Source organism: Thunnus albacares, chromosome 16, assembly GCF_914725855.1.
Source record: "Thunnus albacares chromosome 16, fThuAlb1.1, whole genome shotgun sequence".
Lineage (NCBI taxonomy): Eukaryota > Metazoa > Chordata > Actinopteri > Scombriformes > Scombridae > Thunnus > Thunnus albacares.
In genome coordinates, this window is record NC_058121.1 from 27,113,873 (window position 1) to 27,169,486 (window position 55,614).

The window sequence follows — 55,614 nt, forward strand, 5'->3', positions numbered from 1 at the left end:
ATATAAATTACACATAATGACATGAAAATACATAATAACATAAGTCGACAGGAGCTGAGAGATCATTTTGCTTCTATTTAACAACTAAAATATTCACTTTGCAGCAGCTTTTATTTGCTGATTAGATTGTGAGATATCTTGTGTGTGAAGTTGACATGTTGGTCTGATGGTGGCGCTAGAGAAAAAGTGAGGAGACCACTGACAAATCTTGTAGATTCTTCCTTTTGGGACCATGAACCTTCAGTGACCTTCATATTAATATGCTCTTGAGCTTTTGAGGAATCTTTATTTTAGAGCAAATACTTACTCATGTCACAATCCTTAATCACAAAAACACAAAGGCTTTTAAGATAAAATAAATATTCTGTTCTCTTCTTCTTGACAAAACATTTTCCTTCATCCAGTAACAACGCCAGAATAACCAAACACTCAGGTTACCCGGGCATTACTGTTGGTCAAAGGCACCAGAAGTAGGGGGTCCAAGGGGCCACTGGCCCCCTACTTTACCCTCCTTCCACATTCTTCATCGCGAATCACTGTATCCCCCGCAAAAGCCCCTATATTCAAATACTTATGCTAAAAAGACCTTTCAATCATTCCCGTCCACTCTAAAACTTTCTGTAAAATCAAGCAGGCAAACATAAAATGGGAAGAATATTTACATTTTAATCCAATCAAAGAGGACATTGTCACACAAATCGAATGCAGACAGTGTACATTGCAACCAATAAAATTGTTTCAATGCTGTGTGTTACATGGTTTAAGTCTGTTTGAGCTAGCTGAACTAACCTTAGCTAGGGTCTTATCAGATGTAACTTGACAACATGGAGAAACCCACACAAGCCTGTCAATGACATAATCAGATACTTTGTGTAAACTTTTCTTGTCAACAGACAGAACTCAGGCTGTGGCTGCTGTGTCAGAAACACTCTACTATATTTGGTCATCTGTCAGTGTCATCATGCATTATTCTGTGGAAGTTCAAGTGATTTAGAACTGTGTTCTATATTTGACTGATATTCAAACTCTTAACAGGAACAAGAGTTTCATAGAAAATGAATGATGCAATTTTAGACTTGGAGGGAAGTGTCAGTCCCACTGTATAAACCTAACGCTGCATATCATTTAGTTTGCAGCAGAAAGCTTCCTGTCTGTGCTCTGTTTATTTACTGCACTCAGATCATATTCAAAAAGAAAATTAAAGTGCTTAGTTGATTTATTGAGCACTTTTGGTGGTCACAAGTCAGAGGCTGTGTAAAGGCACAGAAGTCAAAGAAGACTACAGATACATTAAACACTATACAAAACACATTTAATCTCCTCACACAGAACAGATTGTTAAATATAGATATGGGGCATGGCTGCTAATGACACAAGGACAATGTTAACAATCCTATTGCCTGCTTGCTGTTACTCAGCTGCAGTCGTGTTGCTGTCCTGTAAACTTGTATTTTCAGGTAATTGAACAAACAAGCTTGTATCTAATCCCACAAGCACTAGTTGGCTGCTTTGTGTTTGAAATTACACTGCCACCCTGTGGTGAAAGCAAGCTATAGTTACTCTGCAAAAGTTTAGCGAGTCTCCGGTCTATCTACTGCTACACACACACTAACACACACACACACACACTTTTTCTGAAATGAAATTAATCCGGTGCCCCTGATGTGTGTGTGTCACTAAACTTTTGATGAGTAACTATAGCTAAGACCCTAGCTAAGGTCAGTTCAGCTAGTTAACGGCTCAAACGGGCTTGAACAATATAACACAGCATTGAATATCAGTCAATCATAGAACGCGGTTATTAATCACTTGAACTTCCACAGAATAAATGCATGATGAAGCTGACAGATGAACAAATATAGTAAAGCATTACTGACACATCAGCCACAGTCTGCATTCTGTCTGTTGACAGGAAAAGTTTACACAAAATATCAGATTGTGCCAGTGACATAGGCTTGTGTGTGATTCACAGCTTAAAAAGAATTTGGGAGGAGGGTAAAATTGCCCATTGGACCCCCTACTTCTGGCGTTCTTGACACAGACACACACACACTTTTTGCCCCCCAGATGGATTTATACCGACTCACCCTTCTAATTTTACTTTATTCTCTCTCCCAGATGGAAATAAGTGTAACTTTATACCAGGTGTAGTGTGTAATCTCACTGTGTCCTGATTGCTTTCAGGAGTCACAGCAGGGTTTAAGCTCAGTCCCTGGACAAATAACAGTCTAGTTACAGTTTTCTACTGACAGCAGTGAATACTTAAAAGGAACATAACATGCTTTTTGTGTTTTACACCATTTGTGAGGAACTTGCACCATTTGTACAATTTGTACTGAACTAGATCTGAACTGTCAAGAATGACTAAACAAACACAAACAAACAACAAGGACCTAGACAACCGTCAGATAACCTGAGGCCAAAGGAGAAGCTATGGTTATCTGCACCTAGCAGACATCCCTAAATGTTAACCTCAAACGTAAATAAGGAGAAGTTCAAAAGTTCCACAGGGTGTGGTGTAAGTGACAGTTAAAGAAAAGGTCACTATTTTGAGTAAAGTCACATAACATCAGCATGTAACTGATAGATGTCCTAGAGATAGATGAGCGGTAGAAGAGCTGAGTGACCGCAGCAGTTTCTGAAGGAGGACTCTAATATACGTCTACATTTGTGATTCACTACCAGCATTTTTAAACCAGCATGGAGCTGCTGTTGCCTGTTCTTACACATACTGAGAGATCATCTTTGCTTTTTCTTCGGTAAGTCTATAATTGTCATCAGCTAACCTGTGTTAGCTAGCTAGCTAACCATAGCCTACTGTAAAACTCACAGCCTGGTAGGGCAACAGTTATTTGTTTATAAATTATATTTTGAGTTGACAAGACCGTACTCAATAAGTATTTAACCCACAAAATTGTAAATATTAAAATTATCAACCAGCCATAGTTCTTGAAAAGCTTTGTAATTAACATGTAAACTAGGCAGTTAAAGGACAAACAGCCATGAAGCGTCTGTTCAGCGTGAAGAACAATCATTGTGAAGTGACAATAATAATCATACAAAACGAAGGAGGAAAGTTAGTTATCTTTTGTATTTCTGTGGTCACATATACTTACACTGAGCTCAAACTGATCTATATACAATTAATATACACATGTGATTGTATTGTATTTATAGAGGCAGCCTGACATCTCCAGCCTGGACAGCAGACCCTCTATTCACTTCAATTCAATTCAGTTCCGTTTTATTTATTTAGCACCAAATCATAACAAAAGTGATCTCAGGGCACTTTTACATATGGCGAGTCAAGACTGTACTCTTTGAGCTCTACTGTTCATGTCCACTCTGTCACAGTCTTTGAAAGAAATGTAGAGATGGACAAAAGTTTGAACATTCACAGAAATCATAAACAATCACATCACCATGCCAGTGCTTCCCCAGCATTTCTTCATTTTCACCAGCAGATGGTGTCATTGTACCTCAGATAAACACAAGGTTACAGGTTCATTCCCTGGTTTCTTCTATGAGGCATGTTCATGTTCTGCTCTCTTTGTCTCATTCACAGTCAAGTGGAATTGAATCTAATTTTCCTTTTATGTGAATTGTGCAAAGTGGCTCCTTTGACTCATTCTACCAACTGCATGCTGGGATTGGCTTCAGCCAGCTCTCTTTAGAAAGGATAAGATCAGTTGACTGTTTCTTGTTGCTTTTTCAAAACTTAAATATGTCAGATTTCAAATGTTCCACCATGAATAAACTGCTGCTCATAGTCCTCCAGTTCATCATCAAACCTAACAGGTCTTTCTAGTGTTGAGCAGGAAAAATACATGAATATTTTTCCTTAAAATTATTCTTTTTGGCCACTTTTTGCTTCCTGTTTCCAACTGTGAGTTGGGATGTTTTTTTAAAAAGCCTAATGTGGTGTTTACTGTTGCCATAACGACGAAGGCTGCCTGACTTTAAGGAAGTAGTTGCCATGTTTCATATGAACATTTTCACCCAAACCATGATCTTTCCACAGCTATAACCAAGTAATTTTTGTACATGAACTTAACCAGACCTTAACCACATTTGATTAGATTTGTCTCGCAAACTTGTTGAATATTAAATACATTACTAGAACATTGGCACTGGCGTCTTCCACCGCGTACACGTATATCCAGTCTTGCCCCATCTTCTTCTTCTTCTTCTTCTTCTTCTATTGAGTTTTATGGTGTTGGGCATCCATAAGTGTTGCATGACCACCATCTGCTGGACTGTCCCTTGCCCCATCTACTCCTGCACTGCTATGGCATGTGTGAAAAGGTGCAAGAAGGAAATGTTCCTGAATGTAGCTGAATGTGTGAATAGTGAAAATCACTAGCAGTGCCTTAAAGATTATCCCAGTAATTTACTGGGAACTATGTGTGAAAGAGGCTTTACTGTGAAAAATTTTTGATACTCAAGTAAGCAACCAAAGAACTGAAGAAGATCCCCCGGCAAACCAGTATAAGAGCACCAGACAACAAGCAAGTCATCACCGCCAACAACACAGAGAAACAAGACTTGCTGCACAACATGTTACTGTAATGCCTCAGTGATGACAGACAGACAGATACACACACACACACACACACACACACACAAATCTAGCACATGGCTGGGACCTTTGCCATTTGCAGTCAGACCAAGGAGAACAAAGGACTGAAAACACATGGACTCTAAAATGTAGTTTTAGATTTTGTCTAAGTAAAATGAATACAGTATTTTAGTATGTGTGTGTATATGATAACATGTGTCTGCTGTAGTTATACTTGTATTCTGCTGCCTTTAAGCCAGGAAGTTTAACACTTACACAAATCCATCATCTTTGATGACACTAACATGTCATATTTAGTACCATTCTGCTTGTTTCAATATATACTAGAGCCACTATCCAAAAGGCAAAATTAGAAATAATACAATTGATATGAGACTAACAATTTTGATACCCGCCTGTCCATGGACAGCAGGGGATTGTCTCTGCCCTGCCCCCAAGAAATCTGATATCACTGTGATTGGCCAGGATGCATCTTCTGGGCAGGCAAACCAAAACATCTCATCTATCAGGTCAGTTATACCAACTACACAATAGATAACTGCATCATTCACTTCAATCATTCACTAGCCATAGCCTTGAGTACCAGTTTCATAATGTCCTCTTGTGTGTTTGTTTGTAATCTGTTGTAACTGTAATGTTTAGTAATAAATGTGCGTAACTAAAAGTGAACTTGTTGGTGTTTTCTTGTGCTTGTATCTCAGTCACTTAACCCTCAAAGACCTATACCTTCACACAATCATAATTAAGATTATCAAACCATTTAGAAACAGCTTTTTATTGCCAGAAACATCAAATTAATACAACAGCAATGTACAGTTTGAAGTGAGGCAGTTTCAAGGACAGGTTCACATTATTCAAGTCTGTCTTTAAACAACAGTCAGGTGCCCATATGTAATATACATTGAAACAGGTTTTGATCGCTGTAATCAAAGATCCCTTTCTAACATGCTTCCAGTGTCAGAGATGAGGAACAAAATCCTCATTCTGTACAAAAATATATTCCAAAGTTTATCTGAAGTTAATATGAGGCTTCAGCACTCAGAGTTAATCAAATCAAGTGGGAATCTCCTAAAGTTAGTCTTTTTATTTCCGTCTTTGTGTTATTATCCGTCCACTGCAGCTCAGCAAGGAAACACAGAGAAATACTGGCCAGTAATATAATATCAGTTATAATAAAGAGAAGACAGTTACTGACTCTATTTCAGCTCCCAGCTCAGTTAAGTCTATTCTACACAATTTAAAACAAACATGTTAAAAACAATCCAAAATGAAAGTTACTTAAAAATGTGTTTTTCTGCACAAATAATGAAAGAACTGAGAAGAAGCTACAGTGTAAAAAGTAAAATTTAAACATTTGTTTAAATTCTTAAAATGGGTGAAAAGTTTGACAAAACAGTGCTGCAGTTAAAAAAAGAATCAGCCACCTAAACCCACCAAAACACAAACAAAGGCTTTAACTTCTCATATAAAATCTGATGAAATGTTATTTAACTGCGGTGGACTCTGGTGAGTTGATGTTGGTGTGAAAGTTGTTGATCAGTGGAGTCTGACAGTAGCAGAAGGTTCTCCATCGTTTTCATAGGTCACCGTACCTTCATCTTCATCTTCATCATTATGCACCTGTGAAAAAAACACAACACACCTGAGATTCTGAGATTAAATAGAACAAATAAACAACCTTTGTTTCAGACTAATACAGTCAACACTGTTTATTCTTATTGTCTTTATAGAATCACAGTAAATAGTGAACTACCACAAACATAAACATTTGAATATTCAGTTTTTAAACTCACAGCATTGTCATCCATCTGTGATTTGTTCACTGGAAACACAAAAAAAGAGTTTAGCTTCATCAGTAAAAATCTGTGTTCATCAAAACTTCTTGTTCATAAACGATCTGTGAATGTTCTCACCTTTAGTTCTAGTCCATATGTTGACTGACACAAAGATTATTATGACTGACACAACGATTATTATGAGTGCAGTTAAACCCACAGACACGATGATGAACCTCAACCAAACTGCAAAGAGAATTAAAACATTAAAAACATTTTTCACTGTTTAGACTCCTGTAGTTAAAAGATGAGAGAAATACAGTATATACAGCATGTGTGCTTTTTATAACCTGAAAAATGTTGCATTTATCACTGCTTCATTACAATATTAGTACAATATAGTTCAATATTTAAACTGAACTGTGAACTAAGTGTATGTTGCTACAGATAGGAAGCACCAAAAATACAAATCTACAAATTACAATTACAAATATTTCTCTTCTATCTGTTTTTAACTTTAAATGTCAAAGGCTGAGAGACAGAAAGAGAGAGAACAGTGATCAACAACAAGGTTTGAGACTCAGACATGTGTGTGAATACACCGACTGAGATGAACTGAATAAGAGAATATCTCCACCCACAGCCAAGACTCAGTCTGACATTCATACTTTACACTCAGAGAGATACAAGTTGTTAAATCACTACCTTGTTGTTTTGTTGGAGTATCATTGGTTGTTGGTGTTGATTTTGTTGTTTCAGCGCTTTTATTGTCCTCACCTGGACATTAAAAAAGAACAAGAGACAGACAGAGAGATGAACTGGAAGATAAAACGGCTTATTTGCTTTTTCCACTTATTCCTGCTGGTGTTGATGTTGTGGATTTTGCATCCTCATCTGGACAAATTAAATCCCAAAATACCAACAAACTGTGGTGAGAAAATACCCCATAATAACCATCTAAACAAAAAAACAACTAAAGGAGGCAGTTTACTCACCTGAAGACTGAGGGCTGAAGGCAAACTGCTGCACCTTTCGAGTGTAAATATCTGTCACGTTACACTTGAATATCTCAGAATACTTTGACGTTTTAGCAAGATGGGAAGTTGTAAATGTCATAGTGGCAAAGCAAAGAGACTCCTTCATGTGCTGAGTGTTCAGATCCCAATCATTACCCTCATACACCCACTTCACTGTCTGTCTACACCATCGACGTGTCGACACAGAGCAGATTAACATCACCTGTTTAGTGTCCTTATGTTCAGTCACTGGTGAAGATGGAGATATTGTGAGAGAAAGACAACAAGAGTCAGATTAACTTCATCACTGTGATCATAATTATTGTAATGTTTCAGTATATTGTTCTAACAAGACAGTTTGAGCTGAAAACATGATGATGTAAATACTCACTGTTAACAACAGACAGATCAACATGAGAGTATTGATCTTGTCGTTGTCCTGATTTGTTGTACTGTAGGCAGGTGTAAAGACCAACATCTTCAACTGTGACCTTCTTTATAACCAGAGAACAGTTCGCTGTAACACTCAGCCTGTCTGATTTGGCTTTGGCTTTTTCACCAATTTGCCCAAGTTCAACCAGCTCTACTGTTTCTGTGCTTCTTATATCAGTAAAGGTCCAGGTAGTACTGTCACATTTATCCTGATCAGTCATCACATGTTCACAAGACAAAGTGACTTCATCTCCATCTCTGACAGTGATGTCGAGGGAAGTTTGTCCAGTTACTGCTGTTGAGAATTTGAGAGAGAAATGTGATAAATGAACTGAAATAATAATATGACTGTAGTGTGAATGTTAAAACACATAACATATTTGACTGTCTCAGTAAAATAAAGGTTATTTAATAAACTACAATAAAGACTATTGTATCTTACCTGTTAACTGAAGCCCCAGTATCAGAAATAAAGACATTTTAATCCATCTGTGTTCCATCATGTTTCTCTGTCTTTCTCTCTGTCTTTTTCTCTCGCTCTTAACTCTCAAAATGTCCTTATTAGTGTTTCATACAGAGAAATATACTGTCTACTTCCTATCATGAGTAAAGTGTCTCCTCCTCACTTGTGTCAACTTTCTGTAGGTGGAGTATAGTGTTATCATTATATAGGGATTAGATATTATAGAAGTTAAGGGTGATAGTCTCCACCCACTCACCACCAACACCACTTTCTTTCCACTGCTGTATTTCAAACTACATCATGTTTATGATCATGAATTCATCATGTAATGATTTTAAAATGTGAAAACACGAATGTAAGATGATACACATCTGTGGTAGACATCTGCCTGGTTAAATAATACTTCTATACAACTGATTTTAAAGCAAATTAACTGATTATGAAGCAGAAGTATGTTTCTGCTTTAAAACAAAGTGACATTTTTTTATCATGTTTAACAACAGACAGGATTCATGGTGATGATTGACAGCACACATGAACAGACAGGTGAAGAGTCAAACTTTGACTCTTGATACTCAACATGATGCAACATGGTGATACTGCAACATCTAGCAAAGAACAGATAAGATGTTTTTGTTAGTGGTCTGAAACCTGTTAGTTCCTCATTGTATTTTTGAAGTAAATGTTCCTGAGAACTGAAGGGGAAGTGTTTTGGTGAGAAAGTGGTAACAACAGCAGCAGAGCTCTGGAGGTTTTACTCTCTAACAATGAGATAAACACAGATCTGATTGTGATTTATTATTATCATTATTGTTGTTATTGGATATATATATGTGTGCTTTATCCAAATGTTTCTTTTGTATTCAACTATCTTGCAACATTAGTTTATGGAATATCATGTTTCTACTGTGGGATGAAAGTCTGAAAGAATCGGCTCCTTTTCTGATAATATGGTCTAAGTTCATCCTCTGCTGGTTTTGAGTCGTGCGTAACAACGTGAGTGACGTCAACCTCTTGTGAATTTTGCATGTATTTTTCTTTTTTAACTCAGTATGATGCTTCACTTCAGCCAGCGTCTGACTGGCTTGGTTCAAGTATTAGCAATCGTATGTTTCTGTGGAAATGGTTTATACGGTGGCTGACGAGGGCAAACACACTGCGACTTAAGAAAACACATGCAAATGGACAAAACACCAGCAAAATAAGAAAACATCTTCATCAATTTGAAAACACATGTACAGCATTTAGAAAACACACTGCAAATACCACAACACAACACATTACAGAAACAACAAGGGAAGTGTTTCCAGAGGACACTTAAGAGTGATGAACATGTCAATAATTCATAAGAGAAACATTGTTAAAACACAAACGAGGCTTCTTTCCTACCGTAGTAAGGTAGACAACAAGCTACAACCTTATTTTCAGTGAGCCGTCCTCTGAGCTGGACTAATAACATTGTTCTCTATGTACAGCTGACTGTGAGACGAAGGTGCAGAGACCGAAAAGAGACACTTCAAACAATATTCAATAACTTCACTCTTATAGTGTCCCCAGAATCACTTCACACATCAATGGTCTCCTGTTAGTTATACAACAACACTTAGTTTGGAAAGAAGGGTTAGAGGTTATTGAATATTGATCTCTCATTACTGATTGTAGTTTGTGATAATTCATATTCTCACCTGAGGACGGAGGGCTGAAGGTAAACAGATGTTCTTTGTTAGTGTAACCATCTGTCACTTTACACTGAAATATCTCATGAGATGTTGACTTCAGCTTGAGATGAGAAGCAGGAAATCTCACCGCACCATAGCAGCCATCCCGTGATATTGTCACGTTTTCATCCACATCATGACCCTCATTCAGCCACTTCACTCTGTGTCTACATGAATCATGTGTCCTCACAAAGCAGGACAGCGTCACATACTCGCTGTCTTCATGTTTATTCACTGGTGAAGAACATAAATACAAAATTGCTTCATCAATTATTGTAATGTTTCACTATATTGTTCTAACAGTTTGAGCTGAAAACTTTATGGTGCAAATACTCACTGTTAATAACAGACAGAAGAACCTGGGCGTCTGGTCCTGATATGTGCTGTCAACAGAAGTAACGACCAACATCCTCTTGTGTGATCTTCCTTATAACAAGAAAACAGTTTGATGTAACACTCAGTCTGTCTGATATAACTTTGGCATTTTCATGAATCTGTCCATGTTTGACCAGATCCACAGTGTTTCCTGAACCTCTGAAGAGCCAGTTAGTTTTGTCACATTTATCCTGATTGGCTGTCACACTTTCATAAAGCAAGTAGCATCATCTCTGACAATGAAGGAGGAAAACTGTCCAGTCACTGCTGTGATAAAGAGGTGATAGAAACATGAATAATAAACTGAAATATAAACATGGCTTTTATGCTGACGGATAGCGTGAAGAAAATTTTAGATTCAACAGAAGTTTTCAGGTTGTAGAAGTCTACTAAATCCATCAGGTGAAAAACAATCAGCTGTTGTCTGTTTTAATCAAATAAAATGTTTCTGGTATGTTCTATGTATCCTTACCTGTAATCTGAAGCTCCAGTATAAGAAATAAAGACATTTTAATCCATCTGAATTCAGCCATCGTGCCTCTCTGTCTGCTTTTTCTGCTCCTTCTCAGCTATTAACTGTCAGAGTCTCTGAACGACTGTGCAGGGGAGGAGCAGCGATTTCAAAAGTGTGGGGGTTCTAGAGGTGGGACATGAGCACAGCAGCCCCCCACCTTTGAGCCCTGTTCCAGTCTCAACCAGCCAAATCAAAATGAATGCCATGCATTTAAACAATTTTTCTACTACTGTACTTGTAACCACTGCTTCAGCTTACCATAAAATAATTACTGAGACCATATGAATGTAACAACTCAGCAGAATTTATTTAGAGTCTGGTAGCAGTTTACTACTTACATCCAGTTATTTGTAAGAACTGCTGTACTGGAGCATAGCTATCCTTATTATATTTAAGATAATCACAGAGTATCTTTATCCTACTTCCTTACATACCTTATAGACATGAAATTAAAGGAAACTTACACTTCCATTAAAATGAAATGGATAATTATAGATGCATAACAAATTGAACCCTGGTAACAAATCAGTATCAGTAAAGAGTCATTAATGAATCCATGGATTAGTACAACCTAAACTGTCTTCAATTTTTTTTTTTTTTTTTTTTTTTTTGTCTTTAATTGGGAAATTAAATACCAAAAGTTGTCTAGGAGGTTTTGTATCAGCAGGTGTCACTTCCTCTCCAACAGTCACAGGAAACAAGCTGTCCCTCTTCATCTGAAGTCCACCTCCAAGCTAACAGGAGAATCATATCATATAAGCAGGTGATTTGAGGCTAGTGAGTGTAGAGAGGGAGCAACTAGCTCTCACAGGCCACAGCTACGATCTGAACCCTTTTCAAGCTCAATAATAAATAGTAATATTACTGTGGTCTAGCTTTAATACACAGTACAAGCTATAGCTCATTCTAACTTATTTTAAATGCAAAACACACATTACTCCCTAACATAAGGAGTAAAACTATGACTTCTAAAGCAACATATTCCTTTGACATTTAGCTTAAAACAGCATGAACTGTGTGAGCTTACATTCTGGACACAGAGGTAACTTGTACATATTCTTGCCAAAGTCTAATTAGCGATTAGCTTAACTCATGATTAGCAATTAGCATGCTAATACTTAATTTGGTCGTTAAGACTTTACAGTAAGGCAGCACATTTCCATAAGACAGACAGATGTTACACATCTTAAATATGAATGCTCACCTTTGTCTATGACTATTTGGAATTACGTTTCTGTGAAAGTGTGGGTGTGACAACACCCGTAACACCCATGGCTGCAATGTCCCTGTGAGTGCGTGTTGAAGAGAAATGTGTCACTTCCTCATAGTGACTTCCCTAATTATATAATTTGGTAATACTTACATTTTCACTTTTTGCCATATTTGTTGAATTATACAGTCACTACAGGACCTATAAAGTAAAGTGTTCCTAAGATGTTCTAAAATACAGCAGTAGAAGAGGAAGCTGTGATTCAGTGTCACTGGTGTGTGGTCAGACCACTTCTCTGACACAAAGAAGAAGCGAGAGGAGTGTGTGATGTATTTGCTTTAGTCTCTCTCCAAAACAATGCAACAAACACGAATATTAATTTCTAAGAAAAACTGAATGAAGCATAAATTGAACTTTATTTTAAATTGTGAAACTGTACAGTACATCTACAACCTCTTTGGATTTCTTATAATTTCCACTTTCCATATTCAGCTGTTTAAGATATGACTCTCAAGGATGACACCAAGTGGGGATGTCACATGATCACATCCCACCTCTGCTCAATTTTGCCTTTTGACACTTTTGTACCATAACAAAGCAAAACTGAACAGACATAAATATTGAAATTATTACACTCTGAAAAATAACAGATACATGCTTAAAGAGAAAAAATATATAAGAAGAAATAAAACAGCAGTGAAAACAAAGATTTTAACTTTAACTCAACACTAGAACAACCATCACTGAACGTAAATGTCTGATTATTAGGATAAAATCTCTATGAGGTTTGGACAGTATAGACAAATTCCCCACAGAGACACAGTCTCTATTATGAAGTAAAGTGTAATTGGCTGAGATTCTGGGGAAAAAAACTGATTTTCTCATCAGAAAGCTTTAACTAATCAGTTATAAATGATTTTTTATGATATGAACACTGTGGTCTGTTATTTGTTGGGTTTGTTGATGGTAGTGTAGAAGTTGCTGGGATCAGTGGAGGCTCCAGCAGGAGAGGTAGGTTCACAGTTCTGTAGGTCACTGCATCACCTTCATCATCACCATCACCACGAACCTGGGAAACAAAAGGGAAACAGCATCACATATAAATTACACATAATGACATGAAAATACATAATAACATAAGTCGACAGGAACTGAGAGATCATTTTGCTTCTATTTAACAACTAAAATATTCACTTTGCAGCAGCTTTTATTTGCTGATTAGATTGTGAGATATCTTGTGTGTGAAGCTGACATGTGGGTCTGATGGTGGCGCTTGAGAAAAAGTGAGGAGACCACTGACAAATCTTGTGGATTCTTCCTTTTGGAACCATGAACCTTCACAGTGACCTTCATATTAATATACTCTTCAGCTTTTGAGGAATCTTTATTTTAGAGCAAATACTTACTCATGTCACAATCCTTAATCACAAAAATACAAAGGCTTTTAAGATAAAATAAATATTCTTTTCTCTTCTTCTTGACAAAACATTTTCCTTCATCCAGTAACAACGCCAGAATAACCAAACACTCAGATTACCAGGGCATTACTGTTGGTCAAGGGCGCCAGAAGTAGGGGGTCCAAGGGGCCACTGGCCCCCTACTTTACCCTCCTTCCACATTCTTCGTCGCGAATCACTGTATCCCCCGCAAAAGCCCCAATATTCAAATACTTATGCTAAAAAGACCTTTCAATCATTCCCGTCCACTCTAAAACTTTCTGTAAAATCAAGCAGGCAAACATAAAATGGGAAGAATATTTACATTTTAATCCAAAGAGGACATTGTCACACAAATCGAATGCAGACAGTGTACATTGCAACCAATAAAATTGTTTCAATGCTGTGTGTTACATGGTTTAAGTCTGTTTGAGCTAGCTGAACTAACCTTAGCTAGGGTCTTATCAGATGTAACTTGACAACATGGAGAAACCCACACAAGCCTGTCAATGACATAATCAGATACTTTGTGTAAACTTTTCTTGTCAACAGACAGAACTCAGGCTGTGGCTGCTGTGTCAGAAACACTCTACTATATTTGGTCATCTGTCAGTGTCATCATGCATTTATTCTGTGGAAGTTCAAGTGATTTAGAACTGTGTTCTATATTTGACTGATATTCAAACTCTTAACAGGAACAAGAGTTTCATAGAAAATGAATGATGCAATTTTAGACTTGGAGGGAAGTGTCAGTCCCACTGTATAAACCTAACGCTGCATATCATTTAGTTTGCAGCAGAAAGCTTCCTGTCTGTGCTCTGTTTATTTGCTGCACTCAGATCATATTCAAAAAGAAAATTAAAGTGCTTAGTTGATTTATTGAGCACTTTTGGTGGTCACAAGTCAGAGGCTGTGTAAAGGCACAGAAGTCAAAGAAGACTACAGATACATTAAACACTATACAAAACACATTTAATCTCCTCACACAGAACAGATTGTTAAATATGGATGTGGGGCATGGCTGCTAATGACACAAGGACAATGTTAACAATCCTATTTCCTGCTTGCTGTTACTCAGCTGCAGTCGTGTTGCTGTCCTGTAAACTTGTATTTTCAGGTAATTGAACAAACAAGCTTGTATCTAATCCCACAAGCATTAGTTGGCTGCTTTGTGTTTGGAATTATACTGCCACCCTGTGGTGAAAGCAAGCTATAGTTACTCTGCAAAAGTTTAGTGAGTCTCTGGTCTATCTACTGCTACACACACACACACACACTAACACACACACACACACACACACACACACTAACACACACACACACACACACACACACTTTGGCCCCCACACTTCAGAAATGAATCCAGCACCCCTGATGTGTGTGTGTGTCACTAAACTTTTGATGAGTAACTATAGCTAAGACCCTAGCTAAGGTCAGTTCAGCTAAACTGGCTTAAACAATGTAACACAGCATTGAATATCAGTCAATCATAGAACGCGGTTATTAATCACTTGAACTTCCACCGAATAAATGCATGATGAAGCTGACAGATGAACAAATATAGTGAAGCATTACTGACACATCAGCCACAGTCTGCGTTCTGTCTGTTGACAGGAAAAGTTTACACAAAATATCAGATTGTGCCAGTGACATAGGCTTGTGTGTGATTCACAGCTTAAAAAGAATTTGGGAGGAGGGTAAAATGGCCCACTGGACCTCCTACTTCTGGCGTTCTTGACACAGACACAGACACACACACACTTTTTGCCCCCCAGATGGATTTATACCGACTCACCCTTCTAATTTTACTTTATTCTCTCTCCCAGATGGAAATAAGTGTAACTTTATACCAGGTGTAGTGTGTAATCTCACTGTGTCCTGATTGCTTTCAGGAGTCACAGCAGGGTTTAAGCTCAGTCCCTGGACAAATAACAGTCTAGTTACAGTTTTCTACTGACAGCAGTGAATACTTAAAAGGAACATAACATGCTTTTTGTGTTTTACACCATTTGTGAGGAACTTGCACCATTTCTGCAATTTGTACTGAACTAGATCTGAACTGTCAAGAATGACTAAACAAACACAAACAAACAACAAGGACCTAGACAACCGTCAGATAACCTGAGGCCAAAGGAGAAGCTATGGTTATCTGCACCTAGCAGACATCCCTAAATGTTAACCTCAAACGTAAATAAGGAGAAGTTCAAAAGTTCCACAGGGTGTGGTGTAAGTGACAGTTAAAGAAAAGGTCACTATTTTGAGTAAAGTCACATAACATCAGCATGTAACTGATAGATGTCCTAGAGATAGATGAGCGGTAGAAGTTTCTGTACAAATAATGAAAGAACTGAGAAGAAGCTACAGTGTAAAAAGTAACATTAAAAAATTTGGCTTAACTTCTTAAAGAGGCTGAAAAGTTTGACAAAACAGTGCTGCAGTTAAAAAGAGAATCAGCCACCTAAACCCACCAAAACACAAACAAAGGCTTTAACTTCTCATATAAAATCTGATGAAATGTTATTTAACTGCGGTGGACTCTGGTGAGTTGATGTTGGAGTGAAAGTTGTTGATCAGTGGAGTCTGACAGTAGCAGAAGGTTCTCCATCGTTTTCATAGGTCACCGTACCTTCACCTTCATCTTCATCATTATGCACCTGTGAAAAACAACACAACACACCTGAGATTCTGAGATTAAATAGAACAAATAAAGAACCTTTGTGTCAGACTAATACAGTCAACACTGTTTATTCTTATTGTCTTTATAGAATCACAGTAAATAGTGAACTACCACAAACATAAACATTTGAATATTCAGTTTTTAAACTCACAGCATTGTCATCCATCTGTGATTTGTTCACTGGAAACACAAAAAAAGAGTTTAGCTTCATCAGTAAAAATCTGAGTTCATCAAAACTTCTTGTTCATAAACGTTCTGTGAATGTTCTCACCTTTAGTTCTAGTCCATATGTTGACTGACACAACAATTACTATGAGTGCAGTTAAACCCACAGACATGATGATGAACCTCAACCAAACTGCAAAGAGAATTAAAACATTAAAAACATTTTTCACTGTTTAGACTCCTGTAGTTAAAAGATATACATATAACATATATTTTTAAGCTAGCTGCGTTGTGTCACCGGTACAGCTGATGGAGGATGCTGGAGTGGGAACTGAGATAAACTCTCAACTGAAGGGAAAATGGCTACGTTTTGCTGTGTATGGGGGCGCCAGGTAATGATGAAGAGGGGAGAAGGGTTCGGGTTTTGTATGTGTGTGACTGTGTGAGTGTGTAACTCGTCTCACAGTCTCAGAGTTCAACCCACTTGGTAAAGGGTCTGTTTTGTTTTCCCCACAACCCCTAATCCCTTCAGTTTAATCCAGTTTTACAAATGTATGACCCCCCCACCCCCCAGAGCCAGCAGAAACATCAGATAGTTCGGACCATCGTGTTTAACTATATAACTTTAAACGTTACAGTAACGGCTGAAAATGACAACAGAAAAAAACAAGTTTGCCAAGTTCACATATCTCCGCAATTCAATTCAACCTCCAGTCGTCTACCCAGAAACGACTGTTGTTGTGAGCGCGACGTCACAGTCTGTATGTTTTTAGCTTTTTTCATTTGAGCACAGCTAGGTGTGCTGTCATGCTGATTTGAGCACATTCTAAATGTCTAGTTGACCAATCAGATTGCTTGGTCAGAACTACGTGTTGTATAATTTAGGCTTGTGACAGTGGTGATGTAACTTGTGTAATTTCTCTCTCTCTCTCTCTTTCTCTCTCACTCTCTGAGTCACTCACATACACACTGCTAGAAGCAGCCACTTTGTTGTTGAAAGTGTTTTGTGGAGCCATGCATGGACCCATAACATGATAAAAAACACATCAGTAGCAAGAGCAAGTACTGTAGTGTTCCTGGTATGCAGCTTATCTATTGAAGTAGTTGGTGTCCCACCAATTTTTTACATATAAAAACACCACTGGATAGAAAGCACCAAAAATACAAATCTACACATGACATTAAGAAATATTTCTCTTCTATCTGTTTTGTACTTTACACGTCAAAGGCTGAGAGACAGAAAGAGAGAGAACAGTGAACAACAACAAGGTTTGAGACTCAGACATGTGTGTGAACACACTGACTGAGATGAACTGAATAAGAGAATATCTCCACCCACAGCCAAGACTCAGTCTGACATTCATACTTTACACTCAGAGAGATACAAGTTGTTAAATCACTACCTTGTTGTTTTGTTGGAGTATCATTGGTTGTTGGTGTTGCATCACCTGGACATGAAAAAAGAACAAGAGACAGACAGAGAGATGAACCAGAAGACAAAAGAAAGTTGTTTTGGCTCGACTTCCACTTATACCTGTTGGTGTTGATGTTGTGGTTTTTACATCCTCATCTGGACAAATTAAATCTTCAAACACCAACAAACTGTGGTGAGGAAATACCCTTCAATAAGTTAAGGGTGATTGTCTCCACCCACTCACCACCAACACCACTTCCTTTCCACTGCTGTATTTCTAACTACATCATGATTATGATCATGATCTCATCATGTAATGCTTTTAAAATGTGAAAACATGGATGTAAGATGGTACAAATTTCACACTAATCTGCTGTGAAGCAGAGACATCTGCCTGGTTAAATAACAGTTACATACAAGTGATTTTACAAGTTCAACCAGCTCTACTGTTTCTGTGCTTCTTATATCAGTAAAGGTCCAGGTAGTACTGTCACATTTATCCTGATCAGTCATCACATGTTCACAAGACAAAGTGACTTCATCTCCATCTCTGACAGTGATGTCGAGGGAAGTTTGTCCAGTTACTGCTGTTGAGAATTTGAGAGAGAAATGTGATAAATGAACTGAAATAATAATATGACTGTAGTGTGAATGTTAAAACACATAACACATTTGACTGTCTCAGTAAAATAAAGGTTATTTAATAAACTACAATAAAGACTATTGTATCTTACCTGTTAACTGAAGCCCCAGTATCAGAAATAAAGACATTTTAATCCATCTGAGTTCAACCATCATGTTTCTCTGTCTTTCTCTCTGTCTTTTTCTCTCGCTCTTAACTCTCAAAATGTCCTTATTAGTGTTTCATACAGAGAAATATACTGTCTACTTCCTATCATGAGTAAAGTGTCTCCTCCTCACTTGTGTCAACTTTCTGTAGGTGGAGTATAGTGTTATCATTATATAGGGATTAGATATTATAGAAGTTTAGGGTGATTGTCTCCACCCACTCACCACCAACACCACTTTCTTTCCACTGCTGTATTTCAAACTACATCATGTTTATGATCATGAATTCATCATGTAATGATTTTAAAATGTGAAAACACGAATGTAAGATGATACACATCTGTGGTAGACATCTGCCTGGTTAAATAATACTTCTATACAACTGATTTTAAAGCAAATTAACTGATTATGAAGCAGAAGTATGTTTCTGCTTTAAGACAGAATTACATTTTTTATCATGTTTAACAACAGACAGGATTCATGGTGATGATTGACAGCACACATGAACAGACAGGTGAAGAGTCAAACTTTGACTGTTGATGCTCAACATGATGCAACATGGTGATACTGCAACAGCTGGCAAAGAACAGATAAGATGATGTTGTAATGGTCTGTTAGTTTAGTAAATATTTCTGAGAACTGAAGGGGAAGTGTTTTGGTAAGAATGTGGTAACAACAGCAGCAGAGCTCTGGAGGTTTAACTCTCTAACAATGACGAGATAAACAGATCTGGCTTTATGAGCACGTCCACCCATCCAGGAATATGACCCTCCCAGGAGAAATCAGCATTATTATTGTTATCATAAAATCAGATTTCCATCATGTTTAACAACAGACAGGATTCATGGTGATGATTGACACCACACATGAACAGACTGAATAAGAGAATATCTCCACCCACAGCCAAGACTCAGTCTGACATTCATACTTTACACTCAGAGAGATACAAGTTGTTAAATCACTACCTTGTTGTTTTGTTGGAGTATCATTGGTTGTTGTTGATTTTGTTGTTTTTGTTGAACTTATAGGTGTTGATTTTGTTGCTGCAGCTCTTATAATGTCCTCACCTGAACATGAAAAAAGAACAAGAGACAGACAGAGAGATGAACCAGAAGACAAAAGAAAGTTGTTTTGGCTCGACTTATTCGCTTTTTCCACTTATACCTGTTGGTGTTGATGTTGTGGATTTTGCATCCTCACTTGGACAAAAAAAATCCCCAAATACCAACAAACTGTGGTGAGAAAATACCCTTCAATAAGTTAAGGGTGATTGTCTCCACCCACTCACCACCAACACCACTTCCTTTCCACTGCTGTATTTCTAACTACCTCATGATTATGATCATGATCTCATCATGTAATGCTTTTAAAATGGGAAAACATGGATGTAAGATGGTACAAATTTCACATTAATCTGCTGTGGAGCAGAGACATCTGCCTGGTTAAATAACAGTTACATACAAGTGATTTTAAAGCAAATTAACTGATTATGAAGCAGAAGTATGTTTCTGCTTTAAGACAGAATTACATTTTTTATCATGTTTAACAACAGACAGGATTCATGGTGATGATTGACAGCACACATGAACAGACAGGTGAAGAGTCAAACTTTGACTGTTGATGCTCAACATGATGCAACATGGTGATACTGCAGCAGCTGGGAAAGAACAGATAAGATGATGTTGTAATGGTCTGAGACCTGTTAGTTTAGTAAATATTTCTGAGAACTGAAGGGGAAGTGTTTTAGTGCGAATGTGGTAACAACAGCAGCAGAGCTCTGGAGGTTTAACTCTCTAACAATGACGAGATAAAAACAGATCTGATTGTGATTTATTTTTATCATTATTGTTGTTATTGGATATATATATATATATATATGTGCTTTATCCAAATGTTTCTTTTGTATTCAACTATTCAACCTCTTGTGAATTTTGCATGTTTTTTTCTTTTTTAAGTCAGTATGATGCTTCACTTCAGCCAGCGTCTGACCAGCTTGGTTCAAGTATTAGCAATCGTATGTTTCTGTGGAAATGGTTTATACGGTGGCTGACGAGGGCAAACACACTGCGACTTAAGATAACTCATGCAAATAGACAAAACACCAGCAAAATAAGAAAACATCTTCATCAATTTGACAACACATATGCAGCATTTAGAAAACACACTGCAAATACCACAACACAACACATTACAGAAACAACAAGGGAAGTGTTTCCAGAGGACACTTAAGAGTGATGAACATGTCAATAATTCATAAGAGAAACATTGTTAAAACACAAACGAGGCCTCTTTCCTACCGTAGTAAGGTAGACAACAAGCTACAACCTTATTTTCAGTGAGCCGTCCTCTGAGCCGGACTAATAACATTGTTCTCTATGTACAGCTGACTGTGAGACGAAGGTGCAGAGACCGAAAAGAGACACTTCAAACAATATTCAATAACTTCACTCTTATAGTGTCCCCAGAATCACTTCACACATCAATGGTCTCCTGTTAGTTATACAACAACACTTAGTTTGGAAAGAAGGGTTAGAGGTTATTGAATATTGATCTCTCATTATTGAACTGTAGTTTGTGATAATTCATATTCTCACCTGAGGACGGAGGGCTGAAGGTAAACAGATGTTCTTTGTTAGTGTAACCATCTGTCACTTTACACTGAAATATCTCATGATATGTTGACTTCAGCTTGAGATGAGAAGCAGGAAATCTCACTACATCAAGGCAGCCAATCTGTGATATTGTCACGTCTTCATTCACATCATGACCCTCATTCAGCCACTTCACTCTGTGTCTACATTGATCATGTGTCCACACAAAGCAGGACAGCGTCACATAGTCACTGTCTTCATGTTTATTCACTGGTGAAGAACATAAATACAAAATTGCTTCATCAGTTATTGTAATGTTTCAGTATATTGTTCTAACAAGACAGTTTGAGCTGAAAACTTTATGGTGTAAATACTCACTGTTAATAACAGACAGAACAACCAGGGAGTCTTGTTGTGATATGTGCTGCTGACAGAAGTAACGACCAACATCCTCTGGTGTGATCTTCTTTATAACCAGAGAACAGTTCGCTGTAACACTCAGTCTGTCTGATTTAACTTTGGTATTTTCATGAATCTGTCCACATTTGACCAGATCCACTGAGTATCCTGTACTGCTGTAGAACCAGTTGCTTTTGTCACATTTATCCTGATTGGCTGTCACATTTTCACAAGGCAAAGTCACATCATCACCATCTCTGACAATGACGGAGGGAAACTGTCCAGTCACTGCTGTGATGAAGAGGTGATAGAAACATGAATAATAAACTGAAATATAAACATGTCTTTTATTCTGACAGATAGCATGAAGAAAATTTTAGATTCAACAGAAGTTTGCAGGTTGTAGGAGTCTACTAAACTAATCAGGTTAAAAACAAACAGCTGTTGTCTGTTTTAATCCAATAAAATGTTTCTGGTATGTTCTATGTGTCCTTACCTGTAATCTGAAGCTCCAGTATAAGAAATGAAAACATTTTAATCCATCTGAATTCAGCCATCGTGCCTCTCTGTCTGCTTTTTCTGCTCCTTCTTTCTTAAGTGTCAGAGTCTCTGAACGGGTGCGTGTTGAAGAGAAATGTGTCACTTCCTCATAGTGACTTCCCTAATAAGTTTCGCGGAAATGTACATTACTCTGCAAAAGTTTTAGGCGCTAAAAGTAAAGTGAGAATGCTTACAAAAATATTGCTATACATTGTTTTAATTTATCAATTAACTTCTTACAAAGTTGAGTAAACAGCAGAAACCTAAATGAAATCAATATCTGCTGTGAGCAGCTTTGCCTTTAAAACAGCAGCAGTTCTCCTCTTCTGTGGATTTATTATTTAGGCCGTCTCAGGTGCTTCTTCATGTTATCTCAGATTGACTTCATGATGTTGAGATCAGAGACCATCTGTTGCAGGACTCATCATTCTTCTTGTTGCTGGAAATAGTTCTTTATGTCTCTAGCTGTATGCTTGGGGTCATTGTCATGTCATGAATACATTTGGGACCAATCAGACATCCTTCTTTTCAGACATATATATAGTGTCTCAATGTCGGATGTTCATGTTAAAAAGTGGCCGAAGTGTCAAATAACGAGGTAAACGTATGTAGCAGTAATCCCTGTGAGCAGAAAGTTGCAGCTTCAGACTGAATGTTCACTTTCCGTTTTTTCCTACTTTCAGCCCGAGCTGACGTCAGGTCGTGATGGATTTCTTTATATGGACATCTGCTACGTGCACAGCGCGCGACTTCGCTGCTCTGCTCCGGGAGTAGTTATTATTTGCTGTGCTGTGACGTCATTACACAGCACAGCAAAGTAAAATAAACAGTTTACCTGTTGGAGGTGTGCTGGTTGTCTGCAGTTCTTCATCAAACATCATCATCACTGTGACTGTTTCTGCTTGTACTATTCCTCCCTGCATTATTTCTAACTGATCCACTAAACAAACAGCTCCACGTGTTGTTGTTTTGACCGGTTTGTGTAAGTTATTCACAATAAAAGTGTCCTGTTATATAGTCATTTGAAAGCTTTTAATTTAAAGCAATAAAGCAGGAAATGTTTGGTTTGCACTGATGGTAAAGTTATACTACGTAAAGCTGGCCAATCAGAACAGAGTGGGCTCATCGGGAAGTGGTCCTTAAAGAGACAGGAGCTAAAACGGAGTGTAAAGAGAAACTGTGTATATTGAGGGGCTGCATAAAGGGCCAGTATAAGATAAATGAGTTTTTTTGAACTGTGAATCATGCAGAGCTGCTCTAGTGGAGTCCAAAAATAAAAATTTAGAGCTGAAAGAAGCATAATAGGTCCTGTTTAATCTCTCTCTAAAATAATGCACCAAACACGAATATAAATTTCTAAGAAAATCTGAAAGAAGCTTGTAACATAAATTGAATTTTATTTTAAGCTGTGAAACTGTACAATAGATCTACAACCTCTTTGGATTTCTTATAGTTTCCACTTTCCATATTCAGCTGTTTAATATATGACTGTCAAGGATGACACCAAGTGGGGATGTCACATGATCATATCCCACCTCTGCTCAGTTTGCCTTTTGACACTTTTGTACCATAACAAAGCAAAACTGAACAGACACATAAATGTTTAAATTATTACACCCTAAAAAATAACAGACATGAACGAAAAAAAATATAAGAAGAAATAAAATAGCAGTGAAAACTAAGATTTTAACTTTAACTCAACACTAGAACAACCATCACTGAACGTAAATGTCTCTCTCTTCATGTGTCAAGCACAGTCTGTTCTGCACACTGTAAATAGTTGAATGTTAGGATAAAATAGACAGTACATTTCTTTTTAGGGTTTAGATTGCATAGACAAATTCCCCACAGAGACACAGTCTCTATTATGAAGTAAAGGCTAATTGTCTGAGATTCTGGGAATAAAAAACTAGTTTTCTCATCAGAAAGCTTTAACTAACCAGTTATAAATTAAATGTAATGATATGAACACTGTGGTCTGTTATTTGTTGGGTTTGTTGATGGTAGTGTAGAGGTTGCTGGGATCAGTGGAGGCTCCAGCAGAAGAGGAAGAAGCTTTCACAGTCCTGTAGGTCACTGCATCACCTTCATCATCACCATCACCACAAACCTGGGAAACAAAAGGGAAACAGCATCACATATAAATTACAAATTATTACATGAAAATGCATAACAACATAACATCATCATTTTGCTTCTATTTAACAACTGAAATATTCACTTTGCTGCAGTTTTTATTTGCTGATTAGATTGTGAGATATCTTGTGTGTGAAGTTGACATGTTGGTCTGATGGATTTCTAGAGAAAAAGTGAGGAGACCACTGATAAATCTTGTGGATTCTTCCTTTTGAGACCATGAACCTTCACAGTGACCTTCATATTAATATGCTCTTTAGCTTTTGAGGAATCTTTATTTTAGACCAAATACTTACTAATGTCACAATCCTTAATCAAAAATACAAAGGCTTTTAAGATAAAATAAATATTCTTTTCTCTTCTTCCTGACAAAACATTTTCCTTCATCAACAACGCCAGAATAACCAAACCATCAGGTTACCCGGGCTGTACTGTTGGTCAAAGGCGCCAGAAGTACGGGGTCCAAGGGGCCATTGGCCCCCTACTTTACCCTCCTTCCACATTATTTTTAAGTCACGAATCACTGTATCCCCTGCAAAAGCCCCAAATACTTATAGTAAAAAGACCTTTCAATGCTGTAAAACTCACAGCCTGGTAGGGCAACAGTTATTTGTTTATAAATTATATTTTGAGTCGACAAGACCGTACTCAATAAGTATTTAACCCACAAAATTGTAAATATTAAAATTATCAACCAGCCATAGTTCTTGAAAAACTTTGTAATTAACATGTAAACTAGACAGTCAAAGGACAAACAGCCATGAAGCGTCTGTTCAGCGTGAAGAACAATCATTGTGAAGTGACAATAATAATCATACAAAACAAAGGAGGAAAGTTAGTTATCTTTTGTATTCCTGTGGTTACATATACTTACACTGAGCTCAAACTGATCTATATACAATTAATATACACATGTGATTGTATTGTATGTATAAAGGCAGCCTGACACCTCCAGCCTGGACATCAGACCCTCTATTCACTTCAATTCAATTCAGTTCAGTTCAGTTTTATTTATATAGCGCCAAATCATAACAAAGGTGATGTCAGGGCACTTTTACATATGGCAAGTCAAGACTGTACTCTTTGAGCTCTACTGTTCATGTCCACTCTGTCACAGTCTTTGAAAGAAATGTAGAGATGGACAAAAGTTTGAACATTCACAGAAATCATAAACATTTTGTTAATGTACTTGTTACATGAGCAGACCTGGCTGTGACTCCTTTCTTCTTTTTCTCAGTATTACATTAATACAAAATCACATTACCATGCCAGTGCTTTCCCAGCATTTCTTCAATTTCACCAGCAGATGGTGTCATTGTACCTCAGACAAACACAAGGTTACAGGTTCATCTCCTGGTTTCTTCTATGAGGCATGTTCATGTTCTGCTCTCTTTGTCTCATTCACAGTCAAGTGGAAATGAATCTATTTTTCCTTTTATGTGAATTGTGCAAAGTGGCTCCTTTGACTCATTCTACCAACTGCATGCTGGGATTGGCTTCAGCCAGCTGTTTTAAGAAAGGATAAGTTGAGATCAGTTAATTGTTTCTTGTTGCTTTTTCAAAGCTTAAATATGTCTTCTATATAGAATTCTAGTGTTGAGCAGGAAAAATACATGAATATTTTTCCTTAAAATTATTCTTTTTGGCCGCTGTTCACTTCCTGTTTTCAACTGTGAGTTGGGACATTTTTTTAAAAAACGTATGTAAACTGTTGCCATGACAACCAAGGTTGCCTAACTTCAACCCAAACCATGATCTTTCCCCAACTATAACCAAGTAGCTTTTGTGTCTAAACCTAACCAGACCTTAACCACAATATTGTCACATCATAAAACATCATTATTTTGTAACAGTGATTTGTAACGGTTTTGGAAAGCAGCATATTACGCTCCAATGGGTCGTTCTTGAGTGCAGGTACAAACAACCTATGTGGTCGTTTAATTTGGAGGACTTCTTGAGATAAACACCACAACCACATGACACTCACAGTAACAGACAGGCGACACTTTATTAATGCACAAGATAAAGACACTACTTTCATCTCTGAAAGTCTAATAACCTACTTTATGGTTACTTAGATTTTGTCTCCAGTAGTTCTCTGTAAGGCAGACGCCATTGAGCACGCACAGAAACACAGTTCACTTTCCAGCTAGCTTTGCTAGCTTGTTGTGCTACTTGACTTTGTACTACATTGTAAATTTCTCAAAACACTTCAGCACAAAGTCAACAGGTGTGATATGTAGCACAAAAAGCTAGCTAAGCTCTGTAAACAGAAATGGGTTTCTGCACATGCAAAGCTGCGTCTGCCGCAAACATGAAAAAACAGAAACAAGATCTTGGGATGAATGTGTGTGTTTGCGTTAATCTTTCACTCTAATACACTAAAATAATGCACCAAACACATGAAAAAGTCTGAAAGATGCATGAAACATTAACTAGAATTTATTTTAAGCTGTAAAACTGTACAATAGACTTAGAGCCTCTTTGGATTTCTTACAGTTTCCGCTCATTCAGATGTTTGATGTAGGGGAAAGTCCCCTCATGTCTCGAATGCAGACGGTACAAACCCTCAAGCAACAGAACCTTCTTCAACCCCCCAGGAATGCCCACCAACAACACATTAGTGAGATTACCATTCTTCTTACTGACCAAACTATCACAACCTCCTGCAAACAAGATCAAGATAAGAAACTCATCTCCTGCTTGGCCACTAAAGACCATTAAGACCACTGACCCTGCCACCTTTGACGCTTCAAACCCTTCAAGAGCAGGAACATAGAAAGATCAATTCACACCCCAGTGTGAGCTGCAGAGTCCAAAATTAACTTTTCCACTTGCCAGCCAAGTTGGCTAGTAGACGAAAAATTTTATGGCCAGACTGATTTTTTACCAGCCAAAATAATAAATTACTTTTTACTATTGCAACTTGCTATTATTACTATTTATCATGTCATCTTGGTCTCATAAACGATTCTCAATCAATATTATAGTAGTGTGCAAACATACACTTCAACACATAAATGTGCTCAAATTGGAATTAGATGCCATCACATTAATGTAAAGACTACAGCAGCACAAGCAATCATGGGGTCACATGTGAATGGGAGCAGGGATCAATATTCAGGGAAATCTGTACCACCAATTTCCCACCTCAAGAACTTTCACATATGAACTCCAGACAATGTCCAGAGAAGCAGGTTCAGACATTTATGAGTTCACAAATTCTTACAGTTTAGAAACAGCTTTTTATTGCCAGAAACATCAAATTAATACAACAGCAATGTACAGTTTGAAGTGAGGCAGTTTAAAGGACAGGTTCACATTATTCAGGTGCCAATATGAACATTGAAACAGGTTTTGTTCGCTGTAATCAAAGATCCCTTTCTAACATGCTTCCAGTGTCAGAGATGAGGAACAAAATCCTCATTCTGTACAAAAATACATTCCAAAGTTTAAGTTAATATGAGGCTTCAGCACTCAGAGTTAATCAAATCAAGTTTGCCAAAGTTATTAGTTAGTTTGTTAGTTACAGTCTTTTTATTTCCGTCTTTGTGTTATTATCCGTCCACTGCAGCTCAGCAAGGAAACATAGAGAAATACTGGCCAGTAATATAATATCAGTTATAATAAAGAGAAGACAGTTACTGACTCTATTAGAGCTCCCAGCTCAGTTAAGTCTATTCTACACAATTTAAAACAAACATGTTAAAAACAATCCAAAATGAAAGTTACTTAAAAATGTGTTTTTCTGTACAAATAATGAAAGAACTGAGAAGAAGCTACAGTGTAAAAAGTAAAATTTAAACATTTGTTTAAATTCTTAAAATGGGTGAAAAGTTTGACAAAACAGTGCTGCATGTCAGGAGGGGAAGCAGGAGTGGACCCAAACGCAGAGGCCGGAATGCAGATATGATGAAAAAATCTCATTTAATCGTGGATGGTCATGAACAGGCAAACAGAGCTGAACAGAACTAGCGGATCCAACAAAACGATCCAACAAGGACTGAACAGAAAACCAGAACTTAAAAAGAAACTTAACTAACGAGGATATGAGGTGCAGGTGGGGAGATGGGTGGAGAACTCAAGAGAGGGGAGTGAACATACAGGGAGCTGATTGGCTGAGGAAACACAGGGAGCAGGGCAGGGCTAACGAGTCCAAATGCAGGGCAGGTGTGGAGGAGTACATGAACACACAAGGGAAACAGAGAGCAAAAACCCAGAAAACAAACTCAACGCCACCTACGCTAACCTATCCAAAACCAACCACGAACACAAACCCAAACACACAACCCAACAAACTAATGATGCAGTCCTCTAAACCCACCACCCAAATCATACAAGAAAACCCTTATGAACCGAAGGACTAAACAGAAGTGCAAGTCAGGAGACCCCAAAGAACACAACATAAGACCAAAAAACACCCAAAGTCCAGGCAAGATGTGACAGCTGCAGTTAAAAAAAGAATCAGCCACCTAAACCCACCAAAACACAAACAAAGGCTTTAACTTCTCATATAAAATCTGATGAAATGTTATTTAACTGCGGTGGACTCTGGTGAGTTGATGTTGGTGTGAAAGTTGTTGATCAGTGGAGTCTGACAGTAGCAGAAGGTTCTCCATCGTTTTCATAGTCCACCGTACCTTCATCTTCATCTTCATCATTATGCACCTGTGAAAAACAACACAACACACCTGAGATTCTGAGATTAAATAGAACAAATAAACAACCTTTGTGTCAGACTAATACAGTCAACACTGTTTATTCTTATTGTCTTTACACAATCACAGTAAATAGTGAACTACCACAAACATAAACATTTGAATATTCAGTTTTTAAACTCACAGCATTGTCATCCATCTGTGATTTGTTCACTGGAAACACAAAAAAAGAGTTTAGCTTCATCAGTAAAAATCTGAGTTCATCAAAACTTCTTGTTCATAAACGTTCTGTGAATGTTCTCACCTTTAGTTCTAGTCCATATGTTGACTGACACAACGATTATTATGTGTGCAGTTAAACCCACAGACACGATGATGAACCTCAACCAAACTGCAAAGAGAATTAAAACATTAAAAACATTTTTCACTGTTTAGACTCCTGTAGTTAAAAGATATACATATAGCATATATTTTTAAGCTAGCTGCGTCGTGTCACCAGCACAGCTGATGGAGGATGGAGTGGGAATTGAGATAAACTCTCAACTGAAGGGAAAATGGCTACGTTTTGCTGTGTATGGGGGCGCCAGGTAATGATGAAGAGGGGAGAAGGGTTCGGGTTTTGTATGTGTGTGACTGTGTGAGTGTGTAACTCGTCTCACAGTCTCAGAGTTCAATCCACTTGGTAAAGGGTCTGTTTTGTTTTCCCCACAACCCCTAATCAGTTCAGTTTAATCCAGTTTCACAAATGTATGACCCCCCCACCCCCCAGAGCCAACAGAAACGTCAGGTAGTTTGGACCACCGTGTTTAACTATATAACTTTAAACGTTACAGTTACGGCTGAAAATGACAAAAGAGAAAAACAAGTTTGCTAAGTTCACATATCTCCGCAATTCAATTCAACCTCCAGTCGTCTACCCAGAAAGGACTGTTGTTGTGAGCGCGACGTCACGGTCTGTAATTCTAATGAATGGCGGAGTAATATTTTTAGCTTTTTTCATTTGAGCACAGCTAGGTGTGCTGTCATGCTGATTTGAGCAGATTCTAAATGTCTAGTTGACCAATCAGATTGCTTGGTCGGAACTACGTGTTGTATAATTTAGGCTTGTGACAGTGGTGATGTAACTTGTGTAATTTCTCTCTCTCTCTCTCTCTCTCTCTCTCTCTGCCTCTCTGAGTCACTCACATACACACTGCTAGAAGCAGCCACTTTGTTGTTGAAAGTGTTTTGTGGAGCCATGCATGGACCCATAACATGATAAAAAAACACATCAGTAGCAAGAGCAAGTACTGTAGTGTTCCTGGTATGCAGCTTATCTATTGAAGTAGTTGGTGTCCCACCAATTTTTTACATATAAAAACACCACTGGATAGAAAGCACCAAAAATACAAATCTACACATGACATTAAGAAATATTTCTCTTCTCTCTGTTTTGTACTTTACACGTCAAAGGCTGAGAGACAGAAAGAGAGAGAACAGTGAACAACAACAAGGTTTGAGACTCAGACATGTGTGTGAACACACTGACTGAGATGAACTGAATAAGAGAATATCTCCACCCACAGCCAAGACTCAGTCTGACATTCATACTTTACACTCAGAGAGATACAAGTTGTTAAATCACTACCTTGTTGTTTTGTTGGAGTATCATTGGTTGTTGGTGTTGCATCACCTGAACATGAAAAAAGAACAAGAGACAGACAGAGAGATGAACCAGAAGACAAAAGAACATTTTTCCACTTATACCTGTTGGTGTTGATGTTGTGGTTTTTACATCCTCACCTGGACAATTTAAATCCCAAAACACCAACAAACTGTGGTGAGGAAATACCCTTCAATAAGTTAAGGGTGATTGTCTCCACCCACTCACCACCAACACCACTTCCTTTCCACTGCTGTATTTTTAACTACATCATGTTTATGATCATGATCTCATCATGTAATGCTTTTAAAAAGTGAAAACATGGATGTAAGATGGTACAAATTTCACACTAATCTGCTGTGGAGCAGAGACATCTGTCTGGTTAAATAACAGTTACATACAAGTGATTTTAAAGCAAATTCATTGGTTATGAAGCAGAAGTATGTTTCTGCTTTAAAACAGAATTACATTTTTTTTAATCATGTTTAACAACAGACAGGATTCATGGTGATGATTGACAGGACACATGAACAGACAGGTGAAGAGTCAAACTTTGACTCTTGATGCTCAACATGATGCAACATGGTGATACTGCAGCAGCTGGGAAACACAGATAAGATATTTTAGTGGTCTGAGACCTGTTAGTTCCTATTTGTATCTTTTAAGTAAATGTTCCTGAGAACTGAAGGGGAAGTGTTTTAGTGAGAATGTGGTAACAACAGCAGCAGAGCTCTGGAGGTTTTACTCTCTAACAATGACGAGATAAAAACAGATCTGGCTAACAATGACGAGATAAAAACAGATCTGGCTTTATGAGCACGTCCACCCATCCAGGAATATCCCTCCCAGGAGAAATCAGCATTATTATTATTATCATATATATATTTGGTTGTGATTTATTTTAATCATTATTGTTGTTATTGTATATATATATATGTGCTTTATCCAAATGTTTCTTTTGTATTCAACTATTCAACCTCTTGTGAATTTTGCATGTATTTTTCTTTTTTAAGTCAGTATGATGCTTCACTTCAGCCAGCGTCTGACCAGCTTGGTTCAAGTATTAGCAATCGTATGTTTCTGTGGAAATGCTTTATACGGTGGCTGACGAGGGCAAACACGCTGCGACTTAAGATAACTCATGCAAATAGACAAAACACCAGCAAAATAAGAAAACATCTTCATCAATTTGACAACACATGTGCAGCATTTAGAAAACACACTGCAAATACCACAACACAACACATTACAGAAACAACAAGGGAAGTGTTTCCAGAGGACACTTAAGAGTGATGAACATGTCAATAATTCATAAGAGAAACATTGTTAAAACACAAACGAGGCTTCTTTCCTACCGTAGTAAGGTAGACAACAAGCTATAACCTTATTTTCAGTGAGCCGTCCTCTGAGCCGGACTAATAACATTGTTCTCTATGTACAGCTGACTGTGAGACGAAGGTGCAGAGACCGAAAAGAGACACTTCAAACAATATTCAATAACTTCACTCTTATAGTGTCCCCAGAATCACTTCACACATCAATGGTCTCCTGTTAGTTATACAACAACACTTAGTTTGGAAAGAAGGGTTAGAGGTTATTGAATATTGATCTCTCATTATTGAACTGTAGTTTGTGATAATTCATATTCTCACCTGAGGACGGAGGACTGAAGGTAAACAGATGTTCTTTGTTAGTGTAACCATCTGTCACTTTACACTGAAATATCTCATGAGATGTTGACTTCAGCTTGTGATGAGAAGCAGGAAATCCCACTAAACCATAGCAGCCAATCTGTAATATTGTCACATCTTCATCCACATCATGACCCTCATACAGCCACTTCACTGTGTGTCTACATCGATCATGTGTCCTCACAAAGCAGAACAGCGTCACATAGTCACTGTCTTCATGTTTAATCACTGGTGAAGAACATAAATACAAAATTGCTTCATCAGTTATTGTAATGTTTCAGTATATTGTTCTAACAGACAGTTTGAGCTGAAAACTTAATGGTGTAAATACTCACTGTTAATAACAGACAGATAAAGCTGGGAGTCTTGTCCTGATCTGTGCTGTCGACAGAAATAAATATCAGCATCCTCTTGTGTGATCTTCTTTATAACCAGAGAACAGTTCGCTGTAACACTCAGTCTGTCTGATTTAACTTTGGTATTTTCATGAATCCGTCCACGTTTGACCAGATTCACTGGGTTTGAACTACTGAAGAACCAGTCAGTATTGTCACATTTATCCTGATTGGCTGTCACACTTTCACAAGGCAAAGTCACATCATCTCCATCTCTGACAATGACGGAGGAATACTGTCCAGTCACTGCTGTGATGAAGAGGTGATAGAAACATGAATAATAAACTGAAATATAAACATGGCTTTTATTCTGACAGATAGCATGAAGAAAATTTTAGATTCAACAGAAGTTTGCAGGTTGTAGGAGTCTACTAAACTAATCATGTTAAAAACAAACAGCTATTGTCTGTTTTAATCAAATAAAATGTTTCTGGTATGTTCTATGTATCCTTACCTGTAATCTGAAGCTCCAGTATAAGAAATAAAAACATTTTAATCCATCTGAATTCAGCCATCGTGCCTCTCTGTCTGCTTTTTCTGCTCCTTCTTTCTTAAGTGTCAGAGTCTCTGAACGGGTGCGTGTTGAAGAGAAATGTGTTCACTTCCTCATAGTGACTTCCCTAATAAGTTTCGCGGAAGTGTACATTACTGTTCAAAAGTTTTAGGCGCTAAAAATAAAGTTAGAATGCTTACAAAAATATTGCTATACATTGTTTTAATTTATCAATTAACTTCTTACAAAGTTGAGGTAAACAGCAGAAACCTAAATGAAATCAATATCTGCTGTGAGCAGCTTTGCCTTTAAAACAGCAGCAGTTCTCCTCTTCTGTGGATTTATTATTTAGGCCGTCTCAGGTGCTTCTTCATGTAATCTCAGATTGACTTCATGATGTTGAGATCAGAGACCATCTGTTGCAGGACTCATCATTCTTCTTGTTGCTGAGAATAGTTCTTTATGTCTCTAGCTGTATGCTTGGGGTCATTGTCATGTCATGAATACATTTGGGACCAATCAGACATCCTTATTTTCAGACATATATATAATGTCTCAATGTGGGATGTTCATGTTAAAAGTGGCCGATGTGTCAAATAACGAGGTAAACGTATGTAGCAGTAATCCTTGTAAGCAGAAAGCTGCAGCTTCAGACTGAATGTTCACTTTCCGTTTTTTTCCTACTTTCAGCCCGAGCTGACGTCAGGTCGTGATGGATTTCTTTATATGGACATCTGCTACTTGCACAGCGCGCGACTTCGCTGCTCTGTTCCGGGAGTAGTTACACCAAGCCATGACGTCATTACACAGCACAGCAAAGTAAAATAAGTAGTTTACCTGTTGGAGGTGTGCTGGTTGTCTGCAGTTCTTCATCAAACATCATCATCACTGTGACTGTTTCTGCTTGTACTCTTCCTCCCTGCATTATTTCTAACTGATCCACTGAACAAACAGCTCCATGTGTTGTTGTTTTGACCGGTTTTTAGCGCCACTAACAAAGCTCTACTAATTCAGTGAGGAACACGTCTAATTTCCTGTAACTTATTCACAATAAAAGTCTCCTGTTATATAGTCATTTGAAAGCTTTTAATTTGAAGCAATAAAGCAGGAAATGTTTGGTTTGCAGTGACAGTAAAGTTATACTACGTAAAGCTGGCCAATCAGAACAGAGTGGGCTCATCGGGAGGTGGTCCTTAAAGAGACAGGAGCTAAAACGGAGTGTAAGGAGAAACTGTGTATATTGAGGGGCTGCATAAAGGGCCAGTATAAGATAAATGAGTTTTTTTGAACTGTGAATCATGCAGAGCTACTCTAGTGGAGCACAAAAATAAAAATTTAGAGCTGAAAGAAGCATAATAGGTCCTGTTTAATCTCTCTCTAAAATAATGCACCAAACACAAATATAAATTTCTAAGAAAATCTGAAAGAAGCTTGTAACATAAATTGAATTTTATTTTAAGCTGCGAAACTGTACAATAGATCTACAACCTCTTTGGATTTCTTATAGTTTCCACTTTCCACATTCAGCTGTTTAATATATGACTGTCAAGGATGACACCAAGTGGGGATGTCACATGATCACATCCCACCTTTGCTCAGTTTGCCTTTTGACACTTTTGTACCATAACAAAGCAAAACTGAACAGACACATAAATGTTGAAATTATTACACCCTAAAAAATAACAGACATGAAAGAAAAAAATATAAGAAGAAATAAAACAGCAGTGAAAACTAAGATTTTAACTTTAACTCAACACTAGAACAACCATCACTGAGCGGAAATGTCTTTCTCTTCATGTGTCAAGCACAGTCTGTTCTGCACACTGTAAATAGTTGAATATTAGGATAGAATAGACAGTACATTTCTTTTTAGGGTTTAGATTGCATAGACAAATTCCCCACAGAGATAAAGTCTCTATTATGAAATAAAGGCTAATTGTTCTCATCATTCTCATCAGAAAGCTTTAACTAATCAGTTATAAATTAAATGTAATGACATGAACACTGTGGTCTGTTATTTGTTGGGTTTGTTAACGGTAGCGTAGAGGTTGCTGGGATCAGTGGAGGCTCCAGCAGGAGAGGAGGAAGCTTGCTGTAGGTCACTGCAACACCTTCATCATCACCATCACCACGAACCTGGGAAACAAAAGGGAAACAGTATGCATTCATGTACCATTAATGCACGTTACTAATTTGGCTTCTTTCCCGGAGTTTTTCTGTGCTTTCTCATCTCGCAGGAAACCCTGGGTTGCAGGCCGAGCCTTCGCAGTCCTGTTGACGGCTATTGCTATTGCTGCTGTTATTGTTATTGTTATGATTGTTCTTATTCTGTCTATTGTGTGGATTCTTCTTTTTAGGACCATGAACCTTCACAGTGACCTTCATGTCAACATGCTCTTTACCTTTTGAGGAATCTTTATTTTAGACCAAATACTCACTCATGTCACAATCCTTAATCAAAAAAACACAAAAGCTTTTAAGATACAATAAATATTCTTTTCTTTTCTCTCCTTCCTGACTAAAATTATTCCTTCATTCAGTAACAACACCAGAATAACCAAACACTCAGCTCAGGGCACCAGGATTAGGGGGTTCAAGGGGTCATTGCCCGCCCCCCCCCCCCCCCCCCCCCCGCACACTTTACCCTCCTTCCACATTCTTTTTAAGTCACGAATCACTGTATCCCCCGCAAATGCCCCTATATTGCAACACTTATACCGTTGCTCCTCGGAGGAAAAGCTACTCCCTCAGACGCCACACTGCTGATCAGCTGGGACCAATACACAACCACGCTTTAGCCGATTCTGACGCGGCTCGTTTTCCTTCGATCAACATCTTCAACCGGACGCTCACTCACCTACAGAGTGCTCTCAGACAGACAGACACAGTGAAACAATAGTGTTGCCAAACTTTTCAAACTGTACAGAAACTTTTTCTTCACCCCTCCGGCCAGTAGCTCACATCGTCCCACTCTTCTGGGTTCACAGCCTAACGCCAACCCGACACACGCCACGCACCGATGACGTCACCACGCTGCCCGCTACAACGGAGCCCTGACTCTCCAGCACACTCCACTTTTCTTTTCTTTCCCCTTTTTTTTAATTTATTTTCCAAATTAACCCTTCATCCCATTTCCCTGCTTATTTATGAAGTGCTTGTGTAATTCCATGGTAAATACTAACTCACCTTTCTGTTATTATGTTTCTTCGTTAACGCTTCTATTCCTCCTCAGGAACTCTCATCCTCTTCTCTCCAAACAACAGACCATCGATCATCCCCAGCGTATCATACATGCATTCTACCCGACTCAGGCGTCACCTTTCCCGCTCCTCACAGCCTCCAGTTCATCACCGATGTATCCAGCTGCTCACCTCCGGGTTCCCTGCCCAACGTCTCTTACACGTGGCACACCCACAACACCACACCGCCCACTACAGCCCACATTTGCCGAAGGCCAGGTTGAGCGACCTCATGCCCGCAGCCATACATGCATCCCTTCATCCTTCAAACCTCACCACTATCATCTCTCACCCCTTTCCCTTCCTTTCCTCCCTCTCTCTCTCTTCTTTTCCTCCCTTTCTCTCTCAACCAGTATGCTAAGTATTTCCTTCATCCCTCATCCCTTCATCCCACATCCCACGACCTCGACCCTCACCCCCTCATTCTCACACCCCCCGACACTCTCCCTTCTCCCTCCATCCCCTCCCCCTCCCCTCATCCCTCTAACTCTATTCTTCCTCCTTTTCCACCCTACTTTTACCCTCACCCTTTCATTTTTCATCCTTTACCTCCTTCACCCCCCCTTTTTGTTTTTTCTAACCCAACCGGTCAAAGCCAGGTTCTGATTGAGGTTTCTTCCCGTTAAAGGGGAGTTTTTCCTCACCGCCGTCGCCAAGTGCTTGCTCACGGGGGAATTGTTGGGTCTCCGTAAATTAAAGAGAATGGTCTAGACTTGCTTCACGTTAAAGTGCCACGTGACGACCTTGTCGTCATTTGGTGCTATATTATAGAATTGAATTGAGTTCCCCACCCTTCATCCCCCGTGCCTCCCTCCAGACTTTCCATCCTCTCCTCCTATATCACCTCAGCTTTCATCCTCCCATATTATCCATGAAACAGCATATTTTCGTTCTTCGCTTTCTAGCCACAGCCGATATGGCTCACTCTAATCCGTCTATTTTCTTTTCATCCACTCTACCTTCATCTGAATCTCAAGGCATCATGGAGGGTGTGCCCTCACTCTTTCATTGCTGTCAACCGACTATAAAATGTTTCAACACAACAAATCATCTTCAATACAACCATTCATCATCAATTCAGCACTTCAGTCAGCTTCTATTCCCCCACCACTAGTTCATGACATCAGCGGGCCACGGAGCTTCCTTCTTCCGACCCACTCCATTCGGTCAACTCCAGAGAGCCATCCAGACCATCAGTTTTCCCGTACATGGTCATCCCACAGTTCGCACTCAGCCCTCACACTCAACCATCTCCCCCTTTGTTCCTCCTTTCTTCGACTCCCTTCATGCAGCAGGCTTTGCAGCTCCTGACAGTCTCAAGCCCCATTACAGGCTGCTAAAGTCTCGACAGCTAAAGCTCATCACAGGCCACGCACTTCTCTTCTCGCTTCCGACGGCCATCGTACCCCATCCAGGTGCATCATGCCTGTCGATACCCACGTACAGTATCCCTCCTTCAGTGATGTCTATGTTAGGTGCAGCGGCCCTCAGAACCCCACCAAGCATGGTCCATGACACCACTATATTTTAAAGCGCTAATTGCCATTAACTCTGAAGAACCATCTCAACCGCCAGACCATCCATTTTTCGTACGTGATTGTCCCACAGTCCCCCCCCCCCCCCCCCCCCCCCGTTCCCTCCTACCTACATACCATACATCCATCATCGTCCCTCAACCCTCCATTCTATGGTCAGACAGACAGAACGCAGGCTGTGGCTGCTGTGTCAGTAACGCTTTACTATATTTGGTCATCTGTCAGCGTCATCGTGCATTTATTCTGGGGAACTTCAAGTCAATAACTGTGTTCTATATTTGACTGATATTCAAACTCTAAAGAGGAACAAGAGTTTCATAGAAAATGAATGATGCAATTTCAGACTTGGAAGGAAGTGTCAGTCCCAGTGTATAAACCTAACACTGCATATTATTTAGTTTGCAGCAGAAAGCTTCCTGTCTGTGCTCTGTTTAATTGCTGCACTCTGATCATATTCAAAAAGAACATTTAAGTGGAAAACACATGGTTTTAAAATTTGTCTAAGTAAAATGAATACAGTATTTTAATATGTGTGTGTATATGATAACATGTGTCTGCTGTAGTTATACTTGTATTCTGCTGCCTTTAAGCCATTAAGTTTAACACTAACACAAATCCATCATCATGTAATTGGCCAGGATGCATCTTCTGGGCAGGCAAACCAAAACATCTCATCTATCAGGTCTGTTTTAGCAACTACACAATAGATAACTCTGCATCATTCACTTCAATCATTCACTAGCCATAGCCTTGAGTACCAGTTTCCCAATGTCCTCTTGTGTGTTTGTTTGTAATCTGTTGTAACTGTAATGTTTAGTAATAAATGTGCGTAACTAAAAGTGAACTTGTTGGTGTTTTCCTGTGTTTGCATCTCAGTCACTTAACCCTCAAAGACCTATACCTTCACACAATCATAATTAAGATTATCAAACCATTTGAGTTCACAAATTCTTACAGTTTAGAAACAGCTTTTTATTGCCAGAAACATCAAATTAATACAACAGTAATGTACAGTTTGAAGTGAGGCAGTTTAAAGGACAGGTTCACATTATTCAGGTGCCAATATGAACATTGAAACAGGTTTTGATCGCTGTAATCAAAGATCCCTTTCTAACATGCTTCCAGTGTCAGAGATGAGGAACAAAATCCTCATTCTGTACAAAAATATATTCCAAAGTTTATCTGAAGTTAATATGAGGCTTCAGCACTCAGAGTTAATCAAATCAAGTGGGAATCTCCTAAAGTTACAGTCTTTTTATTTCCGTCTTTGTGTTATTATCCGTCCACTGCAGCTCAGCAAGGAAACACAGAGAAATACTGGCCAGTAATATAATATCAGTTATAATAAAGAGAAGACAGTTACTGACTCTATTAGAGCTCCCAGTTCAGTTAAGTCTATTCTACACAATTTAAAACAAACATGTTAAAAACAATCCAAAATGAAAGTTACTTAAAAATGTGTTTTTCTGTACAAATAATGAAAGAACTGAGAAGAAGCTACAGTGTAAAAAGTAAAATTTAAACATTTGTTTAAATTCTTAAAATGGGTGAAATGTTTGACAAAACAGTGCTGCAGTTAAAAAAAGAATCAGCCACCTAAACCCACCAAAACACAAACAAAGGCTTTAACTTCTCATATAAAATCTGATGAAATGTTATTTAACTGCGGTGGACTCTGGTGAGTTGATGTTGGAGTGAAAGTTGTTGATCAGTGGAGTCTGACAGTAGCAGAAGGTTCTCCAACGTTTTCATAGTTCACCGTACCTTCATCTTCATCTTCATCATTATGCACCTGTGAAAAATAACACAACACACCTGAGATTCTGAGATTAAATAGAACAAATAAACAACCTTTGTGTCAGACTAATACAGTCAACACTGTTTATTCTTATTGTCTTTATAGAATCACAGTAAATAGTGAACTACCACAAACATAAACATTTGAATATTCAGTTTTTAAACTCACAGCATTGTCATCCATCTGTGATTTGTTCACTGGAAACACAAAAAAAGAGTTTAGCTTCATCAGTAAAAATCTGTGTTCATCAAAACTTCTTGTTCATAAACGTTCTGTGAATGTTCTCACCTTTAGTTCTAGTCCATATGGTGACTGATACAATGATTATTATGAGTGCAGTTAAACCCACAGACACGATGATGAACCTCAACCAAACTGCAAAGAGAATTAAAACATTAAAAACATTTTTCACTGTTTAGACTCCTGTAGTTAAAAGATATACATATAACATATATTTTTAAGCTAGCTGCGTCGTGTCACCGGTACAGCTGATGGAGGATGCAGGAGTGGGAGCTGAGATAAACTCTCAACTGAAGGGAAAATGGCTACGTTTTGCTGTGTATGGGGGCGCCAGGTAATGATGAAGAGGGGAGAAGGGTTCGGGTTTTGTATGTGTGTGACTGTGTGAGTGTGTAACTCGTCTCACAGTCTCAGAGTTCAACCCACTTGGTAAAGGGTCTGTTTTGTTTTCCCCACAACCCCTAATCAGTTCAGTTTAATCCAGTTTCACAAATGTATGACCCCCCCCCCCTTCACAGTACATAAAATAAAGCCAGCAGAAACGTCAGATAGTTCGGACCACCGTGTTTAACTATATAACTTTAAACGTTACAGTTACGGCTGAAAATGACAACAGAGAAAAACAAGTTTGCTAAGTTCACATATCTCCGCAATTCAACCTCCAGTCGTCTACCCAGAAAGGACTGTTGTTGTGAGCGCGACGTCACGGTCTGTAATTCTAATGAATGGCAGAGTAATATTTTTAGCTTTTTTCATTTGAGCACAGCTAGGTGTGCTGTCATGCTGATTTGAGCACATTCTAAATGTCTAGTTGACCAATCAGATTGCTTGGTCAGGACTACGTGTTGTATAATTTAGGCTTGTGACAGTGGTGATGTAACTTGTGTAATTTCTCTCTCTCTCTCTTTCTCTCTCACTCTCTGAGTCACTCACATACACACTGCTAGAAGCAGCCACTTTGTTGTTGAAAGTGTTTTGTGGAGCCATGCATGGACCCATAACATGATAAAAAACACATCAGTAGCAAGAGCAAGTACTGTAGTGTTCCTGGTATGCAGCTTATCTATTGAAGTAGTTGGTGTCCCACCAATTTTTTACATATAAAAACACCACTGGATAGAAAGCACCAAAAATACAAATCTACACATGACATTAAGAAATATTTCTCTTCTATCTTTTTGTACTTTACACGTCAAAGGCTGAGAGACAGAAAGAGAGAGAACAGTGAACAACAACAAGGTTTGAGACTCAGACATGTGTGTGAACACACTGACTGAGATGAACTGAATAAGAGAATATCTCCACCCACAGCCAAGACTCAGTCTGACATTCATACTTTACACTCAGAGAGATACAAGTTGTTAAATCACTACCTTGTTGTTTTGTTGGAGTATCATTGGTTGTTGGTGTTGATGTAGTTGTTTGTGTTGAACTTATAGGTGTTGATTTTGTTGCTGCAGCTCTTATAATGTTCTCACCTGAACATGAAAGAAGAACAAGAGACAGACAGAGAGATGAACCAGAAGACAAAAGAACATTTTGTCCACTTATACCTGTTGGTGTTGATGTTGTGGTTTTTACATCCTCACCTGGACAATTTAAATCCCAAAACACCAACAAACTGTGGTGAGGAAATACCCTTCAATAAGTTAAGGGTGATTGTCTCCACCCACTCACCACCAACACCACTTCCTTTCCACTGCTGTATTTATAACTACATCATGTTTATGATCATGATCTCATCATGTAATGCTTTTAAAAAGTGAAAACATGGATGTAAGATGGTACAAATTTCACACTAATCTGCTGTGGAGCAGAGACATCTGCCTGGTTAAATAACAGTTACATACAAGTGATTTTAAAGCAAATCAATAGATTATGAAGCAGAAGTATGTTTCTGCTTTAAAACAGAAATTTTTATCATGTTTAACAACAGACAGGATTCATGGTGATGATTGACAGCACACATGAACAGACAGGTGAAGAGTCAAACTTTGACTCTTGATACTCAACATGATGCAACATGGTGATACTGCAGCAGCTGGGAAAGAACAGATAAGATGATGTTGTAATGGTCTGAGACCTGTTAGTTCCTCATTGTATGTTTGAAGTAAATATTCCTGAGAACTGAAGGGGAAGTGTTTTGGTGAGAATGTGGTCACAACAGCAGCAGAGCTCTGGAGGTTTTACTCTTTAACAATGACGAGATAAAAACAGATCTGGCTTTATGAGCACGTCCACCCATCCAGGAATATGACCCTCCCAGGAGAAATCAGCATTATTATTATTATCATATATATATTTGGTTGTGATTTATTTTTATCATTATTGTTGTTATTGTATATATATATATGTGCTTTATCCAAATGTTTCTTTTGTATTCAACTATTCAACCTCTTGTGAATTTTGCATGTATTTTTCTTTTTTAAGTCAGTATGATGCTTCACTTCAGCCAGCGTCTGACCAGCTTGGTTCAAGTATTAGCAATCGTATGTTTCTGTGGAAATGCTTTATACGGTGGCTGACGAGGGCAAACACACTGCGACTTAAGATAACTCATGCAAATAGACAAAACACCAGCAAAATAAGAAAACATCTTCATCAATTTGACAACACATGTGCAGCATTTAGAAAACACACTGCAAATACCACAACACAACACATTACAGAAACAACAAGGGAAGTGTTTCCAGAGGACACTTAAGAGTGATGAACATGTCAATAATTCATAAGAGAAACATTGTTAAAACACAAACGAGGCCTCTTTCCTACCGTAGTAAGGTAGACAACAAGCTACAACCTTATTTTCAGTGAGCCGTCCTCTGAGCCGGACTAATAACATTGTTCTCTATGTACAGCTGACTGTGAGACGAAGGTGCAGAGACCGAAAAGAGACACTTCAAACAATATTCAATAACTTCACTCTTATAGTGTCCCCAGAATCACTTCACACATCAATGGTCTCCTGTTAGTTATACAACAACACTTAGTTTGGAAAGAAGGGTTAGAGGTTATTGAATATTGATCTCTCATTATTGAACTGTAGTTTGTGATAATTCATATTCTCACCTGAGGACGGAGGGTTGAAGGTAAACAGATGTTCTTTGTTAGTGTAAACATCTGTCACTTTACACTGAAATATCTCAGGATATGTTGACTTCAGCTTGAGATGAGAAGCAGGAAATCTCACTAAACCATAGCAGCCATCCTGTAATATTGTCACGTCTTCATCCACATCATGACCCTCATACAGCCACTTCACTGTGTGTCTACATGAATCATATGTCGACACAACGCAGGACAGCGTCACATAGTCACTGTCGTCATGTTTATTCACTGGTGAAAAACATAAATACAAAATTGCTTCATCGGTTATTGTAATGTTTCAGTATATTGTTCTAACAGACAGTTTGAGCTGAAAACTTAATAATGTAAATACTCACTGCTAATAACAGACAGATAAAGCTGGGAGTCTTGTCCTGATCTGTGCTGTTGACAGTGGTAACGACCAACATCCTCTTGTGTGATCTTCTTTATAACCAGAGAACAGTTCGCTGTAACACTCAGTCTGTCTAATTTAACTTTGGTATTTTCATGAATCTGTCCACGTTTGACCAGATCCGTTATGTTTCCTGAACCGCTGAAGATCCAGTCAGTTTTGTCACATTTATCCTGATTGGCTGTCACACTTTCACAAGGCAAAGTCACATCATCTCCGTCTCTGACAAAGACGGAGGAAAACTGTCCAGTCACTGCTGTGATGAAGAGGTGATAGAAACATGAATAATAAACTGAAATATAAACATGGCTTTTATTCTGACAGATAGCATGAAGAAAATTTTAGATTCAACAGAAGTTTGCAGGTTGTAGGAGTCTACTAAACTAATCAGGTTAAAAACAAGCAGCTGTTGTCTGTTTTAATCCAATAAAATGTTTCTGGTATGTTCTATGTATCCTTACCTGTAATCTGAAGCTCCAGTATGAGAAATAAAAACATTTTAATCCATCTGAATTCAGCCATCGTGCCTCTCTGTCTGCTTTTTCTGCTCCTTCTTTCTTAAGTGTCAGAGTCTCTGAACGGGTGCGTGTTGAAGAGAAACGTGTTCACTTCCTCATAGTGACTTCCCTTATAAGTTTCGCGGAAATGTACATTACTGTTCAAAAGTTTTAGGCGCTAAAAATAAAGTGAGAATGCTTACAAAAATATTGCTGTAAATTGTTTTAATTTATCAATTAACTTCTTACAAAGTTGAGTAAACAGCAGAAACCTAAATGAAATCAATATCTGCTGTGAGCAGCTTTGCCTTTAAAACAGCAGCAGTTCTCCTCTTCTGTGGATTTATTATTTAGGCCGTCTCAGGTGCTTCTTCATGTTATCTCAGATTGACTCCATGATGTTGAGATCAGAGACCATCTGTTGCAGGACTCATCATTCTTCTTGTTGCTGGAAATAGTTCTTTATGTCTCTAGCTGTATGCTTGGGGTCATTGTCATGTCATGAATACATTTGGGACCAATCAGACATCCTTATTTTCAGACATATATATAATGTCTCAATGTCGGATGTTCATGTTAAAAGTGGCCGATGTGTCAAATAACGAGGTAAACGTATGTAGCAGTAATCCCTGTGAGCAGAAAGCTGCAGCTTCAGACTGAATGTTCACTTTCCGTTTTTTCCTACTTTCAGCCCGAGCTGACGTCAGGTCGTGATGGATTTCTTTATATGGACATCTGCTACGTGCACAGCGCGCGACTTGGCTGCTCTGCTCCGGGAGTAGTTACTCCAAGCCATGACGTCATTACACAGCACAGCAAAGTAAAATAAGTAGTTTACATGTTGGAGGTGTGCTGGTTGTCTGCAGCTCTTCATCAAATATCATCATCACTGTGACTGTTTCTGCTTGTACTCTTCCTCCCTGCATTATTTCTAACTGATCCACTGAACAAACAGCTCCATGTGTTGTTGTTTTGACCGGTTTTTAGCGCCACTAACAAAGCTCTACTAATTCAGTGAGGAACATGTTTAATTTCCTGTAAGTTATTCACAATAAAAGTCTCTTGTTATATAGTCAATTGAAAGCTTTTAATTTGAAGCAATAAAGCAGGAAATGTTTGGTTTGCAGTGACAGTAAAGTTATACTACGTAAAGCTGGCCAATCAGAACAGAGTGGGCTCATCGGGAGGCGGTCCTTAAAGAGACAGGAGCTAAAACGGAGTATAAAGAGAAACTGTGTATATTGAGGGGCTGCATAAAGGGCCAGTATAAGATAAATGAGTTTTTTTGAACTGTGAATCATGCAGAGCTACTCTAGTGGAATCCAAAAATAAAAATTTAGAGCTGAAAGAAGCATAATAGGTCCTGTTTAATCTCTCTCTAAAATAATGCACCAAACACAAATATAAATTTCTAAGAAAATCTGAAAGAAGCTTGTAACATAAATTGAATTTTATTTTAAACTGTGAAACTGTACAATAGATCTACAACCTCTTTGGATTTCTTATAGTTTCCATATTCAGCTGTTTAATATATGACTGTCAAGGATGACACCAAGTGGGGATGTCACATGATCACATCCCACCTCTGCTCAGTTTGCCTTTTGACACTTTTGTACCATAACAAAGCAAAAATGAACAGACACATAAATGTTGAAATTATTACACCCTAAAAAATAACAGACATGAAAGAAAAAAATATAAGAAGAAATAAAACAGCAGTGAAAACTAAGATTTTAACTTTAACTCAACACTAGAACAACCATCACTGAACGTAAATGTCTCTCTCTTCATGTGTCAAGCACAGTCTGTTCTGCACACTGTAAATAGTTGAATATTTGGATAAAATAGACAGTACATTTCTTTTTAGGGTTTAGATTGCATAGACAAATTCCCCACAGAGATACAGTCTCTATTATGAAGTAAAGGCTAATTGTCTGAGATTCTGGGAGTAAAAAAATGGTTTTCCCATCAGAAAGCTTTAACTAACCAGTTATAAATTAAATGTAATGATATGAACACTGTGGTCTGTTATTTGTTGGGTTTGTTGATGGTAGTGTAGAGGTTGCTGGGATCAGTGGAGGCTCCAGCAGGAGAGGAGGAAGCTTTCACAGTCCTGTAGGTCACTGCATCACCTTCATCATCACCATCACCACAAACCTGGGAAACAAAAGGGAAACAGCATCACATATAAATTACAAATTATTACATGAAAATGCATAACAACATAACATCATCATTTTGCTTCTATTTAACAACTGAAATATTCACTTTGCTGCAGCTTTTATTTGCTGATTAGATTGTGAGATATCTTGTGTGTGAAGTTGACATGTTGGTCTGATGGTGGCGCTTGAGAAAAAGTGAGGAGACCACTGATAAATCTTGTGGATTCTTCTTTTAGGACCATGAACCTTCACAGTGACCTTCATATTAATATGCTCTTTAGCTTTTGAGGAATCTTTATTTTACACCAAATACTTACTCATGTCACAATCCTTAATCACAAAAATACAAAGGCTTTTAAGATAAAATAAATATTCTTTTCTCTTCTTCCTGACAAAACATTTTCCTTCATCCAGTAACAACGCCAGAATAACCAAACCATCAGGTTACCCGGGCATTACTGTTGGTCAAGGGCACCTGAAGTAGGGGGTCCAAGGGGCCATTGGCCCCCTACTTTACCCTCCTTCCACATTATTTTTAAGTCACGAATCACTGTATCCCCTGCAAAAGCCCCAAATACTTATGGTAAAAAAGACCTTTCAATGCTGTAAAACTCACAGCCTGGTAGGGCAACAGTTATTTGTTTATAAATTATATTTTGAGTCGACAAGACCGTACTCAATAAGTATTTAACCCACAAAATTGTAAATATTAAAATTATCAACCAGCCATAGTTCTTGAAAAGCTTTGTAATTAACATGTAAACTAGACAGTCAAAGGACAAACAGCCATGAAGTGTCTGTTCAGCGTGAAGAACAATCATTGTGAAGTGACAATAATAATCATACAAAACGAAGGAGGAAAGTTAGTTATCTTTTGTATTTCTGTGGTTACATATACTTACACTGAGCTCAAACTGATCTATATACAATTAATATACACATGTGATTGTATTGTATTTATAGAGGCAGCCTGACACCTCCAGCCTGGACATCAGACCCTCTATTCACTTCAATTCAATTCAGTTCAGTTCAGTTTTATTTATATAGCGCCAAATCATAACAAAGGTGATGTCAGGGCACTTTTACATATGGCAAGTCAAGACTGTACTCTTTGAGCTCTACTGCTCATGTCCACTCTGTCACAGTCTTTGAAAGAAATGTAGAGATGGACAAAAGTTTGAACATTCACAGAAATCATAAACATTTTGTTAATGTACTTGTTACATGAGCAGACCTGGCTGTGACTCCTTTCTTCTTTTTCTCAGTATTACATTAATACAAAATCACATTACCATGTCAGTGCTTCCCCAGCATTTCTTCAATTTCACCAGCAGATGGTGTCATTGTACCTCAGACAAACACAAGGTTACAGGTTCATCTCCTGGTTTCTTCTATGAGGCATCTTCATGTTCTGCTCTCTTTGTCTCATTCACAGTCAAGTGGAAATGAATCTAATTTTCCTTTTATGTGAATTGTGCAAAGTGGCTCCTTTGACTCATTCTACCAACTGCATGCTGGGATTGGCTTCAGCCAGCTGTTTTAAGAAAGGATAAGTTGAGATCAGTTAATTGTTTCTTGTTGCTTTTTCAAAGCTTAAATATGTCTTCTATATAGAATTCTAGTGTTGAGCAGGAAAAATACATGAATATTTTTCCTTAAAATTATTCTTTTTGGCCGCTGTTCACTTCCTGTTTTCAACTGTGAGTTGGGACATTTTTTAAAAAAAAATGTATGTATACTGTTGCCATGACAACCAAGGTTGCTACAACACTTCAACCCAAACCATGATCTTTCCCCAACTATAACCAAGTAGCTTTTGTGTCTAAACCTAACCAGACCTTAACCACAACATTGTCACATCATAAAACATCATTATTTTGTAACAGTGATTTGTAATGGTTTTGGAAAGCAGCATATTACGCTCCAATGGGTCGTTCTTGAGTGGAGGTACAAACAACCTATGTGGTCGTTTAATTTGGAGGACTTCTTGAGATAAACACCACAATCACATGAGACTCACAGTAACAGACAGGCGACACTTTATTAATGCACAAGATAAAGACACTACTTTCATCTCTGAAAGTCTAATAACCTACTTTATGGTTACTTAGATTTTGTCTCCAGTAGTTCTCTGTAAGGCAGACGCCATTGAGCATGCACAGAAACACAGTTCACTTTCCAGCTAGCTTTGCTAGCTTGTTGTGCTACTTGACTTTGTACTACATTGTAAATTTCTCAAAACACTTCAGCACAAAGTCAACAGGTTGTGATATGTAGCACAAAAAGCTAGCTAAGCTCTGTAAACAGAAACGGGTTTCTGCACATGCAAAGCTGCGTCTGCCGCAAACATGAAAAAACAGAAACAAGATCTTGGGATGAATGTGTGTGTTTGCGTTAATCTTTCACTCTAATACACTAAAATAATGCACCAAACTGAAACATGCATGAAACATTAACTAGAATTTATTTTAAGCTGTAAAACTGTACAATAAACTTACAGCCTCTTTGGATTTCTTACAGTTTCTGATCATTCAGATGTTTGATGTAGGGGAAAGTCCCCTCATGTTTCAAATGCAGACGGTACAAACCCTCAAGCAACAGAACCTTCTTCAACCCCCCAGGAATGCCCACCAACAACACATTAGTGAGATTTCCATTCTTCTTACTGACCAAACTATCACAACATCCTGCAAACAAGATCAAGATAAGAAACTCATCTCCTGCTTGGCCACTAAAGACCTTTAAGACCACTGACCCTGCCACCTTTGACGCTTCAAACCCTTCAAGAGCACCAACATAGAAAGACCAATTCACACCCCAGTGTGAGCTGCAGAGTCCAAAATTAACTTTTCCACTTGCCAGCCAAGTTGGCTGGTAGACGAAAAATTTAATGGCCAGACTGATTTTTTACCAGCCGAAATAATAAATTACTTTTTACTATTGCAACTTGCTATTATTACTATTTATCATGTCATCTTGGTCTCATAAACGATTCTCTAACAATATTATAGTAGTGTGCAAACATGCACTTCAACACATAAATGTGCTCAAATTGGAATTAGATGCCATCACATTAATGTAAAGACTACAGCAGCACAAGCAATCATGGGGTCACATGTGAATGGGAGCAGGGATCGATATTCAGGGAAATCTGTACCACCAATTTCCCACCTCAAGAACTTTCACATATGAACTCCAGACAATGTCCAGAGAAGCAGATTCAGACATTTATGAGTTCACAAATTCTTACAGTTTAGAAACAGCTTTTTATTGCCAGAAACATCAAATTAATACAACAGCAATGTACAGTTTGAAGTGAGGCAGTTTAAAGGACAGGTTCACATTATTCAGGTGCCAATATGAACATTGAAACAGGTTTTGATCGCTGTAATAAAAGATCCCTTTCTAACATGCTTCCAGTGTCAGAGATGAGGAACAAAATCCTCATTCTGAACAAAAATATATTCCAAAGTTTAAGTTAATATGAGGCTTCAGCACTCAGAGTTAATCAAATCAAGTTTGCCAAAGTTATTAGTTAGTTAGTTTGTTAGTTACAGTCTTTTTATTTCCGTCTTTGTGTTATTATCCGTCCACTGCAGCTCAGCAAAGAAACACAGAGAAATTCTGGCCAGTAATATAATATCAGTTATAATACAGAGAAGACAGTTACTGACTCTATTAGAGCTCCCAGCTCAGTTAAGTCTATTCTACACAATTTAAAACATATCTCACTCAGCAAACATGTTAAAAACAACACAAAATGAAAGTTACTTAAAAATGTGTTTTTCTGTACAAATAATGAAAGAACTGAGAAGAAGCTACAGTGTAAAAAGTAAATTTAAACATTTGTTTAAATTCTTAAAATGGTTGAAAAGTTTGACAAAACAGTGCTGCATGTCAGGAGGGGAAGCAGGAGTGGACCCAAACGCAGAGGCCAGAATGCAGATATGATGAAAAAATCTCATTTAATCATGGATGGTCATAAACAGGCAAACAGAGCTGAAAAGAACTAGCAGATGAAACAACACAAAACGATCCAACAAGGACTGAACAGAAAACCAGAACTTAAAAAGAAACTTAACTAACGAGGATATGAGGTGCAGGTGGGGAGATGGGTGGAGAACTCAAGAGAGGGGAGTGAACATACAGGGAGCTGATTGGCTGAGGAAACACAGGGAGCAGGGCAGGGCTAACGAGTCCAAATGCAGGGCAGGTGTGGAGGAGTACATGAACACACAAGGGAAACAGAGAGCAAAAACCCAGAAAACAAACTCAACGCCACCTACGCTAACCTATCCAAAACCAACCACGAACACAAACCCAAACACACAACCCGACAAACTAATGATGCAGTCCTCTAAACCCACCACCCAAATCATACAAGAAAACCCTTATGAACCGAAGGACTAAACAGAAGTGCAAATCAGGAGACCCCAAAGAACACAACATAAGACCAAAAAACACCCAAAGTCCAGGCAAGATGTGACAGCTGCAGTTAAAAAGAGAATCAGCCACCTAAACCCACCAAAACACAAACAAAGGCTTTAACTTCTCATATAAAATCTGATGAAATGTTATTTAACTGCGGTGGACTCTGGTGAGTTGATGTTGGTGTGAAAGTTGTTGATCAGTGGAGTCTGACAGTAGCAGAAGGTTCTCCATCGTTTTCATAGTCCACCGTACCTTCATCTTCATCTTCATCATTATGCACCTGTGAAAAACAACACAACACACCTGAGATTCTGAGATTAAATAGAACAAATAAACAACCTTTGTTTCAGACTAATACAGTCAACACTGTTTATTCTTATTGTCTTTACACAATCACAGTAAATAGTGAACTACCACAAACATAAACATTTGAATATTCAGTTTTTAAACTCACAGCATTGTCATCCATCTGTGATTTGTTCACTGGAAACACAAAAAAAGAGTTTAGCTTCATCAGTAAAAATCTGAGTTCATCAAAACTTCTTGTTCATAAACGTTCTGTGAATGTTCTCACCTTTAGTTCTAGTCCATATGTTGACTGACACAACGATTATTATGTGTGCAGTTAAACCCACAGACACGATGATGAACCTCAACCAAACTGCAAAGAGAATTAAAACATTAAAAACATTTTTCACTGTTTAGACTCCTGTAGTTAAAAGATATACATATAGCATATATTTTTAAGCTAGCTGCGTCGTGTCACCAGCACAGCTGATGGAGGATGCTGGAGTGGGAGCTGAGATAAACTCTCAACTGAAGGGAAAATGGCTACGTTTTGCTGTGTATGGGGGCGCCAGGTAATGATGAAGAGGGGAGAAGGGTTCGGGTTTTGTATGTGTGTGATTGTGTGAGTGTGTAACTCGTCTCACAGTCTGAGAGTTCAATCCACTTGGTAAAGGGTCTGTTTTTTTTCCCCCACAACCCCTAATCAGTTCAGTTTAATCCAGTTTCACAAATGTATGGTGTCCCACCATTTTTTTACATATAAAAACGCACTGGATAGAAAGCACCAAAAATACAAATCTACACATGACATTAAGAAATATTTCTCCTCTCTTTTTGTACTTTACACGTCAAAGGCTGAGAGACAGAAAGAGAGAGAACAGTGAACAACAACAAGGTTTGAGACTCAGACATGTGTGTGAACACATTGACTGAGATGAACTGAATAAGAGAATATCTCCACCCACAGCCAAGACTCAGTCTGACATTCATACTTTACACTCAGAGAGATACAAGTTGTTAAATCACTACCTTGTTGTTTTGTTGGAGTATCATTGGTTGTTGGTGTTGCATCACCTGAACATGAAAGAAGAACAAGAGACAGACAGAGAGATGAACCAGAAGACAAAAGAAAGTTGTTTTGGCTCGACTTATTCGCTTTATCCACTTATTCATGTTGGTGTTGATGTTGTGGTTTTTACATCCTCACCTGGACAAATAAAATCTTCAAACACCAACAAACGGCGGTGAGGAAATACCCTTCAATAAGTTAAGGGTGATTGTCTCCACCCACTCACCACCAACACCACTTCCTTTCCACTGCTGTATTTCTAACTACCTCATGTTTATGATCATGATCTCATCATGTAATGCTTTTAAAATGTGAAAACATGGATGTAAGATGGTACAAATTTCACACTAATCTGCTGTGGAGCAGAGACATCTGCCTGGTTAAATAACAGTTACATACAAGTGATTTTAAAGCAAATAAACTGATTGTGAAGCAGAAGTATGTTTCTGCTTTACAACAAAATGACATTTTTTTATCATGTTTAACAACAGACAGGATTCATGGTGATGATTGACAGCACACATGAACAGACAGGTGAAGAGTCAAACTTTGACTGTTGATGCTCAACATGATGCAACATGGTGATACTGCAACAGCTGGGAAAGAACAAATAAGATATTTTAGTGGTCTGAGACCTGTTAGTTCCTATTTGTATCTTTGAAGTAAATATTTTTAAGAACTGAAGGGGAAGTGTTTTAGTGAGAATGTGGTAACAACAGCAGCAGAGCTCTGGAGGTTTTACTCTCTAACAATGACGAGATAAAAACAGATCTGGCTTTATGAGCACGTCCACCCATCCAGGAATATGACCCTCCCAGGAGAAATCAGCATTATTGTTATTATCATATATATATTTGGTTGTGATTTATTTTTATCATTATTGTTGTTGTCTTTTGTATTCAACTATGTTGCAACATTAGTTTATGGAATATCATGTTTTAATTGTTGGATGAAAGTCTGAAAGAATCGTCTCAGTTTCTGATAATATGGTCTAAGTTCCTCCTCTGCTGGTTTTGAGTCGTGCGTAACAACGTGAGTGACGTCAACCTCTTGTGAATTTTGCATGTTTTTGTCTTTTTTAAGTCAGTATGATGCTTCACTTCAGCCAGCGTCTGACCAGCTTGGTTCAAGTATTAGCAATCGTATGTTTCTGTGGAAATGGTTTATACGGTGGCTGACGAGGGCAAACACACTGCGACTTAAGATAACTCATGCAAATAGACAAAACACCAGCAAAATAAGAAAACATCTTCATCAATTTGACAACACGTGCAGCATTTAGAAAACACACTGCAAATACCACAACACAACACATTACAGAAACAACAAGGGAAGTGTTTCCAGAGGACACTTAAGAGTGATGAACATGTCAATAATTCATAAGAGAAACATTGTTAAAGCACAAACAAGGCTTCTTTCCTACCGTAGTAAGGTAGACAACAAGCTACAACCTTATTTTCAGTGAGCCGTCCTCTGAGCCGGACTAATAACATTGTTCTCTATGTACAGCTGACTGTGAGACGAAGGTGCAGAGACTTCAAACAATATTCAATAACTTCACTCTTATAGTGTCCCCAGAATCACTTCACACATCAATGGTCTCCTGTTAGTTATACAACAACACTTAGTTTGGAAAGAAGGGTTAGAGGTTATTGAATATTGATCTCTCATTACTGAACTGTAGTTTGTGATAATTCATATTCTCACCTGAGGACAGAGGGCTGAAGGTAAACAGATGTTCTTTGTTAGTGTAACCATCTGTCACTTTACACTGAAATATCTCATGATATGTTGACTTCAGCTTGTGATGAGAAGCAGGAAATCTCACTGTAACATAGCAGCTATCCTGTGGTATTATCATGTCTTCATCCGCATCATGACCCTCATTCAGCCACTTCACTCTGTGTCTACATCGATCATGTGTCCTCACAAAGCAGGACAGCGTCACATAGTCACTGTCTTCATGTTTATTCACTGGTGAAGAACATAAAGACAAAATTGCTTCATCAGTTATTGTAATGTTTCAGTATATTGTTCTAACAGTTTGAGCTGAAAACTTAATAATGTAAATACTCACTGCTAATAACAGACAGATAAAGCTGGGAGTCTTGTCCTGATCTGTGCTGTTGACAGTGGTAACGACCAACATCCTCTTGTGTGATCTTCTTTATAACCAGAGAACAGTCCGCTGTAACACTCAGTCTGTCTGATTTAACTTTGGTATTTTCATGAATCTGTCCACGTTTGACCAGATCCACTGAGTTTCCTGAACCAGTGAGGATCCAGTTAGTTTTGTCACATTTATCCTGATTGGCTGACACATTTTCACAAGACAAAGTCACATCATCTCCATCTCTGATAATGACGGAGGAAAACTGTCCAGTCACTGCTGTGATGAAGAGGTGATAGAAACATAAATAATAAACTGAAATATAAACATGGCTTTTATTCTGACAGATAGCATGAAGAAAATTTTAGATTCAACAGAAGTTTGCAGGTTGTAGGAGTCTACTAAACTAATCAGGTTAAAAACAAGCAGCTGTTGTCTCTTTTAATCCAATAAAATGTTTCTGGTATGTTCTATGTATCCTTACCTGTAATCTGAAGCTCCAGTATAAGAAATAAAAACATTTTAATCCATCTGAATTCAGCCATCGTGCCTCTCTGTCTGCTTTTTCTGCTCCTTCTTTCTTAAGTGTCAGAGTCTCTGAACGGGTGCGTGTTGAAGAGAAACGTGTCACTTCCTCATAGTGACTTCCCTTATAAGTTTCGCGGAAATGTACATTACTGTTCAAAAGTTTTAGGCACTAAAAATAAAGTGAGAATGCTTACAAAAATATTGCTATAAATTGTTTTAATTTATCAATTAACTTCTTACAAAGTTGAGTAAACAGCAGAAACCTAAATGAAATCAATATCTGCTGTGAGCAGCTTTGCCTTTAAAACAGCAGCAGTTCTCCTCTTCTGTGGATTTATTATTTAGGCCGTCTCAGGTGCTTCTTCATGTTATCTCAGATTGACTTCATGATGTTGAGATCAGAGACCATCTGTTGCAGGACTCATCATTCTTCTTGTTGCTGGAAATAGTTCTTTATGTCTCTAGCTGTATGCTTGGGGTCATTGTCATGTCATGAATACATTTGGGACCGATCAGACACCTCCCTGATGGTATTGCATAATGGATAAGAATATAAACATCTAGGGTGCCTAAAACTTTTGCACAGTATTGTACATTTTCACATTTCATCATATTTGTTGAATTATACAGTAATTACAGGCACCATAGAGGAAAGTGGTACCAAGATGTTCTAAAAAAAACAGCAGCAGAGGAGGAAGCTGCGATTCAGGGCCACTAGTGTGTTGTCAGACGAAGCAAGAAGAGTGTGTGATGTATTTGCTTTAAAGGGGATGTGTTATGCTTTTCCTTATTTTCAGACATATATATATAATGTCACAATGTGGGATGTTCATGTTAAAAGTGGCCGATGTGTCAAATAACGAGGTAAACGTATGTAGCAGTAATCCCTGTGAGCAGAAAGCTGCAGCTTCAGACTGAATGTTCACTTTCTGTTTTTTCCTACTTTCAGCCCGAGCTGACGTCAGGTCGTGATGGATTTCTTTATATGGACATCTGCTACGTGCACAGCGCGCGACTTCGCTGCTCTGCTCCGGGAGTAGTTACTCTAAGCCATGACGTCATTACACAGCACAGCAAAGTAAAATAAGTAGTTTACCTGTTGGAGGTGTG

The 55,614-nt window shown here is 38.2% G+C and overlaps 4 protein-coding genes across 6 annotated transcripts; all 4 read right to left on the reverse strand.

Moving 5' to 3' along the window:
- Positions 1–5,994: 5,994 nt before the first annotated feature.
- LOC122965523 lies at positions 5,995–10,211 on the reverse strand. Its single transcript, XM_044329652.1, has 7 exons — positions 9,951–10,211; positions 7,762–8,097; positions 7,350–7,619; positions 7,060–7,131; positions 6,493–6,600; positions 6,373–6,401; positions 5,995–6,199 (listed from the first exon to the last, which is right to left on the reverse strand). Exons 2-7 carry the CDS (start codon positions 8,021–8,023, stop codon positions 6,116–6,118), a joined length of 825 nt encoding a protein of 274 aa, XP_044185587.1. The 5' UTR covers positions 8,024–8,097; positions 9,951–10,211; the 3' UTR covers positions 5,995–6,115.
- A 5,176-nt stretch (positions 10,212–15,387) lies between these two features.
- LOC122965521 lies at positions 15,388–22,319 on the reverse strand. Of its 2 annotated transcripts, none has more exons than XM_044329650.1 (7): positions 22,050–22,319; positions 21,533–21,844; positions 21,158–21,424; positions 17,764–17,808; positions 16,467–16,553; positions 16,347–16,375; positions 15,388–16,172 (listed from the first exon to the last, which is right to left on the reverse strand). In XM_044329650.1, exons 1-7 carry the CDS (start codon positions 22,108–22,110, stop codon positions 16,089–16,091), a joined length of 885 nt encoding a protein of 294 aa, XP_044185585.1. In that variant the 5' UTR covers positions 22,111–22,319; the 3' UTR covers positions 15,388–16,088. The 2 variants fall into 2 exon arrangements, with proteins under 2 accessions (XP_044185585.1, XP_044185584.1); XM_044329649.1 differs by lacking the exon at positions 17,764–17,808 and adding an exon at positions 19,529–19,630.
- Positions 22,320–28,809: 6,490 nt separating this feature from the next.
- Positions 28,810–33,194, reverse strand: LOC122965522. Its single transcript, XM_044329651.1, has 7 exons — positions 33,070–33,194; positions 32,556–32,864; positions 32,182–32,448; positions 30,515–30,559; positions 29,192–29,278; positions 29,072–29,100; positions 28,810–28,897 (listed from the first exon to the last, which is right to left on the reverse strand). Exons 1-7 carry the CDS (start codon positions 33,128–33,130, stop codon positions 28,814–28,816), a joined length of 882 nt encoding a protein of 293 aa, XP_044185586.1. The 5' UTR covers positions 33,131–33,194; the 3' UTR covers positions 28,810–28,813.
- Positions 33,195–39,468: 6,274 nt separating this feature from the next.
- On the reverse strand, positions 39,469–54,717 carry LOC122999378. Of its 2 annotated transcripts, none has more exons than XM_044376236.1 (7): positions 54,461–54,717; positions 53,944–54,255; positions 53,574–53,840; positions 51,827–51,871; positions 51,084–51,170; positions 50,964–50,992; positions 39,469–39,674 (listed from the first exon to the last, which is right to left on the reverse strand). In XM_044376236.1, exons 1-7 carry the CDS (start codon positions 54,519–54,521, stop codon positions 39,591–39,593), a joined length of 885 nt encoding a protein of 294 aa, XP_044232171.1. In that variant the 5' UTR covers positions 54,522–54,717; the 3' UTR covers positions 39,469–39,590. The 2 variants fall into 2 exon arrangements, with proteins under 2 accessions (XP_044232171.1, XP_044232170.1); XM_044376235.1 differs by lacking the exon at positions 39,469–39,674 and adding an exon at positions 50,505–50,789.
- Between the last annotated feature and the right edge of the window lie 897 nt (positions 54,718–55,614).

Bases quoted from the DNA above. Each gene is read 5' to 3' on its own strand.
- LOC122965523 (XM_044329652.1), bottom strand. From the start codon at position 8,023: ATGACTGATCAGGATAAATGTGACAGTACTACCTGGACCTTTACTGAT. The intron at 7,620-7,761 runs GTGAGTATTTAC...CATCTTCACCAG, and splicing joins TGATCTGTCTGTTGTTAACA to TGACTGAACATAAGGACACT. The intron at 6,601-7,059 runs GTAGTGATTTAA...TTCTCTTTGCAG, and splicing joins TACTCCAACAAAACAACAAG to TTTGGTTGAGGTTCATCATC.
- LOC122965521 (XM_044329649.1), bottom strand. From the start codon at position 22,110: ATGGCTGAATTCAGATGGATTAAAATGTTTTCATTTCTTATACTGGAG. The intron at 19,631-21,157 runs GTGAGAATATGA...TTTCATGTTCAG, and splicing joins CTTCAGCCCTCCGTCCTCAG to GTGAGGACATTATAAGAGCT. The intron at 16,173-16,346 runs GTGAGTTTAAAA...TGTTTTTCACAG, and splicing joins CACAGATGGATGACAATGCT to GTGCATAATGATGAAGATGA.
- LOC122965522 (XM_044329651.1), bottom strand. From the start codon at position 33,130: ATGGCTGAATTCAGATGGATTAAAATGTTTTTATTTCTTATACTGGAG. The intron at 29,279-30,514 runs GTAGTGATTTAA...TTCTCTTTGCAG, and splicing joins TACTCCAACAAAACAACAAG to TTTGGTTGAGGTTCATCATC. The intron at 29,101-29,191 runs GTGAGAACATTC...TTGTGTTTCCAG, and splicing joins CATATGGACTAGAACTAAAG to TGAACAAATCACAGATGGAT.
- LOC122999378 (XM_044376236.1), bottom strand. From the start codon at position 54,521: ATGGCTGAATTCAGATGGATTAAAATGTTTTTATTTCTTATACTGGAG. The intron at 51,872-53,573 runs GTGAGAATATGA...TTTCATGTTCAG, and splicing joins CTTCAGCCCTCTGTCCTCAG to GTGATGCAACACCAACAACC. The intron at 39,675-50,963 runs GTGAGTTTAAAA...TATTTTTCACAG, and splicing joins CACAGATGGATGACAATGCT to GTGCATAATGATGAAGATGA.